Source organism: Cherax quadricarinatus, chromosome 90 (genome assembly GCF_038502225.1).
Source record: "Cherax quadricarinatus isolate ZL_2023a chromosome 90, ASM3850222v1, whole genome shotgun sequence".
Taxonomy (NCBI): domain Eukaryota; kingdom Metazoa; phylum Arthropoda; class Malacostraca; order Decapoda; family Parastacidae; genus Cherax; species Cherax quadricarinatus.
In genome coordinates, this window is record NC_091381.1 from 7,990,234 (window position 1) to 8,062,322 (window position 72,089).

General features: G+C 43.4%; 1 protein-coding gene across 1 annotated transcript; it reads left to right on the top strand.

The window, feature by feature from the left end:
* Positions 1 to 26,300: 26,300 nt before the first annotated feature.
* LOC138855336 (uncharacterized) lies at positions 26,301 to 31,900 on the top strand. The gene is made up of 4 exons (XM_070104246.1): positions 26,301 to 26,339; positions 27,685 to 27,915; positions 29,769 to 29,975; positions 30,547 to 31,900. Exons 1-4 carry the CDS (start codon positions 26,301 to 26,303, stop codon positions 30,715 to 30,717), a joined length of 648 nt encoding a protein of 215 aa, XP_069960347.1. The 3' UTR covers positions 30,718 to 31,900.
* The last annotated feature ends 40,189 nt before the right edge of the window (positions 31,901 to 72,089 follow it).

Consider the following 72,089-nt stretch of genomic DNA (forward strand, 5'->3'; position numbering starts at 1 on the left):
CTACTACTACTACCACCACCTCTTCCTGCCTATATATAGCCGTCCTGCTCCACTTCTGGTTAGTGTGACTTTGTCAATGGTCCAAGTCGGACCGAAACGTCGTCGTAAGCTTCTCTCTTTTATGTGCGGGTTATTTGTGTAATAAATATATATATACAAGGTGAAATTAACAGCAAAGGCATCTGGTGCGCACTCAGATCATTACTGTCAAATTCTCACAATACGGAGGTATTACAACCCAGGAATCTAAATGGCCTGTTATCCTGGGTGTAAAGGGAGCAAAATAAACACAGCAGAAAAAGTTTAGACTTATATTATCCTTCACCAATTTAGAACAGCAATATGTACACTATGTACAGTGATAAGTATAGTGCACTCCATGGTAAGCAAAGCAGAAATAGAAGCCAGTGGATAAGTTGTGGATTATCCCTAACCTAGTTAATACTTCCCTAAATGCTTTGGCAGTAAAGTTAGTACCTTGATCACTTTGAATAGTTTTAGGAATGCCAAAACAAGAAATGAATTTTGTTAAAGCTTTGAGAATAGCTTTAGTATTAATACTGCGCATGGGAATTGCTTCAGGATATCTGGTTACTTTATCCATAATCGTAAATAAATATTGATTTCCAGACTTTGACCTAGGTAGTGGACCTACACAATCTATATTTAAATCTGCAAAAGGTTCTCCATCAGCAGGTATAGGTTGGAGAGGTGCAGGTTTAATGGAATGTCCAGGTTTCCCTACTTGCTGACATTCTCGGCAACACCTGATATGATTCTTCACATCTTTCTTTAATTTCGGCCAATAAAATTCTTTTGTGATTCTATACAAGGTTTTAGTAATTCCTAAGTAACCTCCTAATGAAGTATTATGAGCTATATTTAATATTTGAGGTCTAAACTTGGTTGGAACCACTAACCTGTCATACAATTGCCGGTCCTCTATCTCCTTACCAGTCTCAGTGCAGATCAAATAGTTGTTTTTAACTTCATACTTGACCGGATGACCCAAAGAGGATTTACCCATGGCTGCCTGAAAAGCGAATTTTAAAGAAGGGTCCTTTCGTTGTTCCTCCCGGAAGGACAGTCCCTCGGGCATGGAAACAGAGACATCTGGCAATCCTGCAACCTGGGAATAGGAAGGCTTGATCGGGGTCTGTTCACTTGATTTACGAGGCTCCGGCTGGTGTGCCTCATAAAACAACGTGGCTATTCCGAGATCGGAGTCGTCCAAGGATAGGTCAACATTCTCTCCAGACAACCCTTGGGATGTTGCCCGAGTTATGGCCAACACTGGAGAAGAATTAATCATTATAGATTCAGGACACGCACTAGCAGTAGAAATGTTATTACCCAGTAATAACATGGCATCTTTCATGGGGAATCCTTTTGAGACACCTACAGTCAAGTACCCAGTGTAATATTTGCACTGTACATAAATTTTATGCAAAGGGACAGAATATATAGCTCCTCCAAATGCTTCCAATAAAACAGAGGAATTCAAGGAAGTGTTCTCTGAAAGGGGTAATATTCCTTCTCTTACAAGTGAGCAATATGCTCCAGTATCTCTAAAGGTCTTTACTTCAGTTGTTTCTGAGTTTTCCTGAAGGGAAATAAGACTCTTGCAATAATAAGGGGGCCATACCTTTTTCTCCTTCTCTCGGGGACATGTTACTAGGGATATTAGAGATTTTTCCAATGGGTTGGGGTGTGTGGGGGCAGTTGGGACGGATATGACCTACTTTGTTACAGAGGAAGCAGACGACAGGCTTGCCCTTTACTCCCTGCAGACGTTGCAACTGGTGTCGCTCTGGCTGGTGTCTCTCTGGATACTGTTGTCGAGATGCACCATGTTGAGTAGTTTGTCTCTCAGCAGGTAGACCATAAGTTGAGAAGCGTGGCTCACCAGGTGACTTAGTTGGCTGACGTAGACGTTCTCCCTCCGGCTGGCACTTCATTCTCCAAGGTTGACGATCTCTGCTCATGTCAGGCTGTTGAAAAGAGAGACAGGACTGCTCGGACAAGGAGCGGTTAGTTTCGAAGGTATCAGCCAACCTGGCTGCCTCCAATGCAGTGGTTAAGTCACGATCCTGCAGAAAGACTCGAACCTCTGGTCCCACAGACTCCAGCAGGTTATTAATCAGAATAAACTGTACCAGCTCCTCAAAGGTAGACACACCACTTGCTTTATACCAGTTGGTAAAAGCTTTGGTTTGCTGTCTTACAAAATCCACGAGGGATTGACCAAGCTACCGCCTGCTTAGTTTGAAAAGTTTTTTATATTTGGCTGGGATACATGTATATGCTCCCAACACTGTGGTCTTCACTACTTGATAATCAGAAAATTTAGCGTCATTTAATGCTGATGTAAATTCCTGTGCCTTACCAAACAATGCTGTATGAACCAACGATGCCCAATGCTGTTCCGGCCACCTCAAGGCTCGAGCCTGATTTTCGAAGCTTTCAAAAAATTGTTCTGGTTAGGCCTCATTGAAGTGGGGAACAAACTGTACTGCTTTCTGTAAACTAAAATTATTTACAGAATGTGAAAACTGCCTCCTTTCTCTTTCCCTATCAAATTCTTCCCTTGCGAATACTCTCTGTTCCCTAGTTTGCTCAAGATTGATTTTTGCCAGCTCAAGTGCCAACGACGCTGATTCACCTTGAGACAACCCAACTGCACTATACTGACCATTTTGCTCCGTAGGTGTATCATCTTCCTCCTGTGAGAACATAGGAGTTTTTGCCCTAGCTCCAGTAGAGGGAGGAGTCTGATGTGCCATCTCTTCTTCTATAAGTTTGTCAGCAATCAGTGAACGCAGTTGTGCAGCTGTGAGAGTGCGTTTGTATTTAATGCCAGTGGAACGAGCAATTTTCCAACAACACTGTAGGGACAATTTAGGTAGGTTATGCAAAGTATATGCCGACACCAGACGTCTGACTCGTCTAGGTGGCATAAGTTATTCGCTATGCACAGTACGATTGCAGAATACCCCAACGTAACACGTTAATTTGCAGAACATGCTTAGCTATGCACAGTACGATTGCAGAATACGCATACAAGCAAAGTTGACTGCAAAAGTCTCTACACCGAACAGGCTAGTAACAACTGACACGCAAAATTTGTAAAGCAATGGCAGACAGCTACACTGTTCTAGAAGTTTGACCGTAGCGAAGCGAGCACACCGAACAAGCTAGTAGCGAGCTGTTGAACAATCACACAATAGCAAGGCTGACCATAACAAAGCAACTGACACGCAAAATTTGTAAAGCGTAGGCAAAGCTAATGCAATGCCAGACAGCAAGCTGCACAATGTTCCTGCTACGAGCTTCACCCTAAGCTCAACCGTTTCTCTAAGTCCAGCTCCAGCTTTCGGACAGGCTACCCATATTACAACCCAGGAATCCAAATGGCCTGTTATCCTGGGTGTAAAGGGAGCAAAATAAACACAGCAGAAAAAGTTTAGACTTATATTATCCTTCACTGATTGGAATGCTCTTCTCCAAGGGGATGTTGACAGCCAAGTGAAAGCCTTCACTGGACACATCCTTAATCTACAACAAGAACACATTCCTCACCGGCAATATGTGACGAAGCCTACAGATCAGCCTTGGTTTGGCTTCCGTTGTAGAGAGGCTGCTTCTGCTAAGTACAAAGCATGGCGAAGGTATAAGAGACATCCTACCACCTATAACAGGAACTTGCACAGGCAAGCCTGTAGGCATATGGGTGACGTTCAAAAGTGGGCCATTGCTAAATGGGAGGTGGACGCAAAAAGAATGCTAGCATCAGGTAGGGTAGGCTCCAAAACCTGATGGTCCCTGGTCAACGACAGAAAAGGTTATCTGCCTGATGAACTTATTCCACCTCTAAATCGACAGGATGGGACCACCTCTACTAGTAGTCAAGAGAAGGCAGACCTCTTTGCTGAACATTTTGCTACCAAAATGCAAGTTCCTGATCCAGCAAGGGACCCTCCTTGGCTAGCTGCAAGAACTGTGTCAAAACTGTCAGTGGTGACAATAAGGCAGGAGGAGGTGCATTTCCTTCTGTGGCCCCAGACAAGTTGAGCCCAAGATTGCTGAGAAGATGTGCAGACCAGCTAGCAGTACCTCTAACTCGCATCTTTCAGCACTGCCTAGTACAGTGTAAATGGCCTTCTCTGTGGAAAGAGGCAAATGTAGCCCCTGTTCACAAAAAGAAGAGCAGAGCAGAAATCAGCAACTACAGACCAATATCACTCCTGTCAATCACTGGCAAGATCCTTGAGACAATAATCTCAAGACAAATGACAGAGTTTTTTGACTACCACTCACTACTTTGTGATCGTCAATATGGCTTCAGGAAAGGTTACTCTGCTGCTGATCTGTTGTTACACCTCTCCACTAAGTGGCACCAGTCACTGGATGAATCCAAAGTCAGCTGTGTGGTAGCACTGGACATTGCTGGTGCTTTCGACCGGGTGTGGCACCAGGGCCTCTTAGCAAAACTTCAAGCACTGGGAATTGCAGGCTCTATGCTATGTCTCCTCAGTGATTACCTTCATGGCACATCTCTAAGTGTAGTTCTCAATGGAACGGAATCAGCAAGACATCCTATTGGGGAAAGTGTTCCACAAGGAAGCGTGCTGGGACCATTGTTATGGAATGTCTATTCAACGACCTTCTTCATCTCATCCCAGAATCACATGCATATGCAGATGACTGTACACTGACATTCACTTATCCAAGAGAAGAAATGACAGCTGCTCTAAGCTGCATCAATCACCAGCTAAGAGCTATATCAGCTTGGGGAAATAGATGGCAAGTAACATTTGCACCTGAGAAAATGCAAATGATGATCGTCTCTAGGAACCATGATGGTAATGCTGGTGCAGTAGTAAGGATGAATGGGAGGGTGTTGGCACATGGAGAAGAAGTTGATATCCTTGGGGTGAAATTTGACTCCAAACTAACCATGAAAAACCATGTTGTAAATCTAGCAAACAAGGCAGCCAGGAAGCTTACAACACTTCGCCGTATCTCGCATCTGCTTGACAGCAGGGGTTGCAAGATTCTGTACGAGGCACAAGTACACTCACACCTTGAGTATGCTCCACTTTCTTGGTTTGCCTGCCCCCCTTCCTCTCATCTGCGACTGCTTGACAGAGTAGAGAACAGAGCAAAACGTCTCATCTCTCGCTTGGACCCATCCTGGATAGATCTGTCATTTCAGCAGAGCCTTCAACACATGAGGGATGTGGGTGGCCTTACTGTTATGTACAAGGCCAATATTGCCAAAGTACCACACTTGGATCCACTTTGAGGACAGCGTGAAACAAGCTTTTATGCCACAAGACGGGCAGAAAGCAGCAACTTCACTCTGGCTGTACCCTTCTCCAGAACATCACTCCATCTGAGATCATATATACCCAGGATGACTCGAGTATGGAACACATTTGTACAGCATAATGATGTCAACGAGATAAAGTCAGTTGATCAAATGAAAATGCTGGCCCACAGATGGCTTCAACTTCATCCTGTTCCCTACTTGTGTGTCTCATAACAATAAAAATGCTTTCAAATGAGCTGATGTAGGTAACAGCTCTTAGCTTGTCAATAAAGTTGGGAATCCTTAACCTGTAAATAGCTTGTCAATAAAACTAGGGATCCTTAACCTTGTCAAACCCTGTGTAAAAAAAAAAAAAAGAAAGAGAGAGAAGGGTACATACCAATGCCCATAGCCAGAAGAATGAATATATAGCATTAGAAAAAAAAAACACAAGCATTGATATTGTAGCAGCCTAAACGAAATAAACGTGACAATAACAAAAAGTTTGGTCATATACCGCTATGATATTTGCCACGTGATTATTGCCACATTAATTTCGTTTAGGCTACTATAATATCAGTGCTTGTGGAGTGTTTTTTCCTTCTGGCTATGGGCACTGGTATTCCTAGGGGCACTTCGTGTACCCTTCTCTCTCTCTCTCTCTCTCTCTTTTTTTTTTCTTTTTTTTTTTACACAGGGTTTGACAAGGTTAAGGATCCCTAGTTTTATTGACAAATTATTTACAGGTTAAGGATTCCTAACTTTATTGGCAAGCTAAGAGCTGTTACCTACAACAGCTCATTTTAAAGCATTTTTATTGTTACGAGACATACAAGTAGGGAACAGGATGAAGTTGAAGCCATCTGTGGGCCAGCATTTTCATTTGATCAACTGACTTTATCTCATTGACATCATTATGCTGTACAAATGTGTTCCATACTCGAGTCATCCTGGGTATATATGATTTCAGATGGAGTGATGTTCTGGAGAAGGGTACAGCCAGAGTGAAGTTGCTGCTTTCTGCCCCTCTTGTGGCATTAAAGCTTGTTTCACGCTGTCCTCGAAGTGGATCCAAGTGTGATACTTTGACAATATTGACCTTGTACATAACAGTAAGGCCACCCACATTGTCGTAGGGGTTCTTAAAGGAGATTTGAGGGTTGAAGGTAGACACACTTGTTGGATGGTAACGCTATATTGTCAGACTGTGGTAAGGAAGAGATGAGCCCAGCCTGCCGTGTCAATACCTGGATGTCTATCTGCCGACTGAGGGGAAGGCAGAGGTACGAACGTACACATGAGCATCCCGTGACGTCACACAAACAGTCACTCGGCCTAAAAGGGATCTTCTATATAAAGCACATGGATGGTACTATGATACGCTATACAACACATATAAGGGGGAACAGCAACTATGCTGACAGCTCGGTCATGTTATGTATGTCGTCCCGACATACACTGCTATGCTATAGGCTGAACAGGCAGGTGGTTCTGAGCTGATTCTATACAATAACAAAGACATATATAACTTAGAACTAATGGATGGTATCATAATGGATGCTAACATAATGAGTTTTACGTAATGGGTGTTAACATAATCACTTTTAACGTAATGCATTATGACTTATAAGAACAATTCATTGTACAATATGGATGGAATTGATCGATCGATCTGTATTCATGCACTCTACGGATTCTGAGGAAGAATAAGTATATAAATAACAAAAAAGGCACAATACCGTGACTGGAACGATACACAAATAACCCACACATGAAAGAGAGAAGCTTACGACGACGTTTCGGTCTGACTTGGACCATTGACAAAGTCACACTAACCAGAAGTGGAGCAGGGCGGCTATATATAGGCAGGAAGAGGTGGTGGTAGTAGTAGCAGTAGTAGTAGTAGTACAAGAATGGTATGTAATACCGACAAAATGAAATTAAGACAAATGAGCAACACCCGGGCATCCCTATCGTAGACATTTCACCATCCAGCCACCATTTTTGTACTACTACTACTACTACCACCACCTCTTCCTGCCTATATATAGCCGTCCTGCTCCACTTCTGGTTAGTGTGACTTTGTCAATGGTCCAAGTCGGACCGAAACGTCGTCGTAAGCTTCTCTCTTTTATGTGCGGGTTATTTGTGTAATAAATATATATATACAAGGTGAAATTAACAGCAAAGGCATCTGGTGCACACTCAGATCATTACTGTCAAATTCTCACAATACAGAGGTATTACAACCCAGGAATCTAAATGGCCTGTTATCCTGGGTGTAAAAGGAGCAAAATAAACACAGCAGAAAAAGTTTAGACTTATATTATCCTTCACCAATTTAGAACAGCAATATGTACACTATGTACAGTGATAAGTATAGTGCACTCCATGGTAAGCAAAGCAGAAATAGAAGCCAGTGGATAAGTTGTGGATTATCCCTAACCTAGTTAATACTTCCCTAAATGCTTTGGCAGTAAAGTTAGTACCTTGATCACTTTGAATAGTTTTAGGAATGCCAAAACAAGAAATGAATTTTGTTAAAGCTTTGAGAATAGCTTTAGTATTAATACTGCGCATGGGAATTGCTTCAGGATATCTGGTTACTTTATCCATAATCGTAAATAAATATTGATTTCCAGACTTTGACCTAGGTAGTGGACCTACACAATCTATAATTAAATCTGCAAAAGGTTCTCCATCAGCAGGTATAGGTTGGAGAGGTGCAGGTTTAATGGAATGTCCAGGTTTCCCTACTTGCTGACATTCTCGGCAACACCTGATATGATTCTTCACATCTTTCTTTAATTTTGGCCAATAAATTCTTTTGTGATTCTATACAAGGTTTTAGTAATTCCTAAGTGACCTCCTAATGAAGTATTATGAGCTATATTTAATATTTGAGGTCTAAACTTGGTTGGAACCACTAACCTTTCATACAATTGCCGGTCCTCTATCTCCTTACCAGTCTCAGTGCAGATCAAATAATTGTTTTTAACTTCATACTTGACCGGATGACCCAAAGAGGATTTACCCATGGCTGCCTGAAAAGCGAATTTTAAAGAAGGGTCCTTTCGTTGTTCCTCCCGGAAGGACAGTCCCTCGGGCATGGAAACAGAGACATCTGGCAATCCTGCAACCTGGGAATAGGAAGGCTTGATCGGGGTCTGTTCACTTGATTTACGAGGCTCCGGCTGGTGTGCCTCATAAAACAACGTGGCTATTCCGAGATCGGAGTCGTCCAAGGATAGGTCAACATTCTCTCCAGACAACCCTTGGGATGTTGCCCGAGTTATGGCCAACACTGGAGAAGAATTAATCATTATAGATTCAGGACACGCACTAGCAGTAGAAATGTTATTACCCAGTAATAACATGGCATCTTTCATGGGGAATCCTTTTGAGACACCTACAGTCAAGTACCCAGTGTAATATTTGCACTGTACATAAATTTTATGCAAAGGGACAGAATATATAGCTCCTCCAAATGCTTCCAATAAAACAGAGGAATTCAAGGAAGTGTTCTCTGAAAGGGGTAATATTCCTTCTCTTACAAGTGAGCAATATGCTCCAGTATCTCTAAAGGTCTTTACTTCAGTTGTTTCTGAGTTTTCCTGAAGGGAAATAAGACTCTTGCAATAATAAGGGGGCCATACCTTTTTCTCCTTCTCTCGGGGACATGTTACTAGGGATATTAGAGATTTTTAAGACCAATGGGTTGTTACTAGGGTGTGTGGGGTTTATGGGGGCAGTTGGGACGGATATGACCTACTTTGTTACAGAGGAAGCAGACGACAGGCTTGCCCTTTACTCCCTGCAGACGTTGCAACTGGTGTCGCTCTGGCTGGTGTCTCTCTGGATACTGTTGTCGAGATGCACCATGTTGAGTAGTTTGTCTCTCAGCAGGTAGACCATAAGTTGAGAAGCGTGGCTCACCAGGTGACTTAGTTGGCTGACGTAGACGTTCTCCCTCCGGCTGGCACTTCATTCTCCAAGGTTGACGATCTCTGCTCATGCCAGGCTGTTGAAAAGAGAGACAGGACCGCTCGGACAAGGAGCGGTTAGTTTCGAAGGTATCAGCCAACCTGGCTGCCTCCAATGCAGTGGTTAAGTCACGATCCTGCAGAAAGACTCGAACCTCTGGTCCCACAGACTCCAGCAGGTTATCAATCAGAATAAACTGTACCAGCTCCTCAAAGGTAGAGACACCACTTGCTTTATACCAGTTGGTAAAAGCTTTGGTTTGCTGTCTTACAAAATCCACGAGGGATTGACCAAGCTACCGCCTGCTTAGTTTGAAAAGTTTTTTATATTTGGCTGGGATACATGTATATGCTCCCAACACTGTTGTCTTCACTACTTGATAATCAGAAAATTTAGCATCATTTAATGCTGACGTAAATTCCTGTGCCTTACCAAACAATGCTGTATGAACCAACGATGCCCAATGCTGTTCCGGCCACCTCAAGGCTCGAGCCTGATTTTCGAAGCTTTCAAAAAATTGTTCTGGTTAGGCCTCATTGAAGTGGGGAACAAACTGTACTGCTTTCTGTAAACTAAAATTTTTTACAGAATGTGAAAACTGCCTCCTTTCTCTTTCCCTATCAAATTCTTCCCTTGCGAATGCTCTCTGTTCCCTAGTTTGCTCAAGATTGATTTTTGCCAGCTCAAGTGCCAATGACGCTGATTCACCTTGAGACAACCCAACTGCACTATACTGACCATTTTGCTCCGTAGGTGTATCATCTTCCTCCTGTGAGAACATAGTAGTTTTTGCCCTAGCTCCAGTAGAGGGAGGAGTCTGATGTGCCATCTCTTCTTCTTTAAGTTTGTCAGCAATCAGTGAATGCAGTTGCGCAGCTGTGAGAGTGCGTTTGTATTTAATGCCAGTGGAATGAGCAATTTTCCAACAACACTGTAGGGACAATTTAGGTAGGTTATGCAAAGTATATGCCGACACCAGACGTCTGACTCGTCTAGGTGGCATAAGTTATTCGCTATGCACAGTACGATTGCAGAATACCCCAACATAACACGTTAATTTGCAGAACATGCTTAGCTATGCACAGTACGATTGCAGAATATGCATACAAGCAAAGCTGACTGCAAAAGTCTCTACACCGAACAGTCTAGTAACAACTGACAAGCAAAATTTGTAAAGCAATGGCAGACAGCTACACTGTTCTAGAAGATTGACCGTAGCGAAGCGAGCACACCGAACAAGCTAGTAGCGAGCTGTTGAACGATCACACAATAGCAAGGCTGACCATAACAAAGCAACTGACATGCAAAATTTGTAAAGCGTAGGCAAAGCTAATGCAATGCCAGACAGCAAGCTGCACAATGTTCCTGCTACGAGCTTCACCCTAAGCTCAACCGTTTCTCTAAGTCCAGCTCCAGCTTTCGGACAGGCTACCCATATTACAACCCAGGAATCCAAATGGCCTGTTATCCTGGGTGTAAAGGGAGCAAAATAAACACAGCAGAAAAAGTTTAGACTTATATTATCCTTCACCAATTTAGAACAGCAATATGTACACTATGTACAGTGATAAGTACAGTGCACTCCACGGTAAGCAAAGCAGAAATAGAAGCCACAAGATAGCAGACTGTGCTTCAACCAGCTCTAGAATGAGAATGACAAGGGCAGACAGGAGAGTGGTACCCACATAACCTCTGCGATTGCCAAAACCATCTTCTTATTGGCTGGAACCTGGTCACTAGTTGAACGACGGGGCCCATCAACTCTCAGCAACCTGGTTCGCTGGTTGGGGGAGATAGCCTGTAAATGAGGGTGTGTACATGCGCCGCATAAAGGTTACGTACTCTTTGCATGCCACAGGAGGGAACGTGAACACGAAAAAAAAAATTCTGAAAAAACTGATCAGTTAATAACAAACAGTTGACAATTTCCTTCATCTCGGACAACTAGTTATACAGACTATGTACATTTAAACTCAATTTTGCGAGGGTGAGAATTACATATGCAGAATGGTTATCATCTCTGGGAGGATCGAATTCCTCTGCAATGGCTAACACATGCCTTGACTGAGGAAGATCTGAACGAGTATCTACAAAAGATACTTGTGGGTTTCTCATTACTTGTCGAGTACGCAAGGAGTAACGACATTCAGGTTGAATATCTGACTGAGTATTTGAGGTAGAGGGTACAGAGTCAAGAGGATTTTCAGCATCTGTCACATTAGTCTGGGTAGCAATATCATCAACATCGCATACTAATTTCATATGATCTAAATGCGATTCTTTGTACTTACCCGTACTAATTTCTCTAACCTTATACTTATTGCCAGAGATATGCTCTACAACTCGATAAGGACCGACAAACTTTTGATCGAGCTTAGGCATTTCGGATGTTTTGTTGAAATTTGTCAGCATTACTCTTGAACCTACTTTAACTTTTGATGGCTTAGCACGGCTATTAGTTACTCTAGTAAATTCTGCTGTTGATTTATGAAGTGTTTCACGGATTCTTCTAAAAACACTGGTACGAGTTGCTACGAAATCATCAGGATTGTAATTAGGTTTCGGAGTGGAATATAACAACTCATAGGGTAAACGCTTGTCTACACCATACAATGCATAATGTGGAGTATCACCTATGGAAGCATTGTAAGCAGAATTTATGGCACATTGAACATCTGGTATGACTTCATCCCAAGTTTCACTATTGGGGTTGATAGTGGCTCTCAGGACATCAAGTACTTTCTTATTGGTTCTTTCGGCTAACCCATTGCTGGCAGGATGATGAGGAACAATGGTGGATTTAGAGATCTTGTATAAAGTACACAAATTTTCAAGAATCTCATTACAGAATTCACCTCCATTATCTGTTACTAAGGACTTAGGGGTGGTATGCCTGCAGATAATGCGTTCTTTAAATGCTTTAGCTACTGTCTCTGCAGTCTTATCTGCAATAGGAACTAACTCACAATATCTGGTGAAATGGTCTACCATAACACACAGATGTTTGTTGCCTTGGAGGGAACATTTAAAATTGGTTAACAAGTCAAGGGCAACTCTTTCCCACGGTTCGCTAGTGGTTGGGTACACTTGGATTGGATTAGGACCATTGACATTTCCTTTATGTTGCATACAAACACTACATTTCTTAACATACTCGGAAATGTCAGTTGCCATGCGTGGCCAAAAGTATTTCATTCTGGCTTGTTTCACAGAACGATCCATACCAGGGTGTGCAACACCTGGTGCATCGTGAACTAGCTGTAGAGCTACGTTCACTAGTGACTGTGGAATTACTAACTGGTACACTCTTCTACTTTGAGTACCCAACTCAGCTGTTCGATACAGTAATTCTTGGCTCATTACAAAGTCACTAATGGGTGCTGGTGGCTTCACAGTCAGAATAAGATCTTCCTGGAGCAGGAATTGAATCACACCAGACCACATGGGATCTGTTCTTTGGGCATTCTTGACATCCTCGGCAGTAAATGGAGAATCTGCAGTAACTACACTAACGTGTCACAATAAAGCACCTGCGACTACGTTTGACTTGCCAGGTAAGTGTTCAAAGGTAGGATTGAACTCTTGGATAGTCAAGGTCCATCTGGCTAACCTTCCAGTAGGTTGTTTATTCTGGAATAATTGTATCAGTGGTGCATGGTCTGTCAAGACATGAACAGGGTACTGGTAAATAATGTCTCGGAAGTGCTTCAAAGACCATACTATTGCTAAAGCTTCTTGCTCCATTACTGTATAATTACGTTCAGCTTTCGTAAGAACTCGGCTAGCAAATGCAACTGCGTTGTACTTGCTATCAGTCTTCTGAGCTAGTACGGCACCTATGCCAATTGAACTAGCATCAGTTGTCAGATAGAAGGGCTTAGAAAAATCTGGGAATTTCAAAATAGAAGTGGACGTTAGCTTTTCTTTTAGTGTCTGGAATGCTCTTTCTTGACGGAAGGTCCAAACAAAAGGAACATCTTTCTTAAGTAATTCAGTTAGCGGACCTGCTATTGAAGAAAAATTAGCAATGAAAGATCTGTAGAAACCTGCTAGACCCACAAAGGATCTTACAGCATCAGCAGTTTTGGGAGTTGGAAAATTTAGTACTGCCGTTACTTTACTTTGATCAGTGGTAACCCCTCTAGGAGTGAGTACATGACCCAGAAACTTAATTTCTGATCTGAAAAATTGACATTTAGACAGTTTGATCTTTAAATTGGCTTCTTCAAGCTTACCAAGTAGTATATCAAGTCTTTTCAGGTGTGTATCCACGTCTTCGGACATGACGATTACGTCATTTAAGTACACCATAAGTGCTTTACCTATAAGACCTCTAAAGATATTGGTCATGAGTCTAGAAAACGTGATAGAAGAAGATCGTAATCCAAAAGCCATTCGAAGGAAGTGACAATGACCTGTGGGAGTAGAGAATGCGGTTAACTCTTGGCTGTCCTCATGAAGAGGGACTTGCCAAAACCCTTGTAACAAGTCCAGGGTCGAGAAGACTTTGTTATCTCCAATGCTGCGTAAAAGATCACCTAGTACAGGAAGTGGGAAGCGATCTGGAATAGTTTTCACATTTAACTTCCTAAAGTCAATCACCGGGCACCAAGTGCCGTCCTTCTTAGGCACTAGGATTAAGGGTGCATTCCAGGGTGAATTGCTATGTGCAATAACTCCATCATCGAGCATTTGATTGATCAGTTCTTCTGCGACAGCTACTTGGGAATGAGGCATTCTGTATGCAGGTATATAGATAGGTCTAGTACCAGGTTCAAGTGGAATACGATGGGACAATAAGTTCGTTATACCCATCTTCTCACCTGGTAAGGCAATGGCTTTACAACGTTTGTTCAACAAAGTCAACAAACGCTTGACTTCGTCTGGGAAGTCAGTGGGAGCTAAGTCTTTCTCCTCAACTGGTGGAATGGATTGATCCAGTGGAGTGGATGAGGTCTCCCCTGTTGAAATAGCACCGACCCACTGGTCAGGTGACATGTCATCCTGTACTTGAACAGGGTAAGGATAGTGAACTAGGTAAATGAGATTGATATTTGCTCTGAGACGAACACTGTGACCCGAAGTGTTAGCAAGGAATAAATGGAATTACTGTCACTTACAACGTGTAAGGAAGGTTCAACAAATGAACCCTTGACCTTGCAGGAATCACCATCTGGAACATTAGGAACAAAAACAGACACTCTAGTGAGAGCACTAGCCGCAACAGAGACGTCTTCCTGCAGACGGCATGTGACATCAACAAGAGATGGCATTACTACTTTCAAGTAATCGTTTTCTGACAAGGCATCCCCTGTGGAGAAACTACTACTTGAACTAGCAGTCATTGCAGGGATAGTCTGTGCACTCAAGGCAGTCTGAGTGCTGAGTGTCCCCGGACACTTGAGGCAACGGAACACTATCTTGCATGTCTGAAGGTGTAGGTGGAACACAGATGGGAGTGACAGAGTTACTAGTGCCTGACCGCTTGGGTACGCTACTGGAAAATGCATTGGCTTGTAAGGACTTAATCCATACATCATACTCTGCGGCAGTATGGCAGATTTCTGATCCAAGCTGGTAACCCCAAAATGGAATGATCAAGTCGTCAATTTGGGCATGCCATCGGTAAGCGTCGAGTACAATGCGTAAGTCTCACATGGAAGCAAATCACAGTAGGTCACCAGGGAAAGTAATCTGGTCGACAACAAGAAAAGCAGCAGTAAAGTATCTACCCTGGATAGAAAAGGTGAGCGAAGTCTGACCTCGGACTCACAGAAGGGAACCAGCTACTCCACTAAGGGAGGTTACAGTAGTTGGTTCAATGAGGAACGCGTCGTAGCTGCTTCTCTTTAAACAAGCTAGACCTGATGATATTAACTTGCGCACCAGAGTCCATGAACACATGAACGGGTGCATTATGGATAGAAGCTTGTACTAAAGGACAAATCGTTTCATTAGGAGTTATGTGCAAACAGAAATGTGGGTTGGCATTTTCTACTTCATCCCCAAATTCCTCTACGTCAGAGACGTGTGAAGCAACATCAACAGCGAGGTTGTCATTCTCAAGGCTGGCTAAGGCTTCATAGGAATTTTGAACTGGGATGGTGTACTCGTTATCACCTACTGTCCCGACTGGACGAGTAGACTGGGGCGCTCGGATTTCAACGAATTGGAAGAATAAGCCTGGTTCTGGTTAGTTTGAGAACCACGATGTCTGTTTCCTCTTCTGGCTCTGCGGTTGGAACGGCCATGGAAAGATCTAGAGTACTGCAGGTTGTAGAGAGCATTGCACTCAGATGTGTCATGTCCATGTATTCTTTGATAAGTACAGTAGGGAAGATCTGACTGGTACTCATCATCAGTACGATGCCTCTTAGGGTGACTATCAGGACAATTAATTTCAATATGGCCACGGTAACCACAATTGTAGCAAGTTCTTTGACTATAGGTACTATACATGCTATGGGTGCTATGGGAATGATGGCTCTTAACACTAGCGTTGGATGATGGACACGAGTGATTAAGGTTGGGAGTTTTGGTAGTAGCACAAACTAGAGGAAGTACAGGAGTAGACAAAGTGGTATGCGTAGACTTACGATAAGGGAAGGTTCCCTCGGGACACAAATTTCATACATGGATGAGAGCTGCGAGCGGTCCCATAGTAGCATTTAGAGGACTTGAATTGTACACATACATAGATGTCGGTGGCATTAGTTGTTTGATATCTCCGAATGCTGCTAATTTAGCAAACCCTTCAAGGGCTGGTTTATCATTATCTTTAAGGTACTTGGAATTTTTACCTGCTTTGACGAATGAGGACATTAGGTTATTAAGACGAAGGGCAAACTCATCTAATGACTCTTCTGGCCTCGGAGCTGTACACACTAATTCTTTGAGAACAACAAAAGGATCGGTTTCTCGCACCGGCTCAAGATAGTTGCGAATTAACTGTTCATAATCTTGCCACCTGGTTAGGTCTTGAAAGTCCTTCATACGAATTAAGTTAAACACATGTGAGGCGGCTGGAGAAAGGGCTAGACTCTCCTTTCCGATACTGATTAAACAACTCTCAGATGGAAGACCATCTACTGAAGCATTAGATCTGGCTCAAACAGAGGTAAACCAACCTTCTAGCTTGTCTGGGTTACCATTGAACAATGGCATAGCATCATACGGATCACGCAGGCTAGAAGTCTGAGTGTGTCTATTGTTTGATAAAGGATTACTCGAATTGTGAACTGATGCATCAATGGTTGTACTAGCAGCAATTGCTGAGGCATCGCTTGAGAAGACTTGAGACATGTTTGCAAAATGTAAAACAAGTGGAGCATACTCAAGGTGTGAGCATACTTGTGCCTCGTACAGAATATTGCAACCCCTACTGTCAAGCAGATGCGAGAAACGGCGAAGTGTTATAAGCTTCCTGGCTGCCTTGTTTGCTAGATTTACAACATGGTTTTTCATGGTTAGTTTGGAGTCAGATTTCACCCCAAGAATATCAACTTCTTCTCCAGGTGCCAACACCCTCCCATTCATCCTTACTACTGCACCAGCATTACCATCATGGTTCCTAGAGACGATCATCATTTACGTTTTCTTAGGTGCAAATGTTACTTGCCATCTATTTCCCCAAGCTGATATAGCTCATAGCTGGTGATTGATGTAGCTTAGAGCAGCTGTCATTTCTTCTCTTGGATAAGTGAATGTCAGTGTACAGTCATCTGCATATGCATGTGATTCTGGGATGAGATGAAGAAGGTCGTTGAATAGACATTCCATAACAATGGTCCCAGCACGCTTCCTTGTGGAACACTTTCCCCAATAGGATGTCTTGCTGATTCCGTTCCATTGAGAACTACACTTAGAGATCTACCATGAAGGTAATCACTGAGGAGACATAGCGTAGAGCCTGCAATTCCCAGTGCTTGAAGTTTTGCTAAGAGGCCCTGGTGCCACACCCGATCGAAAGCACCAGCAATGTCCAGTGCTACCACACAGCTGACTTTGGATTCATCCAGTGACTGGTGCCACTTAGTGGAGAGGTTTAACAACAGATCAGCAGCAGAGTAACCTTTCCTGAAGCCATATTGACGATCACAAAGTAGTGAGTGGTAGTCAAAAAACTCTGTCATTTGTCTTGAGATTATTGTCTCAAGGATCTTACCAGTGATTGACAGGAGTGACACTGGTCTGTAGTTGCTCTGATTTCTGCTCTGCTCTTCTTTTTGTGAACAGGGACTACATTTGCCTTTTTCCACAAAGAGGGCCATTTACACTGTACTAGGCAGTGCTGAAAGATGCGAGTTAGAGGTGCTGCTAGCTGGTCTGCACATCTTCTCAGCAATCTTGGGCTCAACTTGTCTGGGCCCACAGCCTTTTCTTGGTCAAGCGATTTAAGAAGGAAATGCACCTCCTCCTGCCTTATTGTCACCACTGAAAGTTTTGACACAGTTCTTGCAGCTAGCCAAGGAGGGTCCCTTGCTGGATCAGGAACTTGCATTTTGGTAGCAAAGTGTTCTTTTTTTTTTTTACACAATGTTTGACAAGGTTAAGGATCCCTAGTTTTATTGACAAGCTATTTACAGGTTCAGCAAAGATGTCTGCCTTCTCTCTCTCTCTCTCTCTCTCTCTCTCTCTCTCTCTCTCTCTCTCTCTCTCTCTCTCTTTCTCTCTCTCTCTCTCTCTCTCTCTCTCTCTCTCTCTCTCTCTCTCTCTCTCTCTCTCTCTCTCTATCTATCTATCTATCTATCTATCTATCTATCTATCTTTTTTTTTTTTTTTTTACACAGGGTTTGACAAGGTTAAGGATCCCTTGCTTTATTGACAAGCTATTTACAGGTTAAGGATTCCTAACTTTATTGGCAAGCTAAGAGCTGTTACCTACATCAGCTCATTTTAAAGCATTTTTATTGTTATGAGACATACAAGTAGGGAACAGGATGAAGTTGGAGCCATCTGTGAGCCAGCATTTTCATTTGATCAACTGACTTCATGTCGTTGACATCAATATGCTGTACGAATGTGTTCCATACTCGAGTCATCCTGAGTATGTATGATCTCAGATGGAGTGATGTTCTGGAGAAGGGTACAGCCAGAGTGAAGTTGCTGCTTTCTGCCTGTCTTGTGGCATAAAAGCTTGTTTCACGCTGTCCTCGAAGTGGATCCAAGTGTGGTATTTTGACAATATTGGCCTTATACATAACAGTAAGGCCACCCACATCCCTCCTATGTTGAAGGTTCTGCTGAAATGACAGATCTATCCAGGATGGGTCCAGGCGAGAGATGAGACGTCTTGCTCTGTTCTCTACTTTGTCCCTCTCTTTCCCTCTCTCCCTCCCCCTCCCCCTCCCCCTCCCTCCCTCCCTCCCTCCCTCCCTCCCTCTCTCTCTCCTACCCTCACTCCCTCCCTCTCTCCCTCCCTCACTCCCTCACTCTCCCTCCCTCACTCCCTCACTCTTCCTCCCTCACTCTCCCTCCCTCACTCTCCCTCCCTCCCTCACTCACTCACTCACTCCAGGGAAGACATCCTATGGGAACGTTCTTGTTTGGACATCCTCCTCTTTTCTGCAATTTTGCAAGCCCCTGATGATGTGTTGATTGCAACACGACAGGCTTAAAGCTATTATTCTACTCCCCCCTGATTGTTTTGCATCCTGTATCGCTTGGTTTGCGATATTTGCATAATATTTATATATATATATATATATATATATATATATATATATATATATATTATCAACCAAGGTAAATGCACATACGTAGTCCCACGTCACCTGCTTGATGTCTGCCCAGGCTTGAAGGGTGATATCAACTGGACGCTTTTGGCTGCCATGAGATCTGCATAGTTGGGGTGACTCCCTTATTGCTGGGCATCCGGCTGTTATTAACGTCTTCATGCCTTACAGTCCCTTCCTTGGATTTATGGCACACAAGACCGTGGTACCCGAATCGATCTGCTGCTTCAGTGCCGCGAATATACTTGTGTTCGGCGAGGACAGGGGCGGCAAGTCGAAGAGCAACCCCCATGCGGATGGTTTATGGAACGAGGGGTGTGCCAAGGCTGGAGTTTTAAACAGCCAACAGAAAGTCCCCTGCATGAGGAGCTCTCACTACCAGGAGGCAGACTCTATCATTTCCCTACACACTCTGAAGCAATGTTAACGCTATATTCTCTACTGCTGGCAGGGCCGGATTGAGAAGTCTCCGGGCCCTAGACTATTCAGATTGGCGGGGCCCCTTTGAGTTACAGGTAAGCGAAGCGACCCCTTCCAGCTTGGGGGTGGGGGGGGGTCGGTGTGAGCCTGTTTAAGGTCTAATTAAATACATTCTGGCTATTTAGATTAAATTTAATAGGGAAAGTACATCAAGACAACCAAAACCATTTACCAACAGCCATTATAACTATCTTGTTAAATCATGCATTTTAAAGAGAATAAACTCAAGACAGCATAGTATTACTAGATTAGGCTATTAAAGTAGTGACATCATGTACCTATTATATTCAGCATAACCACTACAGCACTATTATTCCCTTTATATATCACTGACCATTACTGTTATCATTGCATCATGCATAAGACTATCAAATCATATAAACTCAAGAAAGTAAAGAATTGTTTATATTCACAGGCACTTCTTAAATAAACTTTTTTCTGGATTTCATATTGGCAAAATCATCAATTATATTCTGAAAATCAATATTTCTTGTTAGATCAGACTCAATGGTCTACAAGGCTAGGTTACACAATTTGTCTTGGCTCATTGTTGAACGGAGCTGGTTTTTCACTCTTTTCAAAACAGAAAATGAACGTTCTCCTTCACAGTTAGTAGCTGGAAGTGTTAGGTAAAGGCGATACACTATGCCAACATTAGGGAAGGTTTCTGAGATACCTGCATTTCTTAAATGTTTCAAAGCAGCTGAGGGTGCACATTTTTCAGGTGGAGCTTTAATCTGATTCATATACCCAGAAAAATGGACTATTTCTTCAACAAATGTGTCCTGAACATCTGCTGAAAGGTGTTGTTGCAACTTTAATGCAGCTTCCCTCAATTCTGCAATTGGCATAGTAGTAATTTTGAACAGAAATCCAAACTTGTCATTGAGATTCTGGTAGATTTCTTTTCTTTTCACCAATTCTGTAATCAGTGAATCCTGAATGAAGAAGTATGTAGCTGTCTTACATTTCTGCCTTGGTAGCAACACAATTTCATTGTCTGGCTCTTCAAAATTGCGTTTCCTCTTCCTTGACCGCTGATGATCAGCCCGGTAACTGTAGTCTTTCACCAGCAGTTTAGCTTTCTCTTCAAACATTTCAAAAGCTTCATCATTGCGAAGTGAGCTTACAAATTCCACTAAGCCTGCATAGAGGTTAGCACAAGTAGCCATTTCAATTTCAATTTTCTGAAGTGTCTTGTTCGTGGCATTTAACCGTTCCAGTATACAGTCCCAAAGCACACAGAGTAAGGCCAATTCAAAATCTTCCAATTTTGATGCTAAGCTGGCTGCTTCGCTTCTTGTAGTTGCTGTCTGGTCTTCATCCTCTGCTATTTGGATCAAAGCAGAACGTATTTCAGCAAAGCTGTCTTTCAAAGCATGTGTTGCATCATGTTGCGCTGACCACCTTGTTGTTGTTAATGATTTGATGACATCTCCATGAATTGTTGACTTGAGTATACTCCACCGATGCGTTGAAGCATAGAAAAAATTAAGAGTGCTTGTAAAAGTCCAAAAAATGAAACTGCAGCGACACAACACTCCGCAGCACATGACCCAACAAGATTAAGAGAATGTACTGAGCAGGGCACATATTCAGCAGGTGGGTTGATTTGCTTGATACGGGCTTGCAATCCATTATATTTACCCGACATGTTACTTGCATTGTCGTAGCTCTGGCCACGGCAATCCATAATAGAGAGATCATGTTCAAGTAGAGTATCCAGTACTACATTCATCATTGTTTCTCCATCATGGCCTGAAAGAGGAATGAATTTTGTAAAGCGCTCTACAGGTTTACCACTGGAGTCGACAAAGTGAACAATGAATGTCAATTGATCTGTATGTGAAATATCTGGTGTTGAATCTACATTTATTGCAAAGTATTTTGCAGTTTTCACAGCTACTATGATGTTATTGAGGACCTTCTTAGTCATCAGTTCAATAAATTCATTGCATATAGTAGATGACATGTAAGATACAGTGCCTCTTCCTGCATTCCCAAGGCGTGACACATGATTTGCTAAAAATGGATCGAATTGTGCTAACAGTTCTATGATCCCCAGGAAATTGCCATTGTTTTCCTAACCAAAAACCTCATTTTCTCCACGGAAAGCAAGTCCTCTTAGAGCTAAGAATTTTACAACAGCAACAACTCTTTCTAGAACTTTTCTCCAATAAGTGCGCTCTTTTTCAGTTTGATTTTCCAAATGAGAATCCAATAAGCCTTTTTTTCTGTGCACGAAATACACTGGCTAAAATGCAGCTCCTGTGAGTGGTGCTGTTTTCATGTTCCTCGAAACGCTTGGAATTTTTCCAGTCATTGAACCCCTGTGTGAAGTTATTTTCTTTGGTAGAAAATAGCTTGCATGCTGAACAGTACACTTTTCCTGAGCTTTCAGAGTATACCATCCATGATCCTTCCACAGTTTCTGAATTTGCAAGCTTCCTATAAAACATAGATGACTTTAAACAACGACGACTTCCATCATCATAAATCCTTGCTGATTTCCTAAAGTCAATGTTCAGAGTTTGACTGAAGTTTTCTGCAATGAAAGCATTACGTAGAGAATCTGGGATAACATTTGGCCATGAGGCAGGATCTTTTAAGACAAATCCTGTGGATGAAATGTCCGTTGAGACATTGAGAGGAGACACAAAAGAAGTAGATGCTGGCTGAGAAATAATGGAGGGAGGGCTTCCTGTATGATCTGACGTATCTGCAGATTCAACTGTACTGGTAACATCAGAAACTGTTTTCGTGAGCATGTCTGTGATCTTTCTGCAGCTTCCTACATCTTTCTTTTTCTGTTCTTCTTCTTGAATTTTCTTCTTTCTTTTCTGTGACTCACTCGCATAAGAACGTCCAACATCACGTTCACGAGATGCCATAATGAGAATGTATCACTGTCTGTAATCATGCAAATACAAATTTTTCATTATCAATTCTTATTAATTTTTTAATTATTATTAAAAAAAAAATTCTGTCAATTGGGCTAATATGGCCCTTGTAGCCCCCTTTCCTCTGGCTGCGCATCTAAAAATTCAAAACGTTTCCAGAAAGGAGTCATATACAGAACTTTTACCATAGATTAGGTTAGTGATTTGGGCTACGAATATTTTACTAATTCATCCTCCTTGATCTCCAATTTACTTAAACAGAAATCATACTGAGTCCAAGAACAATGCACAATGGTATTTATATTACCATTTTCATAACTAAACTAATCATTATGTTTTGCATGATATATGGCCTACCACCATAGATAAGGACATGAGAATTAAAGAATGCAGGGACAATTTTCAGTTTCACCCAACCAACGATTTTCTGATGTGGCTTATGTGTTTCTGGGGAAATATGTAGTAAATTAATTGATGTTCTACATCACTTCCGTCGCAACTTGAAAACTAAGCATTTGCGACGGAAGTGATGTAGAACATCAATCAATTGAGATCTGTTATTGAAATGATAAAGACTTAAAGACAGGACAAAGTGCTTTTAAAACCTACAAACGGAAGTCAGTTTGCGTTTTTAGGTTTTTCTTTATAGTATTTTTACCAAAAATGCGTCTTTACTGGTCCATGCGTCTTTACTGGTCAAGTAACCCTATCAGGTACCTCCCTTAACATTTAGAGGCGAAAACAAACATTTATCCATACACATCAATGTCTATCAACAACACTTCAGTTAATTTGTCACAGTACAAGTCTAGATAACGTGTAATTACTACAGAAAATTGGAGAGAAATCTCCCATACTCACCCATTAGCGGGAAAACACAGCTGTTCTGATGTAAACAAAGGCGTGTTGAGTGTTGCCATCTCTGGTTAGGTTTATTTATTTTCATTTTATTTTATTTCATTATTTATTTTTGTTTTGATTAATTTTTAAAAATCAATTTTACTCTCCAAACACTTGAACTTTTTAGGTAGGGACCCCTTTGCACTTGCACCATGTGCGCAGTCTTGGATGAGCCCCTGAACCTCTTGGACCGTGGGGCCCCAAATGCGCTGGGCCCCAGGCAAATGCCTAGTTTGCCTATGCGGTTATCCGGCCCTGACTACTGGGCCATCCCAGTGTGACTGTAGTTGATAGGGGGGGTGCAGATCTAGTTTTAGAGCTCGTTAGATTATCTCAGATCATGGCTTCGTCAACAAACTTTTGGTCACGGACTCCAATCTAGTCCCTAAGAAGCTCAGGGAGAATCGCTGCTACAAGTTCACATGAGAAGAGGAAAGCAAGTAGTACAATCTGTGATGCCTTGCGGACACCAATGCCTCCTAGTCTGACTGGAAGTGCGGCTTGGTCCCACTGTCCATCTTCTAGAGTAAGGTTAAGTATTTTGGTAAAAATATGCCTCAGGATACTTTCGTATTCATGCATTACAGTTATCATATAAAGGTGCACATCGTAGGAAATATGTTAATCTGGGCAGATTCATGCACTTTAAGAGAAGGTACAAGGCATCGTGGGTGTCAAGATTGTATATTCGTTGTTCCATCCTCCTCAACTCTTTCGGTTTCTTCCTGAGAATTGTGTCAACGGCATCACTTCCCAGATGTGCCCCAAACAAGAAGCTATTTGTGGGGACAATGCCGGATGCTGCAGATGGTATTGATCTCACTGCATCATATATATATATATATATATATATATATATATATATATATATATATATATATATATATATATATATATATATATATGCAAGGAATTCGCGAGAGCATGCGAAATATACACAAACACTGATCTCTGGCTGAAGGAGACTCGAACCTACGAACCTTAGGACAAGGTACGCAGTGCTTTACCAATCTACCCACACTGGACCAATACCTTGGCGTGTAGCATGAGCTACATGTTTGATCCAAGGCAGCCAGCTTTCAGGGAGAAGGCTTACAGCTTTTCATCTCATCCCCTGCATGCATCAGCCTTACTAGAGATTTGAACAATGCAATATATATATATATATATATATATATATATATATATATATATATATATATATATATATATATATATATATATATATATATATGTATGTATGTATGTATGCATGTATGTATATAATATGAAAACCAACTTCCCACTGCTACAATAGGTAAGGTTTATCAGGAAACAGGACAAATGTTTCCTGACGTGGGTCTTATCATATGGTGACCCGCAGCTGGAGCCTTTGGTCATTTGGCAGAGGCCTTCCACTGGCTTACCAGTCACTGTTCGAGTCCTCATCATTTACTGAAGTTACCCCCCAAAAAATTATTTTATTTTCTGTTTTATTCTATATAGAAAACTTGTGTTTATGAGGCATAATATCTTATTATCTTGAACCGGTATAAAGCTTCAATGCTAATCAATTAGTAAGTTTATTTACGTACAGATACACACGTTTAGGTGGATACAATTATCATACATAGTGACATGTGTAAATTACCTAAGATAACTAAAAAAATAGAGTGACCTATTTCCATTAGGGGTAAACCATACCACGGACTGGAATGGAACCCGCGGTCAGAGAGTCTCAAAACTCCAGACCGTCGCGTTAGCCACTGGACCAGCTAGCCACAATAAGATTCGTCCAACTAGGTGTATTTCTACACCATAGGAAGGTTAGCACAGGCACCACTGTGACCACAAATGCAAGTTTTTACAGACGAATCTCCAGCTAGCGTGGCCGTGACGAACTCTAGCTCAAGTCCCCTCACTGCCGTCAACATGACTCACGAAATCGTTTTGAGACTCTCTGATCGCGGGTTCTATCCCCATCCGTGGTATGGTTTGTTTGCAATCGTGTCATTACGACTTCGTGAGTCCATTAGGGGTCCTTGTAATATCTTATTATTCTCGCCATAGCTATTAGATTCAGTAGAAAGTAAGACCCGCGTCAGGTAACTTTTATCCTGTTTCCTGACGAACGTTGCCTATCTTAACTTTCCTTCTTCTATGTAGCTTCATTTATTAAAATGCTTCTAGCTCTCTTTCTGAACTGGTTTATGCTGGTTTATTGTGGCTAGCTGGTCTAGTGGCTAACGCGACGGGCTGGAGTTTTGAGACTCTATGACCACGGGTTCAATCCCGGCCGGGGGTATGGTTTGTTTATGCTAAGTCTGGTCTTGACATATTCAGACAATCCTTTGCACATTTTTTTTTATTTCTGCATAATAAAAGTTGTTTGATGTCTGACCATCTACTATAGATACATCAACCATTAAATACTGAAGCTATAGGAAAAAAAAGTATATTTAAATATGTTTAACGTGATGGGTAAAAGGACACAAGTACAACTAATGTGACATTTTATTGTAGCGACGTTTCGCTCTCCAGGAGCTTTATCAAGCCGTTACGGCTTTAACGTGATTTAGCGTAAACGTGATTTAGCGCGAATCAAAAAATCACCTATTTTACTCACAAGACTGACAAATGCGCACCTAAAAACACTTGAAATTCACTCTCCGCCGTAGATGAACTAGAGAGCACCTATTTTTCTAAGAATGTTAGAAGCTGTACAGCAAGGGGTTTCAGAGGTTACTGGAGCCATTCCATGATGCTTGTAATAGGTTCAATAGCTTGAGTCGAAAGGCAGCTGTACGTGTCAGTTATTCCTAGAATCTTGTCCTAGTTACTGTACACCATCGTTGAAAATTTGAAGCCAAGAGGATGAGGCCTCGTCTTATGAGCAAAATAAAAGTGAAAAGTTGAAAGAAAAAGAAATTCTGGTAAGCAAACCATACCACGGGTGGTAACTGAACTCGTGGCGAGTGAGTCGTAAAACTCCAGGCTAACGCGTAAGTCATGATGACGGCTTTGAGGGGACTAGAACTAGAGTTCGTCACGGTCACGCTGGCGGGAGATTCATAGTAAAAACGTGCATTTGTGGTCACAGTGGTGTCTGTGCTAACCTCTGTATGGTGTATAAATATACCTAGTTGGATGAATCTTACGTAGCAGGCTGGTTCAGTAGTTTACGCACTGGCCTGAAGTTTTACGACTCTCTCGCCATGAGTTCAATCCCCGCCCGTGGTATGGTTTGTTAGCAATCGTGTCATTACGATTTCGTGAGTTCTGGTAACCACTCATAGGTTACCCTTTGAAGTTAACCTTTCAGATGCGACGTTTACTTCTCTGTGTATATTCTCCCTGCATTCTATAAATGGTTAATGGGGTTTAAAGCCTCTCGATTACGCGAGAGTCAATAAGAACATTAAAAAGAAGGAGCACTGTAGCAGACCTACTGGCCCATGTGAGGCAGGTCCAAGTTCTCTACCTGCCTAAGCCACTGGTCAGGTCCAAGTCACATACACCTAAGAAGGAAGGAACACTGTATGAGATCCATTAGCATATGCTAGTCAGGTCCAACTCACACCCACCCACACCCACTCATGTATGTATCTAACCTATTTTTAAAACTACACAAGGTTTTAGCTTCAGTGGCGCTACTCGGGAGTTCCTCTCATCCACAACTCTATTACCAAACCAATGGCTTCCTATATCTTCACTGAATCTTAAGTTATCCAACATAAAACCATTGCTGAGAGTCCTCTCTTGACTAAATATTTTAAGCATATTCACATTCCCTTTATTTATTCCTGTTTTCCATTTATACACCTGTTTCCCCGTTAGTCAAGAAAACTTTAACCTATAAACTTTCCGTGTATATGTGATGAATGGTTTGAAAAACCGACAAGATTGATGGACTGAACACATCGACTCCAGGCTGAGGGACTGATTACCTCATACTCCTCCTCTCCTTACGCCTTCCTCTTTGTATTGGACTGATGAAGCCACTCTGTGGCGAAACGTTTCCTGAATAAAGATTCCCATATGCTGCATAAGTTTCCGTGTATAGAATGAGCCACTTATGCAACATATAGGAATCTTTATTGAGGAAACGTTTCGCCACACAGTGGCTTCAACTTAAGGCTGCTCGTAACCTTTTCACCACCAGCCAAGAATACTTTGAATGAAGTAAACTCTACTATAATTACCCAGATGTAATTATACTTGCGCACTACTGTATTGCCTAGATGTAATAATCTTATACTCATTCACAACTATAATTACCCAGCTATAATTATCTAATATATAATTTGACACGATGGCTATATTCTCACTACCATAACGATTCTCTCCTCAAACAGTATAAAATATTTTACAACATATAACTGATATCAAATTTTAGATATCAGGCAGCAGCAGCAGCAGCAGGGACGTCCCACCTCAGCAGTTTGTGGGTCCACTTCCAGTGTTGTCTCTGGCTGTCAACAAGGAGGGTCTCGTGGCTGTCTCACAGGTCTCCCTCCATATGGATGATGATTCCAAGACTCCCCATTACCTTCATCACCTTGGAGATGTAGGAGACCCTGTGCCTCCTGCAGTTACCTCAGGCTCCGAAATACCTTATGAATACAAGGTAACCATTTTTCGTATGGTTCATTATTATTATTATTGTTAACACTTCGGCTGTCTTTCAGTTCAAATGACGCTCTATTTTTCTCTATCCTCTCTCAATGCCTGAACCACTTCAATAGACCCTCTTCGGCTATTAAATAATATTTTTTTAACTCCACACCTCCTATTCTATTAACTGCGAATCTCTGAATAATATTCTCGCTACACATTGCCTTCAAACACATTTCTATTTCCTCCAGCAGCCTCCTCCTCCTCGTCGCTGCAAAATTCAAGGCCCCTCCAACTGTATTATTACTACTACACTCTGGTACATTCCCCTTTTTGTCTCCATAGAAAAAGTTCTTTGTCTCCACAGATTCCTCAGTGCTCCACCAATTTTTTTCCCTTCTTTAAATCTATTGTTCACCTCATCTTTCATAGACCCTTCTGCCGATGAGTCCGCTCCCAAATATCTGGACAATCTGATATCCAATCTCTCGATTCCTGTAATTTTTTTTATACTCTCGTCGCTTTGCTCTTTCCTTCTTTTCCATACCCTCCCAGATTCGTTTGCCAACCTCAGCAACTCCTCCTCCGATCTCCCAAAAGAACAGTGTCATCAGGGGTGTGGCTCCAATCAACCCTGTTTTTTCCAGTCAACACTGCCCTTCCAGTCGTCTCCTGCCTGAAACCTGAAGCCCAACCCAACACGCCGCCTGAACACCTCACACCGACACAACTCCCTGCAGTATCTCTGCACAACTTGGCCAGAGTGGACGGGCCATTCACCTTTATTACCCTTCCCCCTCCATCATCGCAACCCTTTCCCATATTTCCATCCTACCCCATCCTTCTTCCTTCCCCATCTTACCGTAGCTCAGGTCAGTTCCAGTTCCAGTTCCAGTGTCATCAGTGAAAAGCATCTGTAACAACTCTCACTCTCTACCAAATTCACTGTCAGTCCCGCACCTCTCCCTGACTCCCTGGCTTTCACTGCTTTTACAGATCCATTTATAAATATGTTAACCAACCTATTATGTTATTATTATTATTATTATTATTATTATTATTATTATTATTATTATTATTATTATCATTATTATTATTATTATTATTATTATTATCATTATTATTATTATTATTATTATTATTATTATTATTATTATTATTATCATTATTATTATTATTATTATTATTATTATTATTATTATTATTAAAGTTTACTTCTGGTTGTCATAGCAGAAACCAAACAAGGTTCTACTATATGAAAATGTTACTTAGGTACGAAGAACTCAGTAACACAATGAAAAGATATTCCTACATGTTAATTAATAATACTTAATCTTTCTCCTAAATGAACTAGTTATTAAATTTTATTTTCTTCCTCTCACCTTGAAGTCCAGTTTGTTATTTGATGAGCACAAATAAAGGAATTTCAACATTTTCTACATTATTCTGGGATCCAACCTAAGACCTAAACATTTCCTAACGGGTTTGTGACCAGTGTAAATATAGTCACTTTGACTTTTCTGGGTTGTCTTAGATAATTTACACACGTGTTACTATTTATGATAATTTGCTTATGCGTGCTTGTGCCTAAATAAACACACTTGGCCTGATCATGGACTGGGTTACCGGGACGTTGACCTCCGTGGCTCACAGGTATACTTAAGTGCTTCTCCGTAATTAAATAAAACATATTTATTCCCTGTCTACAAGACACTGTATGACACCTACGAGTTTAACGCTTCCCCGGTAAATGATTAATAGTAATTCCTTGCAGTTCCCCAGTACTGTAGTAGCGTAACCCGCCCCCACCCCTAGGTCTAACACTGTCCCTTGATAACAACAGTAATCACTTTTTATATCTTTCAGGTGGATCCCTCCTGGACAGCTGACATCGTGAGTGTCGAGCTGGGAAGCCTGGCAGTAGTGGGTGTAGCTTGGGCACCACGAGGGTCATCGGGTGTCCAGTATTTACTCTCCTGGGTGGAACAATCCGGCTCTGTCTCAGGCCATTTACTGACTGATCAAGTTTCCAGTGAGCTGTCCCTCTGGCCTGGTCAAGCATATTGTGTGCAGGTTGGTTTTACCATAATAATAACAACAATAATAATAATAATAATAATAATAATAATATTATTATTATTATTATTATTATTATTATTTTTATTACTATTATTACTATTATTATTATTATTAGAAGTAGTAGTAAAAATATTGACTGTTGTAATTGTATTGTGTCGGAGAATGTGTAGTCAGATTGCACCATTGATAACCATTAATGTACGGTCTGGAGTAACATGATAATTACCAAGAGTGTGAACTGGTGATAAGGGCTTTAAGCCTTTATACCCTAAAATTATAAGGACTTTAAGCCTTTATACCCTAATACTCCATGTAAACGCACATGGAGTAGCAAATGGCAGAAAAATTTAATCTGGGCCAAGGAAGCTTACAGTGATCTTGCGTTTATTAAGTTTAAAATGGCAAATACTAAACTTATAAGAATCGTACAGCAGTTAGGTTATGGAATATCTCCTAGATACTCCATACATCCATTCCCTAGATACTCCATAACCCCTAAGGGTTATCACACTCGAAACACAATTGTATTTACTAATTAATGTTTACCCAGGATTTTCTGTTTCAGGTGGCACTTGTAGATTCACATGGAAATGTTGTCTTGCGAAGCCTAGGAACACCATTAATATTTGAATCCACTTCTTCAGCCACCATCTCCACAACCAAAATTTTCCCTGCCTATTTGACTATATTCCAGTGTCAGCACAACAAAGACAGATTCAGTTTTGAGCACAACTAATACAGCTCCACACAAAACTTCTGAAGAAGACTTTAGAAAAAGGTTCAATGACTGTTTTCAGGCAGAGTTCTCTCTCATCAGCCATGACACAGAAAATCTACCAACTTAGCGTTTAAATACATGAGAAAACCAGGAGAACAGAGCAAAATGAAAGATGCCATTTTTCTGAAAAGAAAAATGTAACCTCAGGGAGTTTATGTACTGTATCACTTATTGATGTTTGTGGGTACTGACATGTCGGAAATCTATTCACAATGACAAATGGAGCAAAAATAAGAAACAATGATTGTGAAAGTTCTTTCAGCAAGGTGTTGCCCACCGGAACATAAATCATAATAATACTGGTGGAATTTCAGACAATATTTTAGATGATATATATGCGCGACATTGTATTGTGGCAACGCTTTATTCTCCAGATTCTTTATCAAGATCTTGGAGAGCGAAACGTTGCCACATTAAAATGTTACATTAGTTTCACATGTGGCATTTTATGTAACATAAGAAATCAGACTTCTAGGACACTTGAAAACTTTTGTTCAGCAAGTAAATAAGTATAAACTGGTGTTAATAAGAAAGTAGGTACTTATGAGTGTCCTAGACAGCAACAATGTATAAGACAGCGATGTAGTTATACTGTACTCGCCACTAGGTGTTGCGTATAATAAACCACTAGTCATTAAACCTTTAACATGTTAAGTAAATTCACAGGAGAGTGCTAAACCTGTAAGGTTATACAGTATCTGCGAGAAATGTAAGGTAATCAAGTTTGACCCAAGGAATTGGAGGTTAACTCCAGTTTCTAGGGTTCGGTTTCTTAGCAAGGAGAGAACCATTTGGTCAAGCATCCTTACACCTTTGATGTCCCTGCCTACCTGGAAGTACAAATAAGTACCTGAGTTCCAGCTGACTGTTGCAGGTCGCATCCAGAGAGAAAGAAAACTCGAGTCTTACAGGACTATAATATCCTGTGTTGGGAAAATATTCCAGCTCTGTGTAAGAAAAATGCCAATCCTACTGTAATGGACCTCTGGTGTGGTGAAGAGGCTCTTGGTCTGAGGAATTAGACCTTTTGGTCTCCTTCCTCAGACTGAACATGATTACCCCCAATCCCCCCCTTCCCTATCCCATCCTCCCCATCCCCCCCATCCCGTTTATAGCCTATACGGTCCTCCCCTCTTTCTTTACAGTTTCTAGGTAGGGAGAAGTGTGCCGTGGTTCATCCTGCTCTGTGGGGTTCCTCGGGTAGGGTGTAGTTTCCCATGGAATCTGGATCATCTGGGGGCACCCTGCTCCCTTCCCGGATTTCCCAGAGGTGGGGCAAGGTGTCCTGCCCCTCGGAGGTGGGGCAGGACACCTGTCGGTTCTGGGAGGTGGCAGCCGAAGGAAGTATGCTTTGTGGCAGGTACTCTACTGCCCTCTCTTTTGTCCACTGAGGTGGCTCAGTAGATGTGAGGTTGCTATGCCAGAGCGCTGGTTAATTGACGTGAAGGGTAGCGTATGCACTGCTGGCTGGCAGTCTCGCAGTTCTCTTGGATGAAAGGGGGAACTTACAGCCCTTCATGCCTTCTAGTAACTGTCTCTCCGCTCTCCCTCGTTTTTTTTTTTTTTTCCTTCTGTCCATTTTTCTTTAGGATAATAATAAGAAAGAAGTGCCACATCATGGAGTCTTCGGTCCATGATCCCCCTCCTCCTCCCAGGCCCCTTTTTGTTACTGCATCCTGTTTTGACATGGCTTTGCTATTGGACGATTCTTCAGACTTTTCCCATACCCGAGTACCTTCTGCTGGTGACGCTTGGTCACCTGCTCCAGGTGCTAAGGCTGTATAGTCCTTGTGGCTTAGCGCTTCTTTTTGATTATAATAATAATCCAGGTGCTAAGGCTCTGCCTATTTCTTCTAGTGCCTCTGCCTCTTGCACGTCTTTAACTGTGTGTCCAGCTTTCCCAAATAAGGTGCAACAGTTTTCAGATTTCCCACCTGTCTCAGGTCAAGCCACCCGTGGTCCTATACCTAAACGTTCCAGACCATTTGCTGATGACGATTCTTCAATTTCTGCTCATTCCACTCAGAAACGACCTACATGACACCCACTTTCTTTATGCACCATGTTTACAAGTACACAGTGGAACAAATTCTTTTCCCTACAACCGACATCTTCAACTGATTATCTTTCAGACCACAGTATTGGTAAAGCTCTTTTACGACACATTGGCCAAAGTATATCCTTTTATGCTCTTCGAAGTGGTGAGCTCATCATTACAGTTCAGACTGCAGATCAAGCTCATGATCTTTCCCATCTTACTTCCATTGTTAATGTTCCTATTAGAGTTCACAAGGATACTATCCTAAGTTCTTGCAGTGGTCTTACCATGTACCATCATACAGTATGAGTTTCTGTCTTGCTGTGGTGATATTTTAAAGCAATTAACCCATCAGGACCATCCAATTCTCAAAGTGGATACATATGTCCTGCCCACTCGAGGGCAGAGGCACTTTCTCAGTAACATCGCGCACTTAACCGTTGACTGCTGTGAACTCACTCTGTTTATATTGCAGGATCTCGCCTTGGGGTCCATGATGTGGTCCCTACATCCCCAACAGTGTTGAAATTGTTGGCACTTCAGACATACAGCTAAATATTGCAGGTCTCCAATGGAGTGTCTGGTCTGTGGTGCCAGAGATGTTGCCATTACATCTTGCAGTCTTCCCCCCCACTTGCTGTAATTGCAAAGAAACTCATCCTTCTTTTTTCCGCCGATGTCAGGCCTATCTTAATGAACGTGAAATCCGTTGTCTTAAGGAGAGCAAAGGCCTTACTTATGCTATGGTTGTCTCTCAGCTCCACCTTCAGAGAAATCTTCCTCGTGTTCCTTATTCCTAAGTAGCTAGGAGACCTCCAACCTTGGCAGTCCCCCTGCCTACCAGAAGTTTTACACTCTGAAAGCCCCACCTCCTTACCTCTTCCTACTCCTACTTCATCTCGCCTGCTAGTTTCTCAGTCTACAAGGCCTCACACACTTGCAGCTTCTTCATGCCTATCACCTGCGAAGTTGAACCTGTCTTCTAAGCCCAAGTCAATTCGCATTCCTCCAGTTTTTACAATTCTCCAACAGTTCTCCTTTTCGGCCTCAGTGCCTAATTCTCACCCTCTTTCTAACTCTCATACAAAGGTGGAGGTTCACCTCCCTCGTGTGGTTCCCTCTTCTCCTGTTTCCCCCCAGACTTCTTACCCAATCCCCTTCCAGCCTTCTTCCTCTCCCGTTCCACTGCGGGATGCTTCTGTCCCCACCAGCATATCTCTCCAGGTTCATACTCTCCTCCCCTCTCACACCTCTTTCGTTCCCTCCATAGTCTCCCCGATCTCTACTTGCTCTACCTCAACTGTCTCTGAAGTCATGGTATCGGCATCTTCCTTGTCCTCTGAGACACTTTATGCTATCTCCGAGTATTTGCAGAGATGACAACCAAGATGGATACCAGTACGTCTCCTTATGCCCTTTCTTATTTTTCACAACACTCGCAGCAATCTTTTCCTTCACGGCATTCCAATTCCTCCTTGCTTACACACTTTCCGTTGCCTCCACCCATTGACTTCACTGACTCTTTATCGCATACCTATTCAGTGTTGCTGCAGTGTCATACTCTAAATAAGAAATACTCCAGTCCTATGTAAGAAAGCAGCAGTTCTGTTAGAATGCCATATTCTGTTTAAGAAAATATTTCAGTCCTGCATAAGAAAATTCCAGCCCTGCTGGAATGTTAAATCTTATTAAGAAATCACTCCATTTCTCTGTAAGAGCCCTAATAATACTAAAATCTCTCATCTTGTATAAGAAACCACTTCAAGGTTGTGAAATAAAACTCCAGTCCTGCTGATATGTCATATTTTGTGTAGGAAACCTCTAGTACTGCTTGACTGTATTATCCTTCATAAGAAAACCCTTGTACTGATGGAATACCAAATCATATGTAAGAAAACAGTCCAGACTTGTTGGACCATTCTATCATGTGTAAGAAAACAGTTCAGGCTTTCTGGACCGTCCTATCATGTGCAAGAAAACAGTACAGTCCTCCTGGAATATCCTATCCTGTTTGAGAAAGCACTGTGTGGAGCCCTGCTGAACTGTCGTACCCAGTGTAAAAAAATCCAGTTCGGTTAGACTAGATGGTTATATCCTTTATAACAACAATATTGCGAGACTGTCGTGTCATATGTAAGTAAACACTCGAGTCGTGTGAAAGACGACTCCAGGACCTACTGGAAGTATGACAGCATTGGGAAAATAATGATAATTGGCCTAATGATGATAATTATTAAAAAAATAAAGGTGTCCCACTGTGAGTACCTTGGCTAGTGTAAGTCAGACACTGTGTGATCCTCACGAGATTAACACTTGTTAATGACCTAAATAATTCATTGAACTAAAGCATCTAATAATGCAGCTACTGTTAGTCCTAATGCAGTATAATAATAGGAGTCATTTCAACCAAAGGCAATTTTACTAATTACTAACATATGTGCTTTAAGAATTGTGTTATTTGGTATGTATAAATGCTATACTTCATTATTGCATATTTTGCATGTGTCTGCTTTAGGTAAGTGTTGTGCTTTCTTGTACATATATACTTTTGTTAGGTATTGTGTAGTTGTGTATATACCTGAGGTACTTAAGTAGTGAGAAATCATAAGTATTATTCAGGAGAATCCTCGCTAATTAACATTTTAAGGCATTTAATACCATTATTATTTACGTGGAAAAGATAAACTAGGGCATAACTAAATTTAATATTATATGTTGCAACAGTGTTATTATCTGTGTCCAACAGTGTTATTATCTGTGTCCAACAGTGTTATTATCTGTGTCCAACAGTGTTATTATCTGTGTCCAACAGTGTTATTATCTGTGTCCAACAGTGTTATTATCTGTGTCCAACAGTGTTATTATCTGTGTCCAACAGTGTTATTATCTGTGTCCAACAGTGTTATTATCTGTGTCCAACAGTGTTATTATCTGTGTCCAACAGTGTTATTATCTGTGTCCAACAGTGTTATTATCTGTGTCCAACAGTGTTATTATCTGTGTCCAACAGTGTTATTATCTGTGTCCAACAGTGTTATTATCTGTGTCCAACAGTTTTATTATCTGTGTCCAACAGTGTTATTATCTGTGTCCAACAGTGCTATTTCCTGTGTCCAGTCAATTTAGCTAAAGTTAAAATCGCTCATTAAAACAACACATTCGAATCTAGATGACTTAGTAATTTCGTTCCATATAATTTTACTGTGTTCTCTATCAAGGTTTGATGAAGGATGATCAAGGAGGAAGTTGGAGCCATATATGATCAACTGTCTTTATTCGTTCTGCTGCACGAACATGTTCCATACGCAAGTCATTCTAGGAATGAATGATCTCAAGGTGATGTTCTTGAGCAAGGTACAGCCAGAGTGTAGATGTTCGCTGCCTGTCTGGTTGGCTTTTTTTTTTTTTTAATTCTCACTCTTTTTCTATTAAAAATTCTATTAAGAATATATTCAGCTTGAGCAACTTGTATTACCCAATGGAAAATACAATGTTGGCAAACATTTTCAGTAACCGTCCAGTCTTCCTCATGAGAATCCCTAGTAAGGTTACCCCAGTCTAGAGTCGTTAAGTAATACTTAATCTATATTCAATGTGCAGCACGAATATCAGGTCTCCTCGTACTTTATGTTGACCCTATTTTGTACGCGGCATTCAGCAGGCATGTCCTTGTTTTTCAGATACTAGTAGGTATCGATTATTGGATTAATATGTAGGAGTGTTGGATGGAACGGGGAAAGTCATCGGTGGTGACAATCTTTGTCCCAAGAGGCATGGAAAAGGTGGGAATACATGAATCGGTCTATTTCATTATTTTGTGCTGGCTATAAACTCTTTTCAAAAGTGTTAGAGAACTTTTTTAAGTGTGGTGGGTCTGGTGGTCACATCGGGCCGCTGTGGTACCCCAATGCGATCAATATTAGGTGAGTTCCTCATTCATGATCTTGTGTGTTTAAGGGTAACATTTTTTCTCTTGATTGGCGAAGAGGACATATGTTTTGGTGGTGCAAGAACCCACGAGTTGCACACACTCCTTCAACAAGGGTTCTGGGAAAAAATGAGACTTGTTTGTATATGTTGTATCGGGAAGAAGTACCTTGGGTCCAGATTAATGGAAGGATGGGAGTGTGATTCCCATGTATAGAGAATTACTTGGGATAGTCGAATCATTATAAAGGTGGCAAAGTCTTCAAAATTGTGAGGGATTAATGAAGGTGGATGACAAGGAGGAGGAGGAGACGGTGGTGAGTTCTGTTCTTAACTGTTTTGCAGGAACTCAACCTTATCACGTGACTATATTACAGAGGGACATTGCGACTAATTCTCATGTACATAGTTGTGCATTCTGTTACTAATGTTTATCCTTTAACATCTGAGGTGTTGAGGAAGTCCACTGAAGGATTTTGCGGGATATTTGTTTGGGAAATGTTGAGTGAATGCTTGGGGAGTTTTGAACCAAGAGTGAGAGTAATGGTTGTTGGGGATTTCAATGCTAAAGTGGACAAAAATGTTGTGGAGGGAGTAGCAGGTAAATTTGGGGTGCCAGGGGTAAATGAAAATGGGGAGCCTTTAATTGAGCTATGTGTAGAAAGAGGTTTGGTAATAAGTAATACATATTTTATGAAGAAGAGGATAAGTAAATATACAGGGTATGATATAGCACGTAAATAGAGTAGTTTGTTACATTATGTATTGGTGGATAAAAGGTTGATGGGTAGGCTCCAGGATGTACACATTTATAGAGGGACAACTGATATATCGGATCATTATTTAGTTGTAGCTACAGTGAGAGTAAGAGGTAGATTGAAAAAGAGGAAAATGGCAACAACAAGTAAGAGGGAGGTGAAAGTGTATAAACTAAGGGAGGAGGAAGTTCGGGTGAGATATAAGTAACTATTGGCAGAAAGGTGGACTGGTGCAAGTATGAGTAGTGGAGGGGGGGGTAGTATTAGAATGTGGGGCAGAAGTTTGTGGTTATAGGAAGGTGGGAGCAGGAGGAAAGAGGAGTGATTAGTGGAATGATTAAGTAAAGGGTGTGATAAAAGAGAAAAAGTTAGCTTATGAGAGGTTTTTACAAAGCAGAAGTGTTATAAGAAGAGTAGAATATATGGAGAGTAAAAGAAAGGTGTAGAAAGTGGTGAGAGAGTGCAAAAGGAGAGCAGATGATTGAGTAGGAGAGGCACTGTCAAGAAATTTTAATGAAAATAAGAAAAATTTTTGGAGTGAGTTAAACAAGAAAACCGTAGGGAACGAATGGATTAGTCAGTTAAAAACAGAGTAGGGGAGTTAGTGGACGGTGAGATGGAGGTATTGGGTAGATGGCGAAAATATTTTGAGGAACTTTTAAATGTTGACGAAGAAAGGGAGGCCGTAATTTCATGCAATGGCCAGGGAGGTACACCATCTTTTAGGAGTTAAAAAGAACAGGATGTGAGTTTGGGGGAGGTACGTGAGGCAATGTGTAGAATGAAAGGGGGTAAAGCAGGTGGAACTGATGGGATTATGACAGAAATGCTAAAAGCACGGGGGAGGGGGGATATAGTGTTGGAGTGGTTGGTATTTTTGTTTAATAAATGTATGAAAGAGGGGAAGGTACCTAGGGATTGGCAGAGAGCATGTATAGTTCCTTTATATATAGGGAAGGGGGACAAAAGAGATTGTAAAAATTATAGAGGAATAAGTTTACTGAGTATACTAGGAAAAGTGTACGGTAGGGTTATCACTGAAAGAATTAGAGGTAAGACAGAATGTAGGATTGCGGATGAGCAAGAAGGTTTTAGAATGGGTAGGGGATGTATAGATGAAGTGTTTACATTGAAGCATATATTTGAGCAGTATTTAGATAAAGGTAGAGAAGTTTTTATTGCATTTATGGATTTAGAAAAGGCATATGATAGAGTGGATAGGGGAGCAATGTGGCAGATGTTGCAAGTATATGGAATAGGTGGTAAGTTACTAAATGTTGTAAAGAGTTTTTATGAGGATAGTGAGGCTCAGGTTAGGGTGTGTAGAAGAGAGGGAGACTACTTCCCGGTAAAAGTAGGTCTTAGACAGGGATGTGTAATGTCACCATGGCTGTTTAATATATTTATAGATGGGGTTGTAAAAGAAGTAAATGCTAGGGTGTTCGGGAGAGGGGTGGGATTAAATTATGGGGAATCAAATACAAAATGGGAATTGACACTGTTACTTTTGCTGATGATACTGTGCTTATGGGAGATTCTAAAGAAACATTACAGAGGTTAGTGGACGAGTTTGGGAGTGTGTGTAAAGGTAGAAAGTTGAAAGTGAACATAGAAAAGAGTAAGGTGATGAGGGTATCAAATGATTTAGATAAAGAAAAATTGGATATCAAATTGGGGAGGAGGAGTATGGAAGAAGTAAATGTTTTCAGATACTTGGGAGTTGACGTGTCGGCGGATGGATTTATGAAGGATGAGGTTAATCAGAGAATTGATGAGGTAAAAAAAGGTGAGTGGTGCGTTGAGGTATATGTGGAGACAAAAAACGTTATCTATGAAGGCAAAGAAGGGAATGTATGAAAGTATAGTAGTACCAACACTCTTATATGGATGTGAAGCTTGGGTTGTAAATGCTGCAGTGAGGACGCGGTTGGAGGCAGTGGAGATGTCCTAAGGGCAATGTGTGGTGTAAATATTATGCAGAAAATTCGGAGTGTGGAAATTATGAGGTGTGGAGTTAATAAAAGTATTAGTGTGTGATGAATGGTTTGAAAAACCGACAAGTTGAAGATTGAGACACTTATGCAACATATGGGAATCTTTATTCAGGAAACGTTTCACCACACAGTGGCTTCATCAGTCCAATACAAAGTAGAATGGTGTAAGGAGAGGAGGAATTTGAGGTAATCAGTCCCTCAGCCTTCGAGTCGATGTGTTCAGTCCATCAATCTTGTAGAATGTACAGCACAGGGCCGTAGACGTGGCTTATATACTGTAGTCAGGTGGGGCGAAGCAGGAGGAGGCGGGGTCATAGTGGTACCATCCACTAGTCGAAGTAGGTCTTCGTCCAAAGGTTGGACAAGTGTTGAAGAATTCTTTGTAACAAGATCCCATGATGTTGCAGTGTCTGACAGTTGCGATGAATGGTTTGAAAAACCGACAAGTTGAAGATTGAGACACTTATGCAACATATGGGAATCTTTATTCAGGAAACGTTTCGCCACACAGTGGCTTCATCAGTCCAATACAAAGTAGAATGGTGTAAGGAGAGGAAGAGTTTGAGGTAATCAGTCCCTCAGCCTTGAGTCGATGTGTTCAGTCCATCAATCTTGTAGAATGTACACAACTGTCAGACACTGCAACATCATGAGATCTTGTTACAAAGAATTCTTCAACACTTGTCCAACCTTTGGACGAAGACCTACGTCGACTAGTGGATGGTACCACTATGACCCCGCCTCCTCCTGCTTCGCCTCACCTGACTACAGTATATAAATCACGTCTACGGCCCTGTGCTGTACATTTTACAAGATTGATGGACTGAACACATCGACTCAAGGTTGAGGGACTGATTACCTCAAACTCCCTCTCTCCTTACACCATTCTACTTTGTATTGGACTGATGAAGCCACTGTGTGGCGAAACGTTTCCTGAATAAAGATTCCCATATGTTGCATAAGTGTCTCAATCTTCAACTTGTCGGTTTTTCAAACCATTCATCACAACTGTCAGACACTGCAACATCATGGGATCTTGTTACAAAGAATTAATTCTTCAACACTTGTCCAACCTATGGACGAAGACCTACTTCGACTAGTGGATGGTACCACTATGACCCCGCCTCCTCCTGCTTTGCCTCACCTGACTACAGCATATAAGCCACGTCTACAGCCCTGTGCTGTACATTCTACAAGATTGACGGACTGAACACACCGACTCAAGGCTGAGGGACTGATTACCTCAAACTCCTCCTCTCCTTACACCATTCTACTTTGTATTGGACTGATGAAGCCACTGTGTGTCGAAACGTTTGCTGAATAAAGATTCCCGTATGTTGCATAAGTGTCTCAATCTTCAAAGTATTAGAGGGCTGAAGAGGGTTTGTTGAGGTGGTTTGGTCATTTAGAGAGAATGGATCAAAGTAAAATGACATGGAGAGCGTATAAATCTGTAGGGGAAGGAAGGCGGGGTCGTCCACGTAAAGGATGGAAGGAAGGGGTAAAGGAGGTTTTGTGGGCGAGGGGTTTGGACTTCCAGCAAGCGTGCGTGAGCGTGTTCGTGTTCAATAGGAGTGAATGGAGACGAATGGTACTTGGGACCTGACGAGCTGTTGGAGTGTGAGCAGAGTAATATTTAGTGAATGGATTCAGGGAAACCGGTTATTTTATATAGCCGGACTTGAATCCTGGAAATGGGAAGTACAATGCCTGCACTTTAAAGGAGGGGTTCGGCATATTGGCAGTTCGGAGGGATATGTTGTGTATCTTTATACGTATATGCTTCTAAACTGTTGTGTTCTGAACACCTCTGCAAAAACAGTGATTATGTGTGAGTGTGGTGAAAGTGTTGAATGATGATGAAAGTATTTTCTTTTTGGGGATTTTCTTTTTTTTTGGATCACCCTGCCTCGGTGGGAGACGGCCGACTTGTTGAAAAAAAAAAGTTTAACAAATTTAACTAGATCAACACGGACATCATCTGGAAGCTAATAAATAATGAGCTTGCTGAAATATGATGGGAAGATGTGATAAATGATGACATAAAGCAGTATAAAGAGAGGAGGAGCTCACTGATATTAGAAGTAAGTATACTCAAGACATATACCGTTACGAAAGGTGAGGAGGAGGTGTGGGATGAAAAGAAAGAGGCGTTCCCTCGATACGCGGAGATGACAAAAAACAGAACTTCTTAAGTCAGCTGACTCTCTGAAGAACGAAAAGTAACTCTTGCTGCAGAATTAGAAAATATTGAGTGCAAACTGAATACATCATAGAGAGTTCAAGAGAGGCAGAGGGAGCTAAAAGTTATAAGTGTAATTGAGAGAAATCAAAAGGACTTCTCATAAGCAAAATCCAGGTCAAAAACAACATCTAGTATCGGGTCTTTGATTAAAGATGGGATAAATAATGCAGTCAACAAATAAATGAGTGAGGTGCTTGAGTCCCAGTACAACTCAGTGTTCAGTGAGCCACTAATCAGTACAACTCAGTGTTCAGTGAGCCACTAATCAGTACAACTCAGTGTTTAGTGAGCCACTAATCAGTACAACTCAGTGTTCAGTGAGCCACTAATCAGTACAACTCAGTGTTCAGTGAGCCACTAATCAGTACAACTCAGTGTTCAGTGAGCCACTAATCAGTACAACTCAGTGTTCAGTGAGCCACTAATCAGCCTTAGGATTGACGATCCAAATGAGTTCTTCATGAATGAGACACAAAATTTTGCAAACATCTCCCTGACCTCTGTTATAACTATAACGCCACTTGATTTTGAAGAAACCATTGATTGGACTCCCTTACTGCCACGGACCTCTGACTTGTAGAACTTGGTATTCATCAAGAATTGCAAAAAAATGCTTATCACATACCTTAAATAATCTATGGAATAAAACCCAGTGGAATAGAACCTGGAGTCATCACGCATTCGTGAAAAGAAACACTGAAATTACCCTATTCAACTAAGGTAGAAATAAAGCAATGGCAAAATAGCCCAAAGCCCTTACATCCTGCATCATGAGGATTTCTGAAAGGGTTTTACAAAGGAGGATTACCAGTCATACGGAATCGCAGCAGTTTCACAACTCAGGTCAAGGTGGGTTCAGAACAGGTCACTCCTGCCTTTCCCAATTGCTGGACCATTACGACATGGTCTTGCTTTTACACGAACAACGCCTTGCAGAGCATAACGTCCCGGTATGTGGAGGCACTAACGGTAATATTTTAAATAGATAAGTTCCTATATTCTATGTTCTCTGGCACTTGTAGATCGTTATGTTATACATTACATAGCCGCCTATAAACTGGTATGCTGTGTGTGTTTGTGTGTGTGTGTGTGTGTGTGTGTGTGTGTGTGTGTGTGTGTGTGTGTGTGTGTGTGTGTGTGTGTGTGAATTGTCAGTAATATGTGTGATTATTTGGGGCATGCGTGTAAACTCATGCCTGATTATGTGCCAGGTCTAACAGTGTAATAATTGATATTCTGTTTCCTTTTTTAACTTTAGGCAGCATATATCAGCGAATTTCTCTTACTGTTTAAAATGTATTTGTATAGTCAGCTGATTTTTGTGTATATTTTACCAAATGTGATTTTACAGTTTAGTTTAATTTCTTAATTTGTTCAAGATTATATGTGTAATGCAATGAATAAAAAGTTTAATATCTAGCGTTTATTAATGTGCATTTTATGCAATATGTGATTTATATAGTAGAGGCTCATATAGGAGAAGTTATTTTCTTAGAGATTTCTCCTTGAAAGTGTCATTAACGACTCTCCAAGTCGAAGAATTTTCGTGTGTTAAAAGATTCTGTCAGCACTGCCACTTATTGGTTCATTATAACGTGTTCTTTAACAGTGATAACTTCATCGTCTCATTTATGTTTCAGACTCCACAAAAATTGTGTTATACTGGTGATAGTGATTCTGTGTTTTGTGTTGACTTTGTTGTGTCTTGGACTGTCATCATTGTAAGAGAATGTAGGTGATGCCACACTGTACACTGTACACTGTACACTTTGATTAGGCATGTGTGATAATCTTTTTTTGTGTCAAAGTGTAAATGATACTATAAATATGTCTTATATATATATATATATATATATATATATATATATATATATATATATATATATATATATATATATATATATATATATATATATATATATATATGCATATATATATATATATATATATATATATATATATATATATATATATATATATATATATATATATATATATGTATATATATATATATATATATATATATATATATATATATATATATATATATATATATATATATATATATATATATATATATATAAATATATATAATACGTGCTTGCCGGCGTGGAGGGAGGGAGCCAGTGTGTGGTGCTCCATACATTCTGTGTGTAAACCAGGAACCAACATGGTTTACGCGGGCCAGTTTCGGCAGACATCATCGTGAGTATTCACCGGAGATCACAGAGTTGTGACAAACCTCTACATCGGACCATTGGTTCTGTATCAGTGAAAGTGCAGTGTGCATGTTGGGATTTGGGAAGTAGCGGTGGTGAGGGGATCCTGGCAGTGGAGGTGTGGAGGAGGTTTTGTTTACATGTGATCGGCCGGGGTCGTGGGTTGGGGAAGGAAGTGGCCGCCCACGACACGGTCATTGGATGGTGAACAGAAGAACATCTCGGTTAATAGTGTGAGCATGGTGATTAGTGTGCCAAATGGCGAGGGGTTTTTTCTAAATGGAACAATAAGTGTATAACAATTAGCAAAAGTTAGTCAGTGATGTGCGTCTTCAGCAATCACACAGGGCCACTCCCTCCCCCCTACCCCATCCCAGATCCCCTCCCCTCATCCAAGCCTAGGCCCACTGACTTCCTGACCAAGGGTGTTGCCGTTTAGTGCCCCACCAATTACAAGTTCCGCCGCTCGCTACTCCCCCACCCTCATCCCCCATGCATCCATGCTGCCCTTCACCCGTCACCCCACAGCTGGCGCCCTCCCACCCCCACGATATCAGCAATGTCACAAGTACTCGCGGGTTCCCAGGAATCTTCACGACAGAGCCAAAGCTGTCGTTCACGAGGCATTTGCCGGGTGTGCCACAGGGAATGTGCACTCAATCCCACATCTGGCAACATCCGTGCACACAATGGATGTCTAGGCTCCAGGAGAGCTCCAAATGAGAACAACCAACAGCCTTCCCCAGCAGACAGGGCTGACAGCTACCGTGACTTCACCTCTACAGAGGACCTCAAATCTGCAATCAAATTAACATCCACCAGGACTCTGACACACATCCCCAAAGCAGCTCGCCCTCAAGCTGCTAGCAAATTCACTGACCTTCTGAAGAAAGTCAACGATGCTCCTTCAAACAACAGATCCTGGCACAACTTGCTGCTTTTTGGCAATGCCTGTTTGGCTGTCCCACCAAGGAGAGACAAGTCACTAGCAACACATGTTATTAGGGCAATAAATGCATTCCGTCTACCCCCTAGGGTGACAAACACCTGCCGGGCAAATGACAACAACAGGACACCCGACACCTTAAAAATCAGAGCCCAAATTAGCAAAAAAATAGAAGAGGGTAATACTATTGGAGCTTTGAGACTTATAACCAGTGAGGATACCATCGCTCCCAAGGACGTCAGCACGGCGCAAGCTCTGAAGGACAAACATCCACCCAGGGCTCCCAGTACCAACATTGACCTCCCTGACATTGCAGCAGGCGAAGAACATCTAACCTTACAGGATGATGATGTGTATAAAGCTGCTATGTCATTTCCACAGGGTTCAGCAGGAGGTTTCACCGGTTTAAGGCCTCAACACTTAAACAAATACTCAATCCAGCACTTGGTGAGGTTTCAGAGAGGCTGCTGTCTGAACTCACCAAATTTTCCAACCTGTGCCTGGCTGGCGGTGTCCCAGAGGCCATCAGTCCCTTTTTGTTTGGTGCCTCATTGTGTGCCCTCCGGAAAAAGGATGGCGGAATCAGGCCCATTGCAGTGGGTACCACCCTTCGGCGCCTAGTCACCAAGGCTGCAGTAAGAAGGGCGAGTCAAGAGGCTGCTGCAATGCTGAAACCAACTCAGCTCGGTTTCGGCGTTCAACAGGGCTGTAAAGCAGCTGCCCACGCAGCACGAGTATATATCAAAAACATGTCTGATGAAAAAGCCTTGGTCAAATTGGACTTTGCCAATGCTTTCAACTCAGTCAGAAGGGATGCTGCTCTCCAAACAGTTTATAGAAACTTCCCTTCCCTTTATCCCTTCATAGAATCGTGTTATAGTGTGACTTCCAAACTATTGTTTGGGGACCATGAAATTGACTCGTGTGAGGGCGTGCAACAGGGGGACCCTCTCGCCCCCTTTCTATTTTGTTTGGTCATCAAGGAAGTCACGGAGGCACTCTCCAGTGAGCTCAATATCTGGTTCCTGGAGGACGGTACCCTAGCTGGCACAACAGAATCTCTCCTAGAGGACATCAGTAAAATTAAAGACATGGGAGAAAGCCTGGGCCTTTCTTTAAACCCCACCAAATGTGAAATAGTTTCTACCAATCAACAGATGATCCAAAATATTAGTGCCGTTTTACCAGGAGCACGAGCCATTGATCCAGCCAATAGCACTCTCCTCGGTGCTCCTCTTAGGTCCAATGCCATCGATCTGATCCTAGGAAAAAAAGTCTCAGACCTCCGGACGATGGAAAGCAGGATGAAAGACATTGACACACACGATGCCTTCTACCTACTCACCAGGTGCCTGTCAATCCCAAAACTTACCTATTTTCTGAGATGATCCCCAGCCTTCAGCAGTCCAAAACTCAAGGAATATGACTCTCTCCTGAAGGCAATGCTAGAGAGTGTATTGAATCTTTCCCTTGACGATGGACAGTGGTTGCAAGCCTCACTACCGGTCAGGCTTGGAGGGCTAGGAGTATGCAGATCCTCCCAGATTGCTCTACCAGCTTTCCTATCCTCTTCCATTGCATCAAACAAGTTGATAAGACAAATTCTTCCTGACACCCTCAGTGACTCAGCAGAAATAGAAGACCCTAGCTATGCCAGTGCCATCACCGAATGGGAGACTATTGCTGCTCCAGCACCAAACCCTAGTGCAGCACTGGCTCACAAACAGTCAAGCTGGGATGGCCCAATTGCTGAAAAGGTGCTTGCCAACATGCTCAGGGCTGCAACATCAGATAGGGAGATTGCCTGTCTCCAGGCTGTGAGTGCACCTCACTCCGGGGACTTCCTCCAAACAGTTCCCATATCGGCAATGGGAACGCGACTCGACCCTAAGACCCTCCGTATTGCAGTGGCTCTGCGTCTTGCTGCCCCAATTCACACAGAATATATGTGTATTTGCGGTGAAGTGCAAGCAGACCAATACGGTCTACATGGTCTTAACTTTTCCAAAACCAAGGGCTGGCATGCAAGACACAATGAGGTCAACGACATCATTAAGAGAACCCTTGCTACAGCTGGATGCCCTGCCGAGAGGGAGCCACGATCACTTGCAGCAAACAATACCCACAACCCAGCAAACCACCCCGACGGGATCACCATCTATCCTTGGAAGAATGGCAAGCTCTTAGCATGGAACTATACCTGTGTGTCCACACTGGCTGACACCTATATCCATCACAGTGTGGGGCGACAGGGAGGAGCTGCTGACCACAGGGAGGAGTACAAGATCAGCAAGTACAGGGACATTAGCCAACAGTATCAATTTGTCCCTGTGGGATCAGAGACCTTGGGATCATGGGGAAAAAATGCCACACGTTTCCTTAAAGAATTGGGTTCCAGACTCATCGACACCACCAGGGACCCAAGGGCAGCCACTTTCATGTTCCAGCGCCTCAGCGTCGCCATCCAGAGGGGAAATGCTTGCTGCATACTTGGCTCACGTCCAGCCTCGGAGGAGCTGGAGGAAATTCATGATCTTTGATACATTGTGCCATTGTATTCATGTTTATGTTTTTTTCTGTAAATGTATTTTGTTTATTAATAAATGTTCACATAGTATATATATACATACATATATATATATATATATATATATATATATATATATATATATATATATATATATATATATATATATATATGGGATATTATAAAAATACAAAAAAAAATTATAGGGATTTATATCCCGTTGTAGAGATTGAAGCCACATTAGCTAGATGTCTTCTATGTTTCTGGTATGATACCCATGTGAAATTATGTACTAAATTCATCCTTTCATTCTTTAAGAGCTCTTTAAAGCAATTATTCAGGTTCCAGGGACTAATTATTCTTTAAACTGTTTAATATGTATTATGAACATGTCTCTGGTGACTGTTATATTATATAATACTTTTTCCTCAGATTGAAGACTGAAAAAAATCATTTTTATATATTAAACTCATTCCTTTTTCATTATTATGAAGCTTGACAAGGGTAAATTTTGAGAGTGCACCATCTCCTTAATCTTCGTTCCCAAGTTCGTATACTTGATAGAAAGCTTTTGTTTTTATCTTGGCTTACTTTGCAACTTTAATTTTGTCTCGTGTGACTTTTCTCATCTCTTGTCTAACTTAAGTTAATATGATTTTATCCACCTTTGATACGCTGCTAATTTCCTCTCATCTCCTACAGATGTTTCAATTTTCTTCTTATTCATTGAAGATCACTTATTTCATTTTGTTTCTCCGCAGTTGATGCATAAATTTTATGCAGCTTATAAGAAATTTATTAATAAAATCCTTATAAATATAATAATTTGAGAAATTTCCCAATTTTTAAACTTACCAAGTGTTCCCCAAGTCCAAATACTATTATGAGCAAAAGTCTGAGACCTTCATTTTTTTTTTATCTTAATTATCAGACGTCGAGTTAATATTAAAAAAAATTAGATTTGTGGTTTCTTGTTCCAAGCTCTTATGTGAAATCGAGATTATTTATGAGAATTTTTTATTTGTCAAAGCCAGAACCAGACTGTAATCCCTACATGGGTGTGCCACAGAAGATTTATAAAATGCAATTCTAAACATCCTCTGGGAATTTGTTTTACTCTGGATTCCAAGTCAAAGAGTTTCAGCCATTTTAGCTGAAAATTTTAGGATAACCATACTGTATTTTCATGTCTTGAAGCCTTATAGGTTTTGTCCCACAGCAGTATTCCTTAACTGCTGTCTACAGTAAGCTCGGGAGCTGGAAAAGCACATCGAAAATCAGCATATAATTCCACAACACTCCTTTTCTTGTTTCTGTCAATATGGAAAATTTTCAACACTTGCATTTGGCTCTCGGCAGGAATGTCCCAATCCTTCAAAATTAAACCATGCCTCAGTTATTGCAATAATATCGACATTTCGTGTACAAGCAATTTAATCATATTAATCATGCTTTTAGCACTATGATTACTTGCACAATAAATGCTGAGATAGATTTTCTTCTGTATCTTCCCCTGTTCACCAATTTATTGCCACTGTTTTTAATGTTACTCTCACTACCCGTTTTTTTTTTTATGTTTCTTGACAACCGTATTGCGTGATTAATATTACATAAACATTTTACTATACCCTGTTGATTACTGATAAATAAAAATTCCATAATACTACATTCCTTTACTTCACCACACAGCTAAAGCCGAAGCTGTAGCACTAGCCCCCTTGACTGCACTAGCTACCGCTGCTCTCCCTGTCTTTGACAAATATACACCATCCCTGGAATACAAATCACTCTTACCACAGAAGAGATCCCAGTTATCACTCAATGAAGCCGCAGTTTTCTTGCAGTTATTGTCCAGCCAACAGTTAACCCAGCTTGCTCATGACAAGCATTCTTGGCCAACCCCTCGCTGTAGGATAACGCTATGCATGACACGGATATTTCCCGTCAGCCTAATTAAATCTGTTGCTTGTCTGTAAGCAGGCCTGTCTCCTATACTTCCCAGTATCCTTTCCTCCATTCATGAGGCAGATAATAATGCTGGCACTATTGCCATTCCATTTTTTATTAATTTCCTAGCTTCATCCTTCATCAGGGCCTGATCAACCTGGCTGCTACTGTTGGCTGCACTCAAACCGACGTACGAACCACAGCCCTGTCAACACGCACCTAAAGGCAGTACCTGTGGTTCGTATGTCGGTTTGCATGTGACCAACAGTAACAGCCTGGTTGATGAGGCCCTAATCCACCGGGAGGGCTGGTCATGGACCAGGCCACGGGGGCGTTGACCCCTGAAGCAACTTTCCAGTAGATTCCCTCCCAGCACCAGAAAAAATAAGTCACCTACCTCTTCCTAACGCTTTTACAAAAGTTCCATTCATAGACCTAATATGGAAATTCCCGTCAACTAAAATATAATTTTCTTCACTAGTAGCTTTCCTTGTGTCCTTGATTACTGAACTTCATTCGACCAGCAGTTCAGTGAAAGAAATCACGCTTCTTCATCTTCAATTTTAATACTTTTTATTCGCCATTTTCTATTTATTAAAGTTGTTATTCTCTTCCCTGTTCCAGGAATGAATCCTATTGCTCTCTTCTCTAAGAAGTTGTGTCTCCTTATTAGCTTCTTGCAGCTATGCATTTACCTGAAGTTACGGCAGCTCAAAACTTGCACTTAACTTGCACTAATTATCCACTATGTGAAATCCAGGAGTAAGATGTGATGGTCTTTACCCGAAGTTTACCTGGAAATAATAGCACGCTCCACGACCTAGTTGTGGATACTAGCCACACCTCTCCCTAGCACGCTCCACATCCTGGTTGTGGATACTAGCCACACCTCTCCCTAGCACGCTCCACGACCTGGTTGTGGATACTAGCCACACCTCTCCCTAGCACGCTCCACGACCTGGTTATGAACACTAGCCACACCTCTCCCTAACACGCTCCACGACCTGGTTGTGGATACTAGCCAACACATACACCGCTGCCCCGCTGATCAGGAACTGACAAGAGGAAATTATCAGTTCCAGTTTTGAAGACTGTTATATGGTCTGTTGGTGACTCATCTTATGTATGAAGCGTGGCTGTTAAATTTTTTTACAACTTCTATTCAGATTTTCCCAAAAGAATTGTGTCATCGGCAAAAAGAGATTGTGACAACTCCCATCTTGTATCAAATTCGTTTTCTTTTAATCCTATGCTCTTCCTTAGGATCCTACCATTCATTGCTTTTACAGCCCATCTATTAACATGTTAAACAACCATGGCGTCATGCCTCACGAAATTGTAATGACGCGACTGCAAGCAATCCATACTACGGACGGGGTTATAACCTGCGATCAGAGATTTCGTGAGTCATGATGACGGCTTTGATGGGACTTGAGCTAGAGCTAGTTACGGCTATGCTGGCGGGAGATTCGTCTGTAAAAATTTGGATTTGTGGTCACAGTGAGGCCTATGCTAACCTTCCTATGGTGTATAAATATACCTAGTTGGACGAATTTTGTTGTAGCCAACTGGCCCAGTGGCTAGCGCGTCGGTCTGGAGTTTTATGACTCTCTGATCGCGGGTTCTAACCCCTCCCGTGGTATGGTTTGTTTAACCATGGTGGTGTCACACACCTCTGTCTCTGGACAGAAATGAGTGATTTCACCTCTTTTCCATACCCCCACAAGTGCCTCACTGCAGCATTAAAACTCCTTACTGCTTTTAGTAACCCACTTTCTGCCACATTGCTTCCCTATCCACCCTTCCATTTGCCTTTATTGAATCCATTAAGACAGCAAAATTGCTTCATGCCTTCAACTAAGCATTGTTCACTTGTATGTTTCAGTGAAACCTTTAGTGTTACAGATCCCCAACCATTCCTAAAGTTTCCTTGTTCCACTATAGTTCTACTCTCTTTCTAATCCTTATTTTTTTCACTAATAATTCTTCCATATACTCTCCTTAGTATACTCAGCAGCCTTATTCCTTTTAATTTTTAAAAAAAAAATTCCTTTTACTTGCATCCTCTATGTTAATCCTAAGGTACCCTCTGCCCTTTCATGCATATAGTGAGCAAATCAAATCAAATCAAATAAAAAATTTATTTCTTTGCAAAGGTCACAATGTGTTTTTACATTTAATAAATTGATTGGTACAAAGAAAGCTGCTATCATGCCGAGGCATTTCGGGCAACACATCAGCTACTCTTGATCCCGTCTGTGCAACCTGCTCTACTCCCTCTCTTGCTACCACTGTTCTTTCGTTATTATTATTATTATTATTATTATTATTATTATTATTATTATTATTATTATTATTATTATTATTATTTTAACACATCGGCCGCTTCCCACCGAGGCAGGGTGACCCGAAAAAGAAGAGACACTTTCATAATCACTTTGTCACTGTCTTGCCAAAGGCGTGTCGACACTACAGTTCAAAAACTGCAACAATATCCCTATCCTTTCTTCAGAGTGCAGGCACTGTACTTCCCACCTCCACCACTCATCCTTCAGAGTGCAGGCGCTGTACTTCCCACCTCCACCACCCATCCTTCAGAGTGCAGGCACTGTACTTCCCACCTCCACCACTCATCCTTCAGAGTGCAGGCGCTGTACTTCCCACCTCCACCACCCATCCTTCAGAGTGCAGGCACTGTACTTCCCACCTCCACCACCCATCCTTCAGAGTGCAGGCACTGTACTTCCCACCTCCACCACCCATCCTTCAGAGTGCAGGCACTGTACTTCCCACCTCCACCACCCATCCTTCAGAGTGCAGGCGCTGTACTTCCCACCTCCACCACCCATCCTTCAGAGTGCAGGCACTGTACTTCCCACCTCCACCACCCATCCTTCAGAGTGCAGGCGCTGTACTTCCCACCTCCACCACCCATCCTTCAGAGTGCAGGCGCTGTGCTTCCCACCTCCACCACCCATCCTTCAGAGTGCAGGCGCTGTACTTCCCACCTCCACCACCCATCCTTCAGAGTGCAGGCACTGTACTTCCCACCTCCACCACCCATCCTTCAGAGTGCAGGCGCTGTACTTCCCACCTCCACCACCCATCCTTCAGAGTGCAGGCGCTGTACTTCCCACCTCCACCACCCATCCTTCAGAGTGCAGGCGCTGTACTTCCCACCTCCACCACCCATCCTTCAGAGTGCAGCCACTGTACTTCCCACCTCCACCACCCATCCTTCAGAGTGCAGGCGCTGTACTTCCCACCTCCACCACTCATCCTTCAGAGTGCAGCCACTGTACTTCCAACCTCCACCACCCATCCTTCAGAGTGCAGGCACTGTACTCCCACCTCCCCACCCATCCTCCACACACTTCCCATCCACCACCCATCCTTCAGAGTGCAGGCTCTGTACTTCCAACCTCCACCACTCATCCTTCAGAGTGCAGTCACTGTACTTTCCACCTCCACCACCCATCCTTCAGAGTGCAGGCGCTGTACTTTCCACCTCCACCACCCATCCTTCAGAGTGCAGGTGCTGTACTTCCCACCTCCACCACTCATCCTTCAGAGTGCAGCCACTGTACTTCCAACCTCCACCACCCATCCTTCAGAGTGCAGGCGCTGTACTTCCCACCTCCACCACCCATCCTTCAGAGTGCAGGCGCTGTGCTTCCCACCTCCACCACCCATCCTTCAGAGTGCAGCCACTGTACTTCCAACCTCCACCACCCATCCTTCAGAGTGCAGGCGCTGTACTTCCCACCTCCACCACTCATCCTTCAGAGTGCAGCCACTGTACTTCCCACCTCCACCACCCATCCTTCAGTACTTCCAACCTCCACCACCCATCCTTCTGTGCAGGCACTGTACTTCCCACTTCCAGCACCCATCCTTCAGAGTGCTGGCACTGTACTTCCCACTTCCAGCACCCATCCTTCAGAGTGCTGGCACTGTACTTCCCACCTCCGCCACCCATCCTTCAGAGTGCAGGCACTGTACTTCCCACCTCCTCCACTCATCCTTCAGAGTGCAGGCGCTGTACTTCCCACCTCCACCACCCATCCTTCTGACTGCAGCCACTGTACTTCCAACCTCCACCACCCATCCTTCAGAGTGCAGGCACTGTACTTCCCACTTCCAGCACCCATCCTTCAGAGTGCTGGCACTGTACTTCCCACTTCCAGCACCCATCCTTCAGAGTGCTGGCACTGTACTTCCCACCTCCGCCACCCATCCTTCAGAGTGCAGGCACTGTACTTCCCACCTCCTCCACTCATCCTTCAGAGTGCAGGCGCTGTACTTCCCACCTCCACCACCCATCCTTCAGAGTGCAGGCACTGTACTTCCCACCTCCACCACCCATCCTTCAGAGTGCAGGCACTGTACTTCCCACCTCCACCACCCATCCTTCAGAGTGCAGGCACTGTACTTCCCACCTCCACCACCCATCCTTCAGAGTGCAGGCACTGTACTTCCCACCTCCTCCACTCATCCTTCAGAGTGCAGGCACTGTACCTCCCACCTCCACCACCCATCCTTCAGAGTGCAGGCACTGTACCTCCCACCTCCACCACCCATCCTTCAGAGTGCAGGCACTGTACTTCCCACCTCCACCACCCATCCTTCAGAGTGCAGGCACTGTACCTCCCACCTCCACCACCCATCCTTCAGAGTGCAGGCACTGTACTTCCCCCCTCCTCCACTCATCCTTCAGAGTGCAGGCACTGTACCTCCCACCTCCACCACCCATCCTTCAGAGTGCAGGCACTGTACCTCCCACCTCCACCACCCATCCTTCAGAGTGCAGGCACTGTACCTCCCACCTCCAGGACTCAAGTCCAGATAATTGAACTTGTAAATGCATATCACACTCTCCCGCTTTAGAGTTCTCATTTCCGATTCAGGTATTTTTATTTTAAGAACTGTTGCTAAATGTTATATTAGAATCAACCCGAACAGTGTTCTACTTGTTCTCAAAAAGAACATTACTATTATTACACATACTTGGAAGCTCTAAGCTTTAATAGGCCATTCATCGCCTGGGAAATCGGAGGCATTTTAAATATCATTTTGATGAAGTAATACTTAACCCGTATGGGTCGTTAAGCACATAACTGTATTGGAGTATTTTGTCTATGGGTCAGCACTAAATCTGTTGGGGGAATTCAGCGCCTGGAAAATGGGATGTAATCAGATTTGATCCAAAGAAAGGGAGGGCAGCTCTAAATCCTTGAATCTGATGCCTTTCACCAGCATAAGGGTTTTGTTGTGTAAGTTACCTTGAGTTAATGGATGAATAACATCAACTAGTGGAGCCCAGATGTTAATCTTATTTGTTTATAAAATAAACTAAATCCATATAGGTCATGCACCGAGCAAGAATTTTAGGAAAATATATGATAAATTTTGTTTAATAATTTTGAGGATAATTTGACAGGAAATGTGAAAATGTCTCCCGACGAGTGTTGGTTAGAGGAGGACAGGAAATTTGAATCAGCATTTATTTTCAGACCTGTGCTGTATATCCATGCTAACAGCAACCGCTGGTTTGTATAGACATATACTAGACATAATATTTAATTAAGGAAGTGATCCTTCCGCGGAATACTAAATCAGTGCTTATATAATGGGGAAAAATCAGGTAAAGCGGAGAGAAGTGATGTCAGGTGGTTGTAATGTTTGTGTGTGGCCAGCTCAGCCTGCGTCATCTGATGGCTGTGTTTTGTTGAGGTAAAATTATCTTTGCAAGAAAGTCAGAGATGCTGAATCCGCCTGAGTTTTTTTTTTTTTTTAATAATTGTGTGGAATACTGCAATCGTTGCGGCATCCAGACAAACCTGCTTCTTTGTTTATCTCGACATGGTTGAGTGTGTTCCAGCGTATCACACATGTGCTAGTCTCCTTAGTGTGGATAAATGCATACGCAAATTATGCTCCTTAATTCCTTGCTTCAGGGTTCTAGCTGTTTCGTTTTTGTATGTTTTATCATGGCTCCCTGAACGGGATTCTGAACACTCTCTGGATCCAATTTCTATTACACAAATAGCCCTCACATAAGAGAAGGAAACTTATTATAATGTTTTGGTGGTCTGACCTGAACCATCAACTAGTCACATAGAAACTCGAATTTACTGTCCTTTGTGTCCTTTTATACACAGGTGACAACACTGTAATCTATAAATAAATAAAGCCCAACAAAGAGGGATGATCTCATATATGTCTATTGGCACCAAGACAATAAACCCCAACAAAGAGGGACGTAAGACAAGAAAGATGTGATCATCGAATTCTTGTTATGATCACACGGGATCACTAACCTACAGTTCCTCGAAGAGGAGCATGACTCCTCGAAGAGGAGTATGACCTGCAGTTTCCGATATACTTCATCTTAGACTGTAGAAAACACGTCCTCTGCATCATCAACACAAGCACACGTGAAAGAGCAGCCACCAGAAACGTTGTCTTCCCTAGCACCAACCTAGCTAACAATATCTCAACCTAAGTATCATTAACATATTAGTAAAACGAGATTTAGCAGAGAAGTTGCAACTGGAGTTGGAGTCTACAGAGTATTTTACAGATAATGTGATAAAATGTACGTAGGTGAGAGATAGCTACTGTAGAACCCTCTGCGAGGGTTCTACAGTAGCTATCTCTCGCAGAGTCGGGCATCTCATGAAACGGAACGAAGCTTGTCTGTTATAAAAAAAAAAAAGAGGCTGACCTTCGAAGACCACTTTGTTTGGTAGCTGCCACGACATCAGCCTGGCACACATACTAAACTTAGGGTGATACAGCATCTCTGATATACTCGTAAAGATGACTACTTCAACAAGGAACTGATGATGTGGTTAACACGGCGCCTCCCACACACCATTCTTCAAGTCGCCTGACCTGTCCTCTCACCGCACTACCTCACCTCTTACCATTATATAAGTTCTGGTGTAATATTTTCTGAATTGGATTGATAAAACCTCAAATGGAAGAAACATTTCCTTAATAAATTTTCCAAAGTGTTGCATATGTGTCTTTAACAGTTTGTCTGTATCGATGTTCCTTGTACTCGTTCTGTTGGTTCACATACCACTGCAAACTTTTACACTCTTATTTGATTTTTTTCACATATTCGTGTCCTAGTATTAGCTTAATGAATGTTGAGTCAAAGTCTTATTCCCTTGTGAACATTCACAATGTCGAAGCTCAAGGTGCAATATTCTGGTATTCGTGGGAAGATATATCACACACACGACGAGTGAAATAAACTAGAATTTCAAGAACAATATTTTTATTTATGTAAATTACAGGGCGCGGCAAAATCTGAGTCTAGCTACAACAGTGTTAACTTTGCTGCGCATAAAGAGTTGAGGCCCAAGAGTTTAGACAACTTAGATAAAAGGTGCAAAACAGAGTAGATATTATTTTTACATACAAGTAATTTCCACGAATTTTCCACCCTTCCCTAGGCTGTATCTCTGTATATTTCTTAGGCAAAGTCTCGCTTCATCCCTTGAGAATGATGGATCTCGACTGCCCCTGGATGTAACCTTCGTGTTTTTTCTCAGGTGTTGGTAAATGATGCCATTCTTCGGATTATTAACCATTAAAGATTATCATCCCAGGATTATCTAACAAAGACAAAAGGTTTCCCTTATTATCTTTCTGGTTCTATGGTTCTATTTCCCAGGAAGCTGCCCAAAACAGTTGGCTAACTCCTGGCTATCTATTTAGCCAGGAGCAACAAGTATTAGCAGACTTATTTATGTGTTCTGCTAGGCCTTGCACAATATAATAATAATATAATAATAATGACCATATACAATGATAATAAAAAAAATAATATGATAATAAAAAAATAATATTAAACCGGACCTGTATAGAAAATAATATAATAATAATGACCATATACAATGATAATAAAAAAAATAATATTCTGTATAGTTGGTAACGTAAATAAACCGGACCGTGCAGCTGCCGACTTGCTGGTCTGTTGGTAATGAAAATAAACCGGACCATGTTTTCCATCAGATATATAAGGCATCCCCTCAAAAATGTTAGTTAAACTCTCCACATATACATTAGTTGTCAGAATTTTCAGTGAAGAACCAAGCTTGTCTCTTGTTTGTTTCAGTGAAGCATTAAGCTTGTCCCTTCTATGTTTCAGTGAAGCATTAAGCCTGTCCCTTCTTTGTTTCAGTGAAGCCCTAAGCTTGTCTCTTCTTTGTTTCAGTGAAGCACTAAGCTTGTCTCTTCTTTATTTCAGTGAAGCACTAAGCTTGTCTCTTCTTTATTTCAGTGAAGCACTAAGCTTGCCCTTCTTTGTTTCAGTGAAGCACTAAGCTTGTCCCTTCTTTGTTTCAGTGAAGCACTAAGCTTGTCCCTTCTTTGTTTCAGTGAAGCACTAAGCTTGTCCCTTCTTTGTTTCAGTGAAGTCTCTTCTTTATTTCAGTGAAGTACTAAGCTTGCCCTTCTTTGTTTCCCTAAGCTTGTCTCTTCTTTATTTCAATGAAGCACTAAGCTTGTCTCTTCTTTATTTCAGTGAAGCCCTAAGCTTGTCTCTTCTTTATTTCAGTGAAGCACTAAGCTTGTCCCTTCTTTGTTTCAGTGAAGCACTAAGCTTGTCTCTTCTTTATTTCAGTGAAGCACTAAGCTTGTCTCTTCTTTATTTCAGTGAAGCACTAAGCTTGCCCTTCTTTGTTTCAGTGAAGCACTAAGCTTGTCTCTTCTTTGTTTCAGTGAAGCACTAAGCTTGTCCCTTCTTTGTTTCAGTAAAGCACTAAGCTTGTCTCTTCTTTATTTCAGTGAAGCACTAAGCTTGTCCCTTCTTTGTTTCAGTGAAGCACTAAGCTTGCCCCTTCTTTGTTTCAGTGAAGCACTAAGCTTGCCCCTTCTTTGTTTCAGTGAAGCACTAAGCTTGTCCCTTCTTTGTTTCAGTGAAGCACTAAGCTTGCCCCTTCTTTGTTTCAGTGAAGCACTAAGCTTGTCCCTTCTTTGTTTCAGTGAAGCACTAAGCTTGTCTCTTCTTTATTTCAGTGAAGCACTAAGCTTGCCCCTTCTTTGTTTCAGTGAAGCACTAAGCTTGTCTCTTCTTTATTTCAGTGAAGCACTAAGCTTGTCCCTTCTTTGTTTCAGTGAAGCACTAAGCTTGTCTCTTCTTTATTTCAGTGAAGCACTAAGCTTGTCCCTTCTTTGTTTCAGTGAAGCACTAAGCTTGCCCCTTCTTTGTTTCAGTGAAGCACTAAGCTTGCCCCTTCTTTGTTTCAGTGAAGCACTAAGCTTGTCCCTTCTTTATTTCAGTGAAGCACTAAGCTTGCCCCTTCTTTGTTTCAGTGAAGCACTAAGCTTGTCCCTTCTTTATTTCAGTGAAGCACTAAGCTTGCCCCTTCTTTGTTTCAGTGAAGCACTAAGCTTGCCCCTTCTTTGTTTCAGTGAAGCACTAAGCTTGCCCCTTCTTTGTTTCAGTGAAGCACTAAGCTTGCCCCTTCTTTGTTTCAGTGAAGCACTAAGCTTGCCCCTTCTTTGTTTCAGTGAAGCACTAAGCTTGCCCCTTCTTTGTTTCAGTGAAGCACTAAGCTTGCCCCTTCTTTGTTTCAGTGAAGCACTAACTTGTCGACTGGTTCCCTGGGCTCTATTGTTACAATGCTTCATATTTTATATTAATTAGTTCATTAAATTTTTACGTTATCGTCGATATTAGGTGTTGACAGGAAGTCAAGTGTTGGCAGGAACCCAGGTGCTGACAGCAACTCAAGTGTTGGCAGGAACCCAGGTGCTGACAGCAACTCAAGTGTTGTCAGGAACCCAGGTGCTGACAGCAAGTCTAGTGTTGGCAGGAACTCAGGTGCTGACAGCAACTCAAGTGTTGGCAGGAACCCAGGTGCTGACAGCAACTCAAGTGTTGTCAGGAACCCAGGTGCTGACAGCAACTCAAGTGTTGACAGGAACCCAAGTGCTGACAGCAACTCAAGTGTTGGCAGGAACCCAGGTGCTGACAGCAACTTAAGTGTTGGCAGGAACCCAGGTGCTGACAGCAACTCAAGTGTTGGCAGGAATCCAGGTGCTGACAGCAACTCAAGTGTTGGCAGGAACACAGGTGCTGACAGCAACTCAAGTATTGGCAGGAACCCAGGTGCTGACAGGAACTTAAGTGTTGGCAGGAACCCAGGTGTTGACAGCAATTCAAGTGTTGGCAAGAACCCAGGTGTTCGCTGGAACTCAAGTGTTGGCAGGAACCCAGGAGTTCGCTGGAACTCAAGTGTTGGCAGAAACCCTGGTGTTGGCAGGAACTCAAGTGGTGGCAGGATCCCAGGTGTTGGCAGGAACCCAGGTGTTGGCAGGAACTGAAGTGTTGGCAGGAACCCAAGTGTTGGCAGGAACTCAAGTGTTGGCAGGAACCCAGGTGTTGGCATGAACCCAGGTGTTGGCAGAAACTCAGGTGTTGGTAGGAACCCAGGTGTTGGAAGGAACTCAAGAGTTGGCAGGAGCCCAAGTTTTGACAGGAACTCAGCTGTTGGCAGGTACCCAGGTGTTAGCAGGAACCCAGGTGTTAACAGGATCCCAGGATTTGGCAGGAACTCAGGTGTTTGCAGGAACTCAGGTGTTGGAAGGAACCCAGGTGTTAGCAGGAGCCCAGGTTTTGGCAGGAACTCAGGTGTTGGCAGAAACTCAGGTGTTGGCAGGAACCTAGGTGCTGGTAGGAACCCAGGTGTTGACAGGAACCCAGGTGTTGGCAGGAACCCAGATGTTGACAGGAGCCTAAGTGTTGACAGGAACCCAGGTGTTGACAGGAACTCAGCTGTTGGTTGGTACCCAGGTGTTGGCAGAAGCTCACGTGTTGTGAGGAACTCGGATGTTAGCAGGAGCTCAGGTGTTGGTAGGAACCCAGGTGCTGGTAGGAGCCCAGGTGTTGGAAGGAACTCAGGTGTTGATAAGAACTCAGGTGTTGACAGGAACTCAGGTGATGACAGGATCTCAGGTGTTGACAGGAACCCATGTGTTATCAGGAACCCAGGTTTTGGCAGGAATTCAGATGTTACCAGGAACCCTGGTGTTGGCAGGAACCCAGGTGTTGACAGGAACCCAGGTGTTGACATGAACTCAGGTGTTGGCAGGAGCTCACGTGTTGTGAGGAACTCAGATGTTAGCAGGAACTCAGGTGTTGGTAGGAACCCAGGTGCAGGTAGGAGCCCAGATGTTGCCAGGAACTAAGGTATTGACAGGAACTCAGGTGTTGGCAGGAACCCAGATGTTGGCCGGAACTCAGTTGTTGGCAGGAACCCAGGTGTTGGCATGAACCCAGGTGTTGGCAGGAGCCTAGGTGTTGACAGGAACCCAGGTGCTGACAGGAACCCAGGTGTTAACAGGAACTCAGCTGTTGGCAGGTACCCAGGTATTGGCAGGAACTAAGGTGTTGACAGGAACCCAGGTGTTGGCAGGAACTCAGGTGTTGGCAGGAACCCAGGTGTCGGCAGGAACCCAGGTACTGGCGGGAACCCAGGTGTTGGCAATAACCGAAGTGATGGCAGGAACCCAGGTATTTTCAGGAATCCAGGTGATGGCAGGAACCCAGGTGATGGCAGGAAGCCAGATGTTGGCAGGAACTCAGGTGTTGGCAGGATCCCAGGTGTTGACAGGAACCAGGTGTTGACAGGAACTCACGCGTTGGCAGGAGCCCAGGGTGTTGGCAGGAACCCAGATGTTGGCAGTAACCCAGGTGTTGGCAGGAACCCAGGTGTTGGCAGGAACTCAAGTGTTGGCAGGAACACAGGTGTTGGCAGGAATTCAGGTGATGTGAGGAACTCAGTTGTTGGCAGAAACCCAGGTGTTGGTAGGAACTCAGGTGTTGGCAGGAACCCATTTGCCGGGAGGAGCTCAGGTGCTGGCAGGAACTCAGGTGTTGCGAAAAACTCAGGTGTTGGCAGGAACTTAGGTGTAGCGAGGAACTCAAGTGTTGGCGGGAACCCAGGTGATGCCAGGAACCCAGGTGTTGGCAGGAACCCAGGTGATGGCAGGAACCCAGGTGATGGCAGGAACCCAGATGATGGCAGGAACCCAGGTGATGGCAGGAACCCAGATGATGGCAGGAACCCAGGTGATGGCAGGAACCCAGGTGTTGGCAGGAACCCAGGTGATGGCAGGAACCCAGGTGATGGCAGGAACCCAGGTGATGGCAGGAACCCAGGTGATGGCAGGAACCCAGGTGATGCCAGGAACCCAGGTGTTGGCAGGAACCCAGGTGATGGCAGGAACCCAGGTGATGGCAGGAACCCAGGTGATGGCAGGAACCCAGATGATGGCAGGAACCCAGGTGATGGCAGGAACCCAGATGATGGCAGGAACCCAGGTGATGGCAGGAACCCAGGTGATGGCAGGAACCCAGATGATGGCAGAAACACAGGTGATGGCAGGAACCCAGATGATGGCAGGAACCCAGATGATGGCAGGAACCCAGGTGATGGCAGGAACCCAGATGATGGCAGGAACCCAGGTGATGGCAGGAACCCAGATGATGGCAGGAACCCAGGTGATGGCAGGAACCCAGGTGTTGGCAGGAAACCAGGTCTTGATATCCTACAAACTTTACAATTATTCAAGGAATTATGCGTGCTAGTTGCTTGATTTAATTTCTTAGGATAGTTGATGGCGGTCTTAGTGTCTCATTTGTTACCTGTATTTCTGAAGCATTTCCTACATCCTTTCTTTATTTACTTTTTTCGATGCCGTTTCCCTTCTCCTTTCTTTCCTCACTCTTCTTCTTCTTACCATTAACTAGCTTGGCTTGGGGTCTCCTTTTCAGCACACTACATCCTAGCCACAACCTGGGTAAGGCTTTTTACACCTGTTTTGCCTCCGTTTACCTAGTAGTAAGTAGTTACCGAGAGTTAGTTGAGACTCTCTCCTTTCCTTGAATATGGACCTAATTGTCACTGGGCACAGTTAGCAGGATACCCTTAAGTGATAGGCTATGATGAAGGACTAGCTGTAGTTGTAAAAATGGGCTGGTGGGATTGCCCCTCTGAAAAAGTATAACCTTTTATCCTAGGGGGGTAAGAAGGACCAGGGAAGCGTGGACCATACTGTGGGCCAAAGTAAGGGGGAAGGAAAGAGTTATGTGCTCGTGGGGTTGAACCCCCATGAGGTGGTGGCCCCTGTGATGAGGTGTAAGGGACTGAGGTGGGACCTGGATGTGTGTGTTGCGGAGGTGTGTAAGGTCCTGAAGACTGGTATGGCGGACTGCTATGAGGGATTGTTGGAGGATGAGTCGATGGAGTGTAGGATGTTGTGGATGGGTAACGGGAAGGAGAGTTAGTCTCTGGGGAAGATGAGGGAAGGTATGATCCAGGGGAAGGTGAAGGATGGTAGGATCCAGGTGAATAGGTAGTGGGTGGGGGAGGTGGGGGAGGTGTTGGTCTGTGAGGTACAGGGGCAGCTAATATAGACGCCACTGTCGGAAAGTAGGTTGGATTTTTTTCTGGCGCTGTCTTCTCTTCAGATTTTCTCGGTGAGTAAGTGGTGATGGTCGGGGTCGAAGACTTGGATTCGTAGTTGGTTACTTCATGAATCCTCCTGGATGCGTCAGATGGAGTCGTGCTTTCAGGTTTGTAGACAGTTACTTCAGGCAGCATCAAATGAGGTATAGTTTTAGGAGTTTTGTAGGCCAGAGGTGTGACTGTTGGCATTGCTGCGGTACCATGAGTAGGAAGGTATGATGAAGTGGTATGTAACGGCTTGTATGGTGCATTGTGAGAAGACTTCTTGTGGGGAGAGTCTACAGGATTGGACGAGTGTGGCAGAGGTGTAACTGAGCGAGGCAGCTGTGTGGGCGAGTGAGGTAGTGGTGTGGGGGAGTGTGGTCGTGGTGTAGGAGAATGTGGCCGTAGTGTGGGCGAGTGTGGTAGTCGTGTGGGGGAATGTGGCAGTGGTGTAACGGAATGTGGCAGCTGTGTGGGCGAATGTGGTAGTGGTGTGGGGGAATGTGGTTGCGGTGTGGGGGAGTGTGGTCGCGGTGTGGGGGAGTGTGGTAGTGGTATGGGGGAGTGTGACACGCGTGTGGGTAAATATGAGGTGGGTGGTGGGTAATAAGGAGTCTCAGATGAGACATGATTATAACTTATGGGTGTTGTTTCCTCAGGGTTGTAAGCAGGTGTCGTAGGTATGGGGAGATATGAATCTTGTATGGGTCGGTAAAGAACATCAGGATAATTAAGAGGTGGGTGAGGTATTATTGGACGTGGGCGTAGGCGTGGTCGTGGGCGGGGACGCGGGCGTCGTCGCCGGCCACCATACCCAAGAGGTGGGCGTAGTTTCTGGGCACCGGGCAAAGGCGCATAATTAGCTTCATAATTATCGACTGGAGTAACAGTTTTGGAGGGTTCGTAAGAGACTTTAGCACGGTAGCCGTCTTTATCAGCCACATAGGAGACTATCTGGATCCTTCCGTCGGGAAGGGTGACTCGGTACTCTCCTCTAGTTACGTCTCCAGCTCGTTCCTCCTCGTGGCTATACGCTGCTCCAGTATCATCGTCCCGAACGCTGTATGCGAAGTCGTAACTAACATGTTTCTGTGAGCAAGACAAAACAAAAAAGTGTAAGTTTTCTTATGATAGGTTTCTACTCAGTTGAATATTCAAGCTAAGAAAGTTGTCTCCTACTGAAGTGCTACAGCTCACTGAGTTTCAGTGTGTCACAAGTACTCCCCCTCCACGGACTGGCTTGCGGTCACTTCCTCACACTGCCCGTTGTGTACTCACTCCTACCCGATTAAAGCCAATCTAGTCCACGGCCGTATCATTGCTACCTACACTACCTTCTTCGGCACTAAACCACTGTTCAGCAGCAAGAACAGCAATAACAGTGGTGACAGCGGAGTCAGCGGCATTGTGAGCCTCTTCAGGGTGGAGGGGATCGGTCGACACCAGTCAACATTATCCGTCGTCATCCAACGCACCTGCTAGCCTAAAGAGTTATCTGCTACTCCCAGCGTCTTGACGGGGCCTGAGATAGATCTTCGTCCTGGATTTTTCCCACAAAATCTGGACATAGGCGTCACGGTGTCATCTCCAGCCTTAGCAGTCACGTGTTCACCTCATCACCCTCTCTACAGCCCTTCAACACTCTCCAGCACCATTCTCCTGCCTCCTACAGCGTCCCTACGCCCTTCTCAGCTACAAGAAGTAGAGGTGAGGTCGTTTAGGGTCTTGGCTTCGTGTGGCTCCACGAGTGACCACGAGGCAGCTCTGGGGTTGGTTTATACCCTAATCAGCGTGTAAACACACCAGCCCTCTATACAGCCTTATCTGCTACGCAACGACGTCCTTCTCGCCGTCCATGTGTGTTGTGTTCTTCCCAGTTCCTCCAAGAAGTTCTACCTGGCTTAACCACGTGGGAACCCAGTTGGCTTAGCCCCTAAGCCAGCAAAGTTCAGCGTCTACAGCAGCTCGTGACTCATCATAGTGTCTACAACTACTCAGCGCCTACGTATCTCCAGCCAGTGCAGTTTTTTTTTTGTGTTGCCCAGTTTAAATTTTTTTTCCCTTTCCCTTGTTGTTTTATTCCCAGTTCATCACCAGTTCTGTTTTCCCCAGTGATTTGTTACAGTAAAACTTACTAGTCCCAGTTCAAAGTTTCACTTAAGCTTGTTTTTAGCACGTTCGAGTAGTGCAGTAAATGTTTTGTTCTCCGTGTGCTGAAGCCGCAGTCAGTCAGCGCACCCAGACACGCTTGCCAGTGTAAACAACCAACACCAGCTGTGGTTCACGCCGGGTACCCACGTCTAATATCTTATACCTCCACAGAGTAACCCCGGTCTTTCCTGTTCTTCCCAAGTCCTTTCTGATAAGTTTTTCTATGACATTGAAGCCCCATAGCAGTATACAAATACTACGAGGCGTGTAGTGTTACTAGAGCGTCACTGAAAGTTCCAGGACCTGCCGTACCTTCGTCCATCTGCACTCAAAGTTAAGTAAACAGTGACTTACCTAGCATTTCCTAATATTTTGTGACATTATTTAACTGTCCTGCACCAATACAGTTAGTTACTGAAGCCATACTTCAGTAAATTGTTCAGTGTCTTCAGTGCACATTTTGCCACTTACCTACAGTTTAAATTTTGTGAATTTATTTTTGCACTCCTACATTTTAAATTCCAGTTTTTTTATTCTGCTTCTTGCACCTCAGTTATTGATTTAAATTGTTCAGTGTTAACCATTTATACAATTTACCTCTCACATACAGTTTTCATGTAATTCCTGTGTGCTGTTATTTTGTTAGTTGCACCTGCAAGTTAGCCACAGATTGTTGACACCCCTGCACTGTTTTGTTTGTTAGTTTTTTTTTCTTTTAATAAGTGTAATCTTCAAGTACTTAAGTATTAGTATATTCTACCTGCAGTGATACAATCTGTGCCTAGCCCATTAAATTTTTTTTTTCTGTTCCCCCATTTATTTGCTCTACATATATTCTATGTTTTATCAGTGAATATTCACCTATGTGCATTGCATTTTGCTATTTTATATACCCAAGTCATTGAGTGTATTTTTGGGAACCTGCTTATTTACCATTAATTACCAAAAATCCTTGTGAAGTTAATTAGTTTTGACCTTGAGATTGTGCAAATTTTTCTTTTTGCCAGTGTACACCCTGCTAACACCAGTTAACCTTTGCCATATTCTTGAATTTAATAATTTGCATTTTTATTAATTTTATTTTGTGTGCAATATAGCAATTCTGGACAGTGTATTTTTTTTTTCTGTGATTTTTGGCACTATTCGATACTCTGATATCTTTTCTGTGCCAACTTCCCTTGTGCAAGTGAATTACCCCTTTTTTTGGCGTTTCAATTTGCAACTGCTAGCACCCGCCATCTTTTTAAACTGTGCTTGCAGCACAGTTTAGTGTTGTGTAGTACCTGATTTATTTTAATTTTGTGCAATTTTTGCTACCAGTATTTACAGTTCAACTCCTTTTCATAAATTTTGTTGCCAGATTCCTGGTGAAATTATTGACTATCCTTAGCTTCATTTTGTGCACTTCCCTGTAGTACATTCACTTGCATACATCTCTTATTTTGTGTTCAGAGTGTACCACTATTTCCCTTTTTATTGTTGTTTTGCTCAAATTATTTCTATCACTAAGCAGTTTACCTAGTACTGTGGTGCTGAGTTCTCTTTGACTCTGTTTTGAATTGTAGCCAGTGCATACCATTTCTTGCTCTGACCTGTTTACCATCTTCGTGACCTACTTGCATTTCAACAATTGACGTCATGACTAAGACACGCAGTGGCTATGCCGTTAGTCCAGATCCTGTTGGTACCAGCAATGGTGCCGCAGCCAGCGTGAACACGCGGCAGGGCATCGAAGCCCCAGCGACAGTTGGTCAACTTGTGGCTCAAGCCTCGACCACCAGTGGGCCGGCTCATCGTCAATACCTGACCCTTATTTTTGACGGTCGTGCAAATAGTTTAGAGCCATGGCTGCAGTCAGTCGAGGCGACTGTTCAGGCTCTATTTGATAGCCCAATGGATACACAGTACATTTGTGCTGCTGTTGCAGCAGTGGATCTCACCCAGGGTGATATAGGTGCCTTTGTGCAGCTCAAGCGCGTTTGTAAGATTCAGTCTTGGGGTGAACTTAAGGAGGAATTTAGGCGTTATTTTCGGCGTAGTCGCCAACGCCATTACATTGACATCGTTACCAGCGTCTTAGCCGAATGTCAATACCGGCACGAAAGCCCCCTGGCTTGCGTTTGCCGGTTCGAGCAAGCCGCCACGGACTTTACTGATGCCGTCAACTCCACTAAGTGGGCGGATGGTGATGGCCGTATTGCTATTAAAGACATCATCCCCATGCTGGCTGTCGGCATCATGCGGAGGGATTCCGCCCCTAACCTCTGGGCTGCCATTGGTGCGCTAGGACTCGGCCCTCAGCACGACGTCCTGGGTGCATATGACGCCATCGACTCGCTCAAGCCGCCTTCCGAGCAAGGCAAGGTTTGCCGCTTTGCGGATGATCCCCTACCCATCCTTCCAGCGCCGTCCACAGTGACCCCGCGGTCGCAGCCGGAAGTCACTTTTGCTGCTGCTGTCAGACAGCCAGCCCACAAAGTTTCTAACCCCAGTCCCACTAATACGCGCCTAAGTAAAAATAGCGACCACAGTAACAACAGTCGGTCTTATACAAAAAGGCAGTCATCGACTTCCTGGACCAGGGCGAAACGTCGCCAGCAGACACCACCCCCAACCTCACCCGCTAAGCGTGTAGTGACTTGTTTCAACTGTGGCAAACGTGGGCACTACCGATCTGAGTGTTACAAACTTAAGTCCCCGCAAAGTAACCGTCACAGTCCCCACGCTCAGTATCAAGGTAACCGTCACCGTCCCCATGCCCAGTCTCGCGAGGGAATCTGTGTTTACCACAATACTTCCAGTCATACCTCCCATGAGTGTAACAAGCTGCGAAGTATGCTGACAGCTGAGTGGAGCAGGCAGTCGTCGCGCAATGCACATGCTCGTAGAAGCCCTTCCACTAGTTCGGGGGAAGAGGCGCGTCCGCAAAACCAGCGAAAGACATAGTAACCCTGTCGGAGTCGCTGTATTCCGTCCCTGTCCGCAATGCATTCGCCGCCCTGGGCAGTGATACGCTTGCCGACAGTGAGGAAACCGAGTGTCTTGACGTTGTTGCCGAGACTCGTACCGTACCTTCCAGGTCGAGCCTCGTCAACAAGTGTTGAGCCTCGAGCAGCTGTGACTCCGGGGACCTCGTCGGCCTGTCATGCCTTCATGTTCGGTATGACAACCCATGTGGACCGCTCATCGAGTCCACTGTCCACAATAAGCCTGTTCAGCTTTTCCTAGATACAGGTTCGGTGGTTAACATTGTCCGCTCCACCTTTTTCCGAGACATTGGCCTTCACGCGGCCATGTTGACAGAGCCGTCTGCCATTCAGACCTTGAGAGGAGTCTCAGGTAAACCGCTGACGGTTCGCGGTCGCACAACGCTAGAATTTGTGGTCCAGGGTCACAAGCTGTCCGCAAAATTCTTAGTCGTAGATGGTATTGTTTTCCATGGTGACCTGCTCATAGGGTTCAAAACCATGGCAGATCTTAGGATCCGTTTAGATCCAGCTGAGTGGAAAGCGGAATTCAACGGAGTGGATGTGCCCTTCTGGGGCGTGCGCTTAGGATCCACTACGTGCTACTCTGTCTCAGAGTATGCACAGTGCCTAGAATCGTTGGAAACCGGTGGTTTCCATAGCACATTCTCCCCGGGGTCGGTCTCTCGTCCTGATCGACCTCGTAGTAGAGCTCGTTGCCCATCACCTCCTGGCCATCAGCGCATAGTTACCAGTGAAACCCAGTCTGGGGACGCCCAGTCTAACCTTCACTCTAACTCTGACGCTGTTGTAGAGACCAGCAGTTGTCAAGCCGCAGTATCCCTGTCGGCAGGCGACTGTCTGACTCGTGTCATGGCATCAGCGAGCAGAGTTACTGCTTGTACAAAGTATGACGTCACTTTGTCAGCTAACTCGCTCACTCCTGTTACGGTGTACGTGAGCAGAGCTTTTGAAGGAGACCATGTGCTGGTTGACAACGACACATGCCGAGTCAAGGGCCTCTCCCTTGAACCATCCTTGCACACAGTGCAACGTGGTAAGTTGCAAGTCCTTGTTGTCAACATGCATAGTCGAGAATTTCCCCTGCGGAAGAATACCTCACTTGTCGACCTTGTCAGATTCCCTCTCCCGGTGAGAGTGGAGGGTGAAGCCCCAGCTGACTTCCTTGTGAGTGCAGTTCTCCCAGGCGAGTCTGCTGCTGACTCTTCCAACACCCGGCCAGTGCAGGAAGATGATCTAGCTTTGACAGACTATCCTGAAGAGGTCCCAAAACTTCTCCAGGTTCTCAATCGTGCACGTTCTGCAGTTGCACTAGATGGTGAGTCAATGGGTTTGACCCCACTGATCTCTCACCGTATTCCACTTGACAAAGGTACTAAACCCATTTATGTACCTGCGTATCGCCTGCCACATGCGCAAAGAGTCTTCGCTGAAGAACTCATTACACGGATGCTCCGTGATGGAGTTATTGAGGAGTCCACTTCCCCGTGGAATGCTCCCCTTATTCTTGTTCCCAAGAAAGACGGAACCTGGCGCCCTGTTATCGATTACAGGAAACTGAATGCATGTACCATCCCAGACCGTTTTCCATTGCCAGTTCTGAACGACCTGTTGCAGAACATCGGCGATAATAAGGTCTTTTCAACTCTTGATCTTCTTCAAGGGTTCTGGCAGATCCCCCTCGATGATGAGAGTAGAGAGTTGACAGCTTTCTCTACTCCAACTGGTCATTACCAGTTCAGGAGGATGCCCTTCGGCTTGCGCGGAAGCCCAATCACGTTTAGTCGTTTGATGACGACAATTTTCCGTACCCTTCTAGGTGGCACGCTCATGGTCTACCTGGATGATCTCATAGTCATGTCGCAAGATGTCCCGTCACATCTTGAGAAACTTGACAGGGTATTGGACAGGCTAGCTCAGGCAAATCTTAAGGTAAAGCTCTCCAAATGTCATTTCCTCCGGAAGGAAATAAAATTTCTGGGTCACGTAGTAACTCAGAATGGCATAAAGACGGACGAGTCTAAAATCTCGGCCGTGCAGAAATTCCCCAGACCCATGACGGCGGATGCAGTCCGGTCCTTCATAGGCCTGGCGGGTTTCTACCGCACCTTTATCGCAGGTTTCTCCACCATTGCGGCACCCCTGACACGCTTACTCAAGAAGGATGCCCCTTTTGAGTGGACGTGCGATCAGGAACGAGCTTTTGTCATTCTTAAGAACAAGTTAACATCAGCCCCAACCCTTAGATTCCCTGATTTCACCAAGGCATTTACCTTGACGACTGATGCCAGCAAAGTTGGCATCGGTGCAGTCTTGTCACAGGAATCTAATGGTAAGCAACAGCCTATTGCCTATGCTAGCCGTGTTCTTACTAAAGCGGAAGTCAATTATTCAGTGACAGAGCTAGAAGCTTTAGCCATTGTATGGGCCCTGAGTCATTTTCGGGATATCATCTATCATTATCCTATCAAGATTTATACAGATCATTTACCCTTATTGGCCCTTTTTGCAAATAAGAACCTCTTGGGAAAGCATGCTCGGTGGTCGCTCACGTTCAATGACTACAACCCTGAAATTTGCTATGTCCCAGGTAAGCAAAATGTTGTAGCTGACGCCCTGTCGAGACATATAGCATTCGTGAGTGTCGGCAATTCGTTCTCTGTTGAGGATCTCGAGAAAGCCCAACGACAGGACCCGGTGTGGTCTCCAGTCCTTCGTTTCCTGACCAAGGAGGACGTTGACTTACAGGTCAAGTCTCCCGTTCCACTGAAGGATTTAGTGGTCAACCAAGGAGTACTGTGCCGTGTTGCACAGCTGGTGGACCCCGGCAGAACCGTATACCAACTGGTGATACCAGAGTCCATGATACCAGCTACTCTTAGGTTGATCCACAATGTCCCAGGTGTAGCGCACCCCGGGAAGGACCGCAGTATCAAACAGGCACGAATGAAATATTTCTGGCCTAAGATGGCATCGGACATTGCCAAGCATGTACACCAGTGTGTTGTCTGCCTACAGCACAAGGGTACCATTACAGGTCCTAACCCCATTCTAAAGTATCCCATTACAAAGGAGCCCTGGGAGAGAACTTCTGTCGACCTGTTGACGAACTTCTCGACCTCGGAGAAGGGAAATAAGCACCTGCTTGTAATGGTAGATAACTTGACACGGTACAGTGAATTAGTACCCATCCCTGATAAAACCACGGAAACGGTCGCTAGTGCTTTCCGTGAGCATGTTGTTCTTCGTCATACTTGCCCACGTGTCCTTCTGTCAGACAATGGGTCTGAGTTTATAAATGGCATAATGCAGGATCTTTGCTCCAGATTCAACATTCACCAAGCGCCAGTAGCTCCACGCCACCCTGCGAGTAATGGTCTTGCTGAACGTACAAATCGCAAAGTCCTGGAGGTGCTCAGAGTAACCGTTAACCCAAGTTGTACTACATGGGATGAGGCTATCCCAGATGTTCAGTGTACATTAAATTCCTCCCTCAACAGCTCGATCGGTGAGACACCTCATTTTGCTTTGTATGGTTATGACAAGCGCTTACCATATGAAATTCTGTTTACTCCACCTAGACCCACTTACGATACTGATAACCCCAGTGTAGTAAAGATGAGGACAACGCAGCTTGTCTTCCAGCGGGTACGAGAGAACCTTATGAAAGCCACTGATAGGTTCACGTCAGAGCGCAATGCCCGCGCCAAGGAAAGCAAAGTGGAACCAGGTTGCAAAGTTATGTTGCTCAACCCAGTGCAGACCCCAGGTATGCACAAACTTGTCCCAAAGTTTGTGGGTCCTTACCGTGTCCTACGACAGCTCCGTGGCAATAAGTTTGAGGTGAGGGAGATTGCTACGGGAACTATCAAGGAAGCCCACCTTGATCACAAGTATGTGGACCATATGCAGGCCGAAGTAGAGCTGGAGGCGCGTGCGTTGCAACGCCACGATCAGACTAATGTTAGGGACAAACCGTCTATCCCTTCTCCCACTACTACTGGTATGGAAGACGGCCCAGTAAGGCTCCATACTTATGGCCTGCGACCCAGGACAACAGTACATTTCTGTGACATTGACGTACCTACTGACTTATCCGACTCCTACGCTAGTTATGCT

Excerpts from the sequence above, each read along its gene's own strand:
- LOC138855336 (XM_070104246.1), top strand. The coding sequence starts at position 26,301 with ATGACGGCTTTGAGGGGACTAGAACTAGAGTTCGTCACG. Across the intron at positions 26,340-27,684 it reads TAGAACTAGAGTTCGTCACG|ATATCAGGCAGCAGCAGCAG; the intron begins GTCACGCTGGCG and ends ATCAAATTTTAG. Across the intron at positions 29,976-30,546 it reads GTCAAGCATATTGTGTGCAG|GTGGCACTTGTAGATTCACA; the intron begins GTTGGTTTTACC and ends TTTCTGTTTCAG.